The following is a 72,089-nucleotide window of genomic DNA, read 5'->3' as shown; positions in this document are numbered from 1 at the left end:
TTGACGAAAGCAACACTATCGACCGTGTCCGAAGGCAAATGTGTTTATAGCTGATCCAAACTGTGTGGAGGCAGTTTCCTGGCAAGACCTTGTTGCCAGGAAAACTTAAGTTGTGGTGCTTTCAGTTTGGCATACTCCCAAGACTCTTGTGGCCGTTAACTGTGTATGAGATCCCTATCACCAAGGTTGAAAAGTTGGAACGGTTGATAAGCACACAGCTGAAGCAGTGGCTTGGAGTTCCACGTTGTTTAAGCTCCGTCGGACTTTATGGACATGGCAAGTTGGAATTAACAATCACAGGGCTCGTGGAAGAGTTGAAATGCACCAAAGCAAGGCTCGTCATCACCCTAACTGAATCTGAGGCTGCAGTCATTCGTACAGCGGCCCCCCGGGTGGTAGCAGGAAGGAAGTGGACTCCATCAGAAGCTGTTCAGAGTGCAAAGTCTGCGCTTCACTTCAGAGATGTGATTGGACAAGTACAGCATGGGAGGGCAGGGTTCGGACTCATCCCAAAAACTTGTCTGTGCATCAGTGCAGAAGAGACAGCTAGTGGTAGAAGAAGTCAAGAGACAGGAGGAGGGAGAGCGACATGCCAAAGCCGTCTCAATGGCCAAGCAGGGGAGATGGACCAACTGGGAGGGCCTGGAGAAGAAAAAGCTCAGCTGGCGTGACATCTGGCAGATGGAGGGAGCGCGGCTGAGTTTTGTCATCAGAGCCACATACGACCTGCTACCCTCCCCCCAAAATCTGAAAGTGTGGTATGGCGAAGATCCCGCCTGCCCCCTGTGTCAAGTACCTGCATCCCTAAGGCACATTCTATCAGGGTGCACTACAAGTCTCACCCAAGGGCGCTATACTTGGCGGCATAACCAAGTACTCAGAGAGCTGGCATCAATATTGGAACAGAAGCGAACCACCACAAACAACCTCCCACAAACATCAGCAGGACAGGTCAACTTCACAAATTTCGTACCAGCTGGCCAACATCAAGAGCATCACACAACACCTAAGGATGCAAGCATCCTGCAGTCAGCGCGGGATTGGAAACTGGAAGTGGACCTTGATAAGAAGCTTGTGTTTCCCCCAGAAATAGTAGCTACAACACTCCAGCCAGATATGGTCCTGTGGTCTCCAACAAAGTCCAACAACAAAGCTGGCATATGTTGTGGAATTAACAGTACCATGGGAAGATGGGGTTGAAGAGGCTTATGAGAGGAAAAAGAACAAATACTCAGACCTGGCGGCTGAAGCATCCCAGGGCGGCTGGAAGACTAGCATCTTCCCAGTAGAGGTGGGATGCAGAGGATTTGTTGCCACATCTACCACCAGTTTGTTGAAAAAAATAGGGGTAAAGGGTCGTTCCCTCCAACAGGCCATCAAGTCCATGTCAAGTGCTGCCGAGAAAAGCAGTAACTGGCTCTGGATCAAGCGGAAGGACCCCAACTGGGCAGCAAGGTAGAGAGGTATGCGGTCAGGCTTAGGCCCGACTCAGGGAAAAGGACGCCCCTGCCATGCAGAGTCCATCAGGGATATGGAGGGTATGGCATGGAGGGGGGTGTACCTGGGACGCTACGGTACCTCACCCTCCTTTTCACCACTCCACACCGACTGCTACTGTCAAGAGTTTCCTACTAAAGGGATTGAAACATCTAGTTCTATTAGCTTTACAAAGCTGTTCAACCATCTAACTAGCACAATAACATGCTAATGCTAACAGGTGCCAAGGGTCCCTCCCACAGTCCCTCACTATAAGATGATTTGGTCATTAGTTATAGTAATATTCAATTCCATTCAATTTTATTTATAGTATATAATCATAACAAGAGTTATCTCGAGACACTTTACAGATAGAGTAGGTCTAGACCACACTCTATAATTTATAAAGTCCCAACAATTCTAGTAATTCCAGTAATTCCCGTATATTCTGTCATGTTTGAAGTGTTTGACATGTCTACAGGTCAGATTTTCCATGTGAGGATCAACAAAGTCATTAGTAATTATTTTCAGGGGACCATAAATATCTGCACTAAATTTCATGGTAATCCATCTGATAGTTACTATCCATAGAGACATTGCACCACTAGCTTGACAAAAAGTAACACATAGTGTAACAGCACTCCCACTCAGTCCTGGTCTGTCCCAGTGAATCTGTTTATTTGCATTCTAGCTCCAGACAACATGCTAAATGTAACACCTCACTTCCTGTTAGGGAGTGAGCATCTGCGTGTTTTGGCCAAGAGATGAAAGTTGGATCACTAGTGTTTCAGTTTTAGAGTCTCAAAATGGCCTTTTATTCATATAATTATGTCACAGACTCAGGGCTGCAACTAAAAAATATATTCATTTATACATTAACGTACCGATAACTTTGTCAATTAATCATTTGGTTGATAGAATGTCAGAAAATAGTCCAAGGTTTTCCAATGTCAGCCCAAAACCCAAAATTATTCAGTTAGCAATGATGCAAAACAGACAAAAGCAGAAAATTATTTGAGATTTTTTATTAAAAAAACAAATTAATTGATTATCAAAAAAGTTGATGATTATTCTTGTTAAAAACCAAATAAACATTCAAACACATATGGGTATATGCACACACACGCACACACACACACACACACACACACACACACACACACACACACACACACACACACACACACACACACACACACACAGAAACATACATGTCAGCTGTCTGGTCTGTTTGCCACACACACAAAGGAAGAAGAAGTGAGAGTCTCCTTCTGTTTCGGCTTCCTGTCTTTTCTCCCCTCCTCCCTCCATCCTCTGCAGCTGTACATCCAGCTCCATTAGCTGCCTGTATGCCTCCCTCTCAGCAGATAAATCATTCATCCCCGGGCTTGCACGTTGCCTGCTGCAGACTCCCCTGTTGGCGTGGGAACGCTGCGTTATGAGCTACGTCCACATGACCTTGTTTTGACACAGCGGTGAATGGCTGCTTGTTTGGACTCTGCGGCGAGCCTCATCACTCGGCCTTCCACTTTTTGCATGAATTGTTTTCCAGACAATGACCGCAGAGGCTCACGCACACGCCAGCAAACAGGATGCTTGGCTGCTGTGTCATCAATTAATGATTGCAGCACTCCTACCTGAGCGTATGGAGCGAGCTGTTGCAGGGACATTGTGTCGAGGAGGAGGGGCCGCAGGGCCAGAAAACAGGGCTTTTCAGGGCTCACGCAATACAAATTGTGTACGACACAACAGTGAAAGCGTCAGCTGTTTATGGGAGAGTGGAGGTGATCACTTATCCCTCCTGACAGCACGGTATCATGCCACAGAAATGTGGTGAAGTGGATGTTTAACCTTAATTTAGCCAGAGATGACGGTATGCCTGGCACGGTGATGGCAGGATGTGACTGTTGGGTTGCTAGTTCCAATCCCTAGACTTCTAGCAAAATCTTGCTGAGGGAGTTTAAAATGACAACCGGGACGTCCCGATAGCCTGACATCACTAGACCAAATCGCAAATGTGTCTGTTTGGTCTGGAACCTCTCAGTTCATTTTTCGATTTCCAACGGCCGTAGACCAAAACGCCTCTGGATTGGAACCAATCAGAGGACCGATATGTAACCTACGTAAAGTGGAAACAAAACGTCAACATGACCAGGCATCTGGAATAAGTTCAATCCTAATTATAATTTAGAATATCATGCTAATAACGTGTTAAAGTAACCATGCTAATCATTCTGTTACACCAACATGCCAAATGTTAGCATGATGTACAAACTATAACTAGGATATATTGAAAAAAACATTTTTTTTTTCTGTGAAACCACAGCTGGAATAACCAATAGATACTCCAAAATGTTTCCAATGCTGCTTCAGTATGAATTTAATAGTGCTTTTGTTTTCTGTCTGGGCTTGAATTACTTCTGACTGGAGGGAGAAGGTCTGATGAAACTCATATGACATATTAAATGATTTCTCCCTAAGAAATTCTGCTGCTGAAGATCCATGCTATTTTTTACCAGAAATTAAAATTCCTCCAGCACAGTAGTGGAGAGTCCAGATGCATCTGCATCTAAAACCTTAAAAAACAGCCTGAATTGATTGTTGGAGAGTTATTTTTTTCTTAAACAGCATGCACTATTCTTTTCCAAGTGTTCTCATCTAACTGGTCACTGTTGCACTAGTCTATATCCACGACGTTCCACTTCCAGGATTGCTCTACTGTCGTCGGAAATTTCGCCCGATTTCACTCTTTTCAGCCACAAGTCCATTACCTTCCGTTCTATTTGTGTTTGAATTCTAAACTCTGGTGGATCTGCTGTGTGGACCCTCCTCCGCAGCGCTGTAGAGGAAGGTCTGGCAATGGGAGACTACTGTTACACTTATTTAAAGTCAGTTGGGGGGAGGGGGTGCCTTTCACTTTCATTTTCCCTCCTGCAGTTGATGGTTAACAAGGGCTTACATTTTCAAATCTGTGCTAACAAGGGCAGTGCCATTCCAGTGGTTTTAGGATTTAGTTTTGGCCTGGAGGCAGAGAAGCGGACTAATAACCAAAAACACGGAGCTCACTACTCCTGCCAACACGCTTTTTAGCTTTATTTTATTTTTTCTCCTTTGCTGATCATTTGCTCAGGACAGGTAGAACTGAGCAGGTACATCTGTAGCTAAATCCATAAATATTAGCAATCCATATTCTCTCCCACTCTTGCAGCCTACTTAACATTCTGTCCTGTAAGTCTCAGCAGAATGTGTTTACATAAGCCTCCAAACATTTGTATTCTGTTTTCCTGCTTATTTTACATTCTATTTGTGTGCTGCTATTCTGGTTTCTTTTCCCCTGTTGAATCCTGTTATTCTGCTGCTGCTGCAACATCTCGTTTCTCCGCAGGGATCAGCAAAGTTTAATCTGTGATTTAATAACCCAAACGTTGCTGGCACCAAGAAGAGTATTAGCTGCGGAGTGGAGGGTAACTGGTGCTAAATCTGGAGCTAGATGTAAACCTTAAACTCACCCTGACCTTTGAGTCCCACTACAAGCTCCTGCAGAACTTTGCCTGGAAGCTTAAAGTGGTTATATGTAACTTTCAGTTTGTGTTGATTCTAGCGGCTGCTTTGGGCAAAAGTGGTAGAGTTTTTACCACACCTGCTGTCGTAAAGGTCTTTTCTTTACTGTGCTGTATTTCCCATTGTAGATTACTGAGTTAGCGTTACCGGGAAGTCATACAATTGCGATGAATGTTTTACTCAGAGAGAAAATCAGTCATTTACAATAAGTTACAGATGCATCGTTGCATTTCAAGTGTTGCATACGGTAACTTAGCCTTCTTGTGAGCTAAACCGGGTAACGTTATCGCTGTCACTGTGTCACGAGCCAAAGCATTAAGAGTTTGTTGTAGCAACCAACGATTAATATAGCGCATTTCTTAATGCCGCCCAAGACAATTGTGATTGGTTTAAAGAAATGAGAATAAACCAGAGACATTTGTGAGAGACTGTGTGGACTAGCCAGACCTTTCTCCGCAGCGCTGTGAAGGAAGGTCTGGCAAATGCGAGACTAATGATGACCATACTGTAGCATCAGCTTTGGAGCAGATGCTGTCAGACGTACTGTACACAACCTTCATTAGGTGCTGTGGCCCTCAGCTGTAACATGCTCCGGTTGATATCAAAATATTAATAAGTATTTCATTATACAATAAATTAGGATTTCACAGAAAAAATATTTAGCTAAGGTGGTAAGCTATTTCAATATTGCTGTTACAGTCAGAACTGGTGGACCCAAATTAAGTTGTTTAACAGTGGAAACAATTTTAAGAGAATAATTTAGTTCAGTTACTGTAATAGTACGGAAGAGTTTTAGGGTTACATGTGAAAAATTTATGAGTTCTGAGTTTAAAGTCAGAATTCTGACTTTAAACTCAGAACTCAAATAAAATGTTCACATGTGGCCCTAATCCTCTTCTGTAAAGCTTTTATTCTTTTATGTCAAACTTCTTCATTAAGCTGACGTAGAACTGTATGTATGTATGTATGTATCTTAATTACTCAAAATATAAGGGGACTAAAAATAGCAACCATATTTTAATTTTTTCGTCAACCAAAGCCTGATGCCTGGTTGCCAGCCAGGCAACCACTTTTAAAAGTTAATGTAGAGCTCTGTAAGTATATGAGAAACCGAATATGGATAGTGATATTTTGATATTAACAATGGTAATACACAGTGGTTTAGATATTATTTAATGTATTTAGATTTGATCACTTTCAAGCCAAGAATATTTGGAAAAAAACGTCTAAAAAATAGCATTTACACTATCAGGACACTGATGACTCAGGCGAAGTCCTCAAGCCAGAGTGACTTCATCTGGGTCATAACATAATAATGACTTGGTAAATGACATAATTAGACATATACATTAAAAAAGAGAAATGCATAATAAAGACAAAATCTCATTACAGGTTTAACAAACCACTTTTTATGTAGCTGTTGTCAGAGAACATAGTCCATCATTATCAGCATGGGGAGACTTGGCTGAAAACCGGTGTTTGATATATTAGCAAGCTAGTATTCTGGCCTGCCCCTATTTGTCATTGTTGAGTTGGTGGAGTGTGAAAAAGTCACTAAATCGTGAGGATAAGTTGGCAGCAGTGAAGGGGTCACCTAGGAGCGACGCAGCGAGAGCTATAGAGACATATTTCCAGCTGATGTGTGTGGTCAGTGAAATTATCTTTTTATAATTTCATAAAACAGGAGATCTCTGTTCTGTTTGTTTGTTTGGATTGATAGTGGACGTGCCTGAGCTGGCGATGACAGAGGGATGAGAAAAAGAAGGGAAGGAGGGAGGGGGAAATGAGGCCTCAGGGGGGAGGGCAGGCGATCAGACCAGCTTCCCACAGTTCTGCCGGATCGTGAGAAAGGCGGCGAGGATTGAGCCCTGCCGTCTGGAGTGTGGGCTAATTGATTTAAGCCGTTTCTACGGGGGGATTTACCTTGCCGGTAATTAGAGGTGATTTCTGACAGCATGGCGGCTCACCGGGCTGAGAGCCCCTGCAGACGGATTTACACTGCAGGATCCAATCCAAAAAATCTCACTTTTTGTGTTTTTGTAAGCCAGGGGGTCAAAATTGTGTACATCTTGTGATATATAGCCTTTGATTCCTATGAGAAGTTAAATAAAATCCCCAAACTCTGAAGCTGTCAATCTTTGCTTTCACTTGATTTGAAACCGATACAACAGTACATCATGCTCTTTAAACAAATAGGATCATTACAAACACAAGCACCAAAGGACAAATAACCAGATGGTTGATTTAGAGAAGGGTTAAGAGAAACTATTCACATTTGTATTTAACATATATTCACATACAATAGTATTTAGTTTTAATGCAAAAAAATTTATTAAATAAGTTTTCCAGAATAAATCATTATTTGTGCTGATAAGGTTTGCAGTTCTACCTTATCAGGCGGCAGCCATTAAAGTCTAACTTTAGTCCCGTCCCTGTCCTCTGGCACTGCTGTCTAAATATGGAAACCCACATGGAGTCAGATTTTTCCATTTGTTTGGACAACATTTCAAAGATCCAAACTATGTCACAGATGCAGAAGAGGCAGATTTGAGCAGTGTAAATTCTGCGTTTTGAAAGAGCGCCTCGCTCCCTGAAGCGTCACGGTGCCAAATTTGACTTTGCTCTATTTTAAGCCGCTCGTCTGAGATAACCTCCTGGGTGAGAGAGGAGTTAGGAAACCTGCTTTACTGTGACACAGAGTTTCCCCCCGAAAATGTTTTTCTCTAGTTAGAGGGGTTTGAATCATGTATCAAGACTTTATGATTGATACATGCTTGCTTTATGATTGCTCCAGTTGGAAATGGTGAAGACACAGATGCACACTAACATACTTTAAGAGGAGCAAAATAACCATTAGCAGAGTAGGCCAGGAAGTTAAACCAAAACTTTCAGCTCTCAAAGACGGTATACCACTGGCAGGTTGAGGGATTTCACACAAGTTAGGAAATGCAATTACAGACGCCCGGATAGCCCATATATAGATGTTTACTCCTCAACGCAGCGGGTTCGGGTTTGACTCCGACCTGCGGCCCTTTACTGCATGTCATTCCCCCTCTCTCTCCCCTTTCATGTCTTCAGCTGTCCTTTCTAAATAAAGGCTGAAAATGCCCCAAAAAATAAGGGACAGGTAATGCTATTACACTATTTGTCCAAAAGTATGTGGATACCATACACAATATAGGGACACTTAAAGATAACACCAATATATAATATAGTTGAAAATCCTTCCAAAGGAACAGGTATAATTCTATTCTGCTGCTATAACAGCTTCCACTCTTTCAACGCATTCTCATGAACGGGTTCGTATGACATCAAACGAAAAGTTATGCACACTAAAATGTATGATATCATACGAAAACTAGGAGACCGCCGACTGGTCACCTGACCTCGACTACAGAGCTCCGTGACGCTGAGCAGCAGTAGCTAGATATTTTAAGCCACTACAGAGATTCCTGCTGCCGGCTACAGACCTCCGTCACAGTTCGCTCGATCAGCGGCAGTTAGTAGATGTGTTTAGCCACTACAGAGCTCTGCAACACCGGCTACGGTGCTCCACATGGTGCTCCGTATGGTGCTCCGTCAGGTCAGCGGTAGTTGGTGGTTCAGTTACCAGAGAATAGGTGACTGTGCACTGGGTACTGAGCACCGCGAGCTGCTGAGATTACGGTTAAGTTTAGGCAAGAAAAAGTGAGCGTTATGTGGCGACAAAAGTTAAATTTAGGCACTGAAACGACAAGTTAAGTTTAGGAAAAAGATTGTGGTTTGGATTTCCTGGGTGAAAGTCTTTTGTTTTCTCCGGGAAGCGAACTCCGCTCCCTGGCAGGGTTAGAGTTAGTAGTCTCACTTTGCCAGACATTCCTCCACAGTGCCGCGGAGGAGGGTCTGGCTAGTCCACACAGCATTCCGTGCTCTGGTTCATTGGCATTTCTTTAAACCAATCACAATCGTCTTGGCTAAGCACCGAGCAGAGCCACAGTGCCTCTGCAAAATAGCCTCGGGAAGGAACTTGTTATGGTAGAACATGTGTACGTTCAAAAGTTGTTTTAGTCGTGCAACAGAAAACTCAGATTGGACAGATCTAGCTAGTCTAGCTAGCTGTCTGGATTTACCCTGCAGAGATCTGAGGAGCAGTTAACCATAGTTAAATTATCAACACAAAGCATAAGGTAACGGCATCCAGCGGAATTTCTGGCGACAACGGAGCAATCCCGGAAGTGGAACATCGTGAATATAGACTAGGGTTAGTCCCTACGCGGCCAGTGGCGTTCTTATACACTGGCAGTCAATATGGTGCATACAGCAAAAAAATGTGGAAATCATACGAATTACAGTGCTTAACTTTATGTTGCTTTTCAAACGTATGGTTCATGAGAACAGGCTGACTCTTTCCACCAGATGTTGGAACCTGCTGCCGGGATTTGCTCCCATTCAGACACAAGAGCAATAGTGAGGTTGATGATGTGTTGGACTGGTGTTGGCTGATAAGACCAAAAGTGTTGGATGGGGTTGAGGTCAGGGCTCTGTGCAGACCTGCCAAGTTCTTCAGCTTCTTCAGCTATAGAGCTGGCTTTGGTATGTTGAAACAGGAAAGGCCTGTTGGGAAGTTGAAAGCACTTTGTTGTCTAAAATATCATTGTATAATGCAGAATTAAGATTTCCCTTCACTGGAACTAAGAGGTCCATACAGCCTTAGACAAACGTATAAATTATTGTAGGCAGAGTGTCCACATACTTCTGGCCACATAGGTTAATTATTGACCTGGGAAATGGCAGTCTAACCAAAAGCTCTAACCATAAAGTCAACTAAGTTGATATTTTCAAAGCTTTCAGTCACATCTCACGGCCTGTTCAGTTGAAGCTCTGGATTTCTTCCACACAATGGGCTTTGGGCTAAGAAAAAGCAGTGGTCCCCAACCTTTAAGGCTTGCAATCACTTTAAATTATGCAATGAGGCACTTGTGACCCCTCATCTAGATTACAGCCTTAGTGTGGACATAAATTATGCATTCATTCATTCATTCAACCTTTATTTATACTCGAGAGATCTTTAAGGGGCAGCCCTCATTCACAATTACATGTTACAAAGACAAAGAAAACAACACAGAAAAAGAAAAGCAACACCATCATAAGAACATAGAATTCACCAAAACTTTCAGAAATAGAAAAACTATTTGATAAAGAAATTAGGATAATAAGCATGCAAAAGAAATACAACTATGTAAAGCAATTACAAGTAGAAGTCTGGAGGTCCAAAATCTGATTTCTGAAATGTCCAAAAGGAACAAGTGAGTTGATTTTAAGGAAGAAATTTTGTTTCACGAGTCAGGTGCACTAAATCTAAAAGCAGTTTTTCCAAGTTCAGACCAAGCGCATGGAACATGAAGTAAGAGCCAGTCAGCAGAGCGAGTCTGATAATGTCCCTCTAAAGGACAAGGTAGTTCTGTGAGGTAATTATACAGCAAGCAGGTCAACCAAAGAGAGAATTGTCCTTAACAAATTGTTACATTTGGAGGATTTTAAGAAGCCTTGGAGGAAAAAGCATTGAGTATTCCAAATGATGTCTGAAAAACAGAAATACATATATGTGTAGGTAACCTCCTGGGTTGGGACCACTACTTTAAAGGGAAAGGACTACAACCACCCATGCTGCAAAAATGTCTCATGCTAAACAGTCTATTATTCTAAAAACACTGAAATTATCACAACAAGAGATGAGACATGCTCGGGTTAGTTTCCCGTGTCATCTGACTTCTTAAATAATTTCTTTAAAATGAGTGAGTAACTTTAAATTAAGTAGTTTGTGTCACTTCTTTCACTTGAACTCAGAAACAAACAAGAAGCTTGAAATGTATTTATGCAAAGTGAGATCACTGTTAAGGTGGCTATTTTCCGTAGTGAAAGATGATTGTCCTGATGGCAGCTCAGAGATTGAATTGTTGCTCGGAAGCCAAATTACTGGTTACAACACGTAAATAAAACAGCGCTCGGTGCCAAGTGAGCACGCTGGCCTGCCTGGATGTGTGGGTGACTAATGGCTTGGAATTAGCCGTAGCATGTGGGCCGTCTGTCAGCGCTATCAGCTGGTAAATAGCGCTGGTCAAGCCTGCCTCCTCTGCACACAGCCACCCACCTGGTACTGTGGAATTATGGGAACTCTGGTTTGAGTGAGTGTCCGTGTGTTGGCTTCCTTTCAGTTCATTTTACAGGGAAATTTCTCTCACAGAAGAAGCGAGGAAGAAAAAGGTGTGAGACTCATCCGTCTGATGTAAGTTGCACACGAGACATCCTGTTTATTTAAACTAAATTAACCCACTAGATTGCCCACTAGAATCATTTCATCAGCTTAATAAGAAATTCAGTCCCAAACATCACCCTGGAAACCTATTTTGTTCTTATTAACATTTCAATCAGGAGAGACTTGTTTGCAGATATGCAAAGGTTTATTGTACATAAGCATAATAAAATGTACAGTCTTTGGAGCTTAGACTCCATCGTTATAAAATATTTTTTAAAGGGGTAAGGAAGCCAAGACAATCCCCCCGATGGAGTCTAGACACTGGAGGTGGCGGCGAAGGAGCCTGAAGACCAGACCGAAAGAGTTGACAGAGCGTCCAGCAGGAGGAAGACCCAGGGTGCCATTGGGTGACGATGACTGGAGGTGGAAGGGGAGGTGGAGGGTTGCACACTTTGCCTGAAATGACAGCTGACAGCAGCAGGGAGAGAAACAGATTTAAAGCAGGGTTGTGATGCTGTGATTGGCCCTTGGAATTCGTGGCCGATTCTGTTTAGTTTAACAGGAAGGTGAACGCCTCCAACAGCTGATTCCATGTAGAAAAGAGCAGTGATTAAGTGTTAGGTCTTCCTGAAAGAATTTACGCTGAGCTACATGAGAGAAAAACTCTGGGGGTGAGATGATTTCTCTTTTTCTCAACGCAGTTTCTCTTTTGTTATTTTCTATATTTAAATGCCAAAGTAAGACAAACTACTGCATCAGTTTTGAGAAAATTACACTTTTTTTTCTATCCATTAACTCAGGACACATGCCTGAAGACACAGAAACATCTGTGTTTTCTGATGCTGAGAGCCTTCCTTCTTCCTCTCCAGCGTGTTTTATATTCCAGTCTGCTGCAGTGGACACGACTCAGATCATAGCAGCAGCAGGGAGGACTCTGGCTCTGCTGTTACATTTCTCTCTCTCTCTCTCTCTCTCTCTCTCTCTCTCTCTCTCTCTCTCTCTCTCTCTCTCTCTCTCTCTCTCTCTCTCTCTCTCTCTCTCTTTTAAAAAAATCTAAAATGGGCGCCTGGATAGCTCACCTGGTAGAGCAGGCGCCCATATATAGAGGTTTACTCCAAGACGCAGCGGCCGCCGGTTCGACTCCGACCTGCGGCCCTTTGCTGCATGTCATTCCCCCTCTCTCTCCCCTTTCTCTGTCTTCAGCTGTCATACATAAAGGCTTAAAAATGCCACACAAAAAATCTAAAATAAAACTTTTCCTTACAGAAACTGACCTTTGGCTTGGTCCAGTAAAAAACGCCTCGTCGAGCTTTGAGTGTTCACAGCGTCCTCTGTCTTCGCTGGAGATGAAAGACTGCTCACATCCAAATGACCCTGGACCTCATCTTGCAACTTCAAATGATGATAACAACTGTATCTGCGACAGAACAGTCAGCTCTCTTTTTCTCCATGTATATCTGCAACAATGGAAAAAGCTGACAAGACACCTATTCTTCTCCTCCCTTCTGTTTCATGTCTCCCTTCAGTGTAATACTGGACAGAAACGACTGCCATGACCTTTGACCCCTCCCTACCTTTTTTCTAGCCGGCTGTGACGCTAAGTAGAGCATGACAGGCTGATGTGACAAGGAGGTGTCGGTGATGTGACAGCTCTATCAAGCTGAGCGACTTGTGTCCCGCAGCGGGAGGTGGTGCCGAGGTGTGGATGTGTCTAAGGCGATCACACAGGTAGAAGAAAAAGAAGAAGGGGGGGAGTTCATTTAGCCATTTGCTGCTACATAAAGCCCTGCCTGCCCTCCTGGTGAAACATGAAATATTCATCTCATGCATAATTTGGAGGGAAAGCTTTGAAAGGATCTGTTGTAGATCCTCCTTCATTACAGATGAAAAACAAAGCTCATTCGACCCCCTCCGGTCGCAGATAAACCCCAGACTTTATTCAGCATTTGTCTCCTGCTGGTTTTTAGCCAAACACGCTGTTATGAGTTCAGGTTGTCTCTCCCTCTCTTGTGTGTCGTCTCCATGAATACCTTGATGGAGTTGGGCTCTCCTCGCTGCCTTTCCTGCTACAGGTGACAAAATAGCAATCTTTTGGGATTTGTTTCCCATCTCAGCGTTGCTACAGTCAGCAGTCTTCAGCAGACAGCGTCTCCAGGGCAACGGCTCTGACATATGTATCTGTCACTCGGCCTGCTGGCTCACACACCTCACTCAGTCTGTCCTGTTAAATTAGTTAGTGTGTGTGTGTGTGTGTGTGTGTGCTTGTTTTACTATATTTGTGGGGTCCAAAAATCGGGGAATACAATATACTTGTGGGTCTGCACAGCCTTGTGGGGCCCAAAATGCTGGACCCCACAAGGTTAAAGGGCTGTTTGAGGGTTAAGACTTGGTTTTAGGATTCGGGTTAGAATTAGGTTATGGTTAGGGTGAGGGTAAGGGTTAAGGTTAGGCATTTAGTTGTGATGGTTAAGGTTAGGGTAAGGGGCTAGGGAATGCATTATGTCAATGACGGGTCCCCACAAAGATAGTGAAACAAACATAGGTGTGTGTGTGTGTGTGTGTGTGTGTGTGTGTGTGTGTGTGTGTGTGTGTGTGTGTGTGTGTGTGTGTCTGTGTGTCTTTAAACGCTAGATTCATAAAGCTTATTTCAGGGTATTTTTAGTCAAATTATTTTACTGCACTGGCAAATGAAGTTTGAGGGTTACTTTCAGAGAAATGTTTGTTTGCTGAAGTTGTTTATTTTTGTGGTGTTTTCTGATGTCTTTTTATTGCACTGATCAGGTGTAGCACTCCTAATCATATTCTGTAAAATGACAATAAAGCTTTCTATCTGTACTCTTTAGTCAGTTTCTTGTGCTGCTGTAACACTTCATTTGTCCCCTGGAATCAATAAAGTACTTTCTCCTCTTTTATCTTTTTCTTTTGTCATAAGGATTTTTGAGAGATTAAATTATGTAAGCTCTATCTGGAATAAAGTCTCCGTACTGTACCATAATGTTATTTTTTGCAGTTGTGTTGGCTCATGCGAGTGTGTCATGTGTCATGTGTGGCGAAGCCCTGGGGTGTTAGAAACGAGCCCAGTGAACGATTTCTCTGCTGCTGTCTGAACAACGACCCGTGAAGTTCACACACAGAAAATGTCAACAATTAGAAGAGGTGAAAAGTTCACTTCTTTTCTTCCTATTTTCTTCCCCTCATTTATTGTTCCCCTCTCTCTTCTACAGTCATGCTGACGGGAAGAAGCCAAGTGTTTCTCAAGACTTCCTGAGGAAGTCACGACTGCCACAAACATCAGCAGTCACCCTAAAAAAAAAACACACGTTGACCGGGTCTGATCCGAGAACTTCCTGAGGAGGGGAATGACTTCCTGTCAGCAGAGGAAGTGATGATTATCTGCACCCAGTCAGGGGCCACGTTCCCAACAAAACGTAGCAACATGTTTTTTTGAATTGTAAGACCACGAGTTTACAGACACGTCTCTGCTGATTGGGTATCACCTGTGACACAGCCAATAAACGAGAGACCCGCCCACCAAACAAGAGAAAACATATCTCAATGTTTCCGAGGAAACATATCATTGAACCAGGAAACAGTAGCAAAACGGTGCACACCGTTTTGAGATTGAACGTGCCCCAGCAGACACATTGACCGAATCTGATCTGAGGTCTTCCTGAGGACAGGAATGACTTCCTGTCATCAGAGGAAGCGATGATTATCTGCACCCTGTCAGGCTCTCGGAGCACCACACCAGGTAAAGCTGCTTCCCAAATCCCTGTCATTGTCTCGCAGAGTTCTAGGGGAGGGCAGGGATTAGAAGATGAAGTCCTGTCTGAGTCTGAGCTAATCTCTGGATGTTTTAACATCCTTATCCTCATCTAACATCCTTATCCTCACTCAGCTTCCCTTTTCTCCCGCTGTGATGCAGCAACAGAGCTGTTATTCTCCCTGACGATGACATGATGAGAAACATCAAATTCCTGCAGGTTTTCTTTCAGTGTTTGGACAATAACAACAAGATAAGATCTCTGTGAAGACAGATTTACCGTCACAATTGATAGACAAACAATCTTCCTTCAATGCTCTCTCAACAGAGAAAAGACTAAAATCCACATTGACTTTGTCATACTGCTCCTTTATCTTAACAGAATTGGATTCCTTCCTAGCTGCAGCGGATTTACACCTGATTATAGGTGACGTTCTATTTCTCCTTTTTATTGACTTTTTATTTACTATAACTCAGCATGCGGGAGGAATAAACTACACTTAACTGCACGGACACATTAACCATGCTGACTGTGAAAACCTTCCAGATTGTTCTGGCCAACTGTGATGCAAAGTAGATGGTGATAAAAGGTTTGACAGCAGCGACATGAGCTATAATCTCACAAATTAAACTTGAGCTCGACTGCATCCTGCAGGGAGTAAACTTTATACACAATTACTAGCGAAGTCAAGTTTTACCAAACAACAGATAACACTTTTTAAAACTGACATTTTTGCCTTTGTTTGAGACTTGACAGTGTAGAAAACATTTGGATAAAAAGAAGGGAAGGAAATATGACAAAGGTCCCCAGCTAAAATTATACCATATTACAGTTACAGTGTACTGTATGGTAGGCGCCGGAACCATTATGCCACCAGGACGCCCCATCTACAGAAGAGGATTAGGGCCAATGTAAAAAATATATTTGACTTCTGAGTATAAAGTCAGAAATGTGAGATTAAAGTCATAATTCTGAGAATAAAGTCAGAATTCTGACTTTTTTTCTCAGTATTCTGAACTCAAATACATTTTTTGCATGTGGCCCTTATCCTCTTCCATACTTATATAACTTTCCTTATTTCCAAGTTTTTCTTTTTATGATGCAGCTCAGTAGCAGAGCTTCACTTGTTGGTAGCTAAATCAAAGAAATTGATCTGACTGAAAAAATTAATGTTAGACACCTGTTTTGGGTTTTAGCCGCCACCCCATATCGATCAATAAACCAATCAGGGCTATATTTTCTTATACATGAAAGATGTATAAGAAACTACCACTACATTTCAAAGGTTAATATTTAACTTTTTACTCCGCCAGAATAATCTGACAGTTAGTTACTTTGCAGCAGTGGTGGACAGTAACTAAGTACATTTACTCAAGTAACATTACTGTACTTAAGTACAATTCGGAGGTACTTGTAGCATACTTTTACTTGAGTATTTAAATATTTTACTACGTTATACGTTTATTCCACTGCATGTATTTGACAGTTACTAGTTAGTATGCAATTTCCGATTAAAAATACAAAATATAATCAACAAATAAATAGTAATGTATTATTACAGATTATAAGACTTTATTGATGGGGGGGGGAGTATAAAAAGCAGTATACTGTATAAAGTAATTTCTATCAGCTGCACATTTACTTTTACACCTTACTTTAAGTAATATACACAATGTATCAAAAATTCTAATTCAATAATATAATATACATTATTCTGAAATGGGCCATTCTGCATGATGAGTACTTTTACGTTAAGTATATTTTGATGGTACTCTTGTACTTATAAGTATCATTCTGACTGCAGGACTTTTACTTGTAACAGAGTTACACTGGGGTAATGTTATTTTTACTTAAAGGGGCTATATGTAACTTTCAGTTTGTGTTGATTCTAGCGGACACTTGGACAAAAGTGGTAGAGTTTTTACCACACCTGCTGTTGTAAAGGTCTTTTCTTTACTGTGCTGTATTACCCTCTGTAGATTACTGAGTTAGCGTTACCGGGAGGTCATATAGTCGCGATGAATGTTTTGCTCGGACAGAAAATCATTCATTTACAATAAGAGAATTTGTTACAGATGCATAGTTGCATTTCAAGTGTTGCATACGCAGGGCTTAATTTGAGCTGGAACACGCTGGAACATGTTCGGCACCTCCGACGTTGGATCCGGAACCTTTTTTGTTGGATCTGGCACCTCCTGTGTCACTATGAAAAATGAATTGCCTAAATGAAAAAAATAAATTACTGTTTGTGTAGTGTTCAATGTTGTTATCTGTCTTGTTAATCTATTCCCCACAGTGCTTGAAGTGGGCCGGTACGCAGTACTTCTATTTTTTACTTTTAAGCGTACCTGCACTTTTTCTTGCGTACCGCTACTTCTCGCATGTAGCCGGTACTCGACCACTGACAGAGAAAGTGCCAGTGTCAGAGAGATTGACCCTAACGTTACATAAACTACACTACCCAGAGGGCACTACGTGACTTACCTCAGTTCGGAAAAGCTGTCTGATGCCTGCAGCCTGACTGTAACAGATTTTTCACTGCTGTAAACCTAGAAACTAAAAAGAAGTGTGTCGAGTTTGTAAGTCGTTATGTTAGCCTGGCTTCAGAAAGGTACTAAAAGAACGCGTGTGCCAGAGCCAGACACATCAACAGAGGTCCAAGTCCAAGAAACATCAGGTATGATTCATGAGCTTCAAACTAACGTTAATGTTGATGTGAGCGGAACAGCTAGCGTTAATGAGGAGTCTGCAGCTACCAACCTTAACGTTACCTTAGTCAATGACACAGACGTCAACAATAACATGAGTAACGAAACACATGGATGGCCTAACTGTTGGTCAAGGGACCACATTATGTATTTTTTTTTTATGTATTAGTTTTTAAAGATAACAAACTAGGCTGCAAAACATGTAGCAGCATCCCGTCACTTTCTGGCCAGACAGAGACACACACACACACACACACACACACACACACACACACACACACACACACACACACACACACTACTTGTTTAAATAAATACATACATTTATGTTGTTAATAAATAACAATACGTTGTTGTTGTACCAGCAATATCTCCAAGTTTAGTTTTTCACTGTAGAAATCTCAAATGTCATAATGATTTGCCAATGCAAGAGAGTACCGGCACCTTTTTTTCCCCCACTTCAAGCAGTGATTCCCCATTGAAGTTCCACAAAAATCTTGTGTTTGCATTTTCGATGCATTTTGAGGTGAATTTTCAGGTTAAGATGGAGAGGGGAGAGGGACGGAGGGAGGGGAGGCACTTCAACAGCACGGTGCTGCACTTCAAGTGACACAAGTGCTTGTGCAGGTTGAGATTGCTGATATAGCCTCATTTCACTCAGGGGAAAAATGTCAAAAAGACAACAAAGTTTTCTTAACTTTTTCAAATACGCTGGCCAGTCGGATCCCAAACAAGCAAAAACCGTTTCTGCCGATCAAGAATCTGGAGACTACGGTGATTTTTTTTTGGTTAATTTAATAGTCCGATGGATAATTGCTGCTTGTGAAAACGATTGTTGCAGTGTTTTTTTTTTTTTTTTTTTTAACATTTCGCACCGATGCAGTGCATGTTCTGAAATAAAAAGAAACATTGCCCTGATGTACACACAGCGTTGTTTAGTTTTTTTTTTTTGTCAGAGAAGCTACGTGGGCAGTGTCATTTTTTTTTTTTGTTCCGTTACCTCCAAACTAGGGATGGGCGTATCGATCCTGTGGTATCGATAGATCGATATACTCACGCTACTCATTTGGCATTGATTTCCTTAAAAAAATATCGATATAAACTAAAAAATAATAATTGGGGGTGTATGCATCACTTTCAGCTGTTTTAGATTACTTACTTAAATTATTATGTGCCGGGACACCCCTGTACCTGGCAGCGTATTGAGCTGGCCCATGTCATGTGACAGGAGACGAGCCAATGAGCGTCAACGTGCAACACAGCCGACAGCGACACAGCCAAGGGCCTGAAAATGTGTATGTTTTTGTTCATATTTAATTTATTTAATTAATATTTATGTTATTTATTTTAATTTTAATTTTATTATGTATTGACCATAATCCATTTTGTATAAATGGTCTGTATTTGTCTTGTGATTTGTAATAATATTTTTACTGACAAAAATTGCCAATAAGAAATTAACGGTATCGATATCGGTATCAATATCGATGAAAATGCAAGAAAAAGTATTGGTATCGTATCGAATCCTAAAAGTGTGGTATCGCCCATCCCTACTCCAAACCCTGTTTTGAGTCGCCGGATCCACCCCCCTCCCCCTCTGCATTTCGGGACCTCCCACTTTACAAATTAAGCACTACGGTAACTTATTCTACTTTGGATGTCTCATGAGCTAAACCAACAACATTATCACTGTCACTGTGTCACGAGCCAAAGCAATAAGAGTAAGTATAAGAGTATAATAATATGTAAGAGTAATAATAAGTAATAACTTAGATTAATATAGCGTATTTCATGAAACCCATTGACGCTTTACACAAGTACTGTTACAGGGGGACAAGGGAAAAGAAAATAGTAGCGCTATCGCCAGACGTCTTTGACTTTCCCTTTTAGCTTTTAGTTGTTCTTCGTTTAATTTCCTTCTTTCCTGTGATGGTCCTGCCCCAGTATCAGCCATAACTACAACAGATAACTTCTAAAATATCATTTAAATACAATAAGGCCTATATAAAGAAATCTCCTGCTACCTTTTACCTGGCTGGATCATAGACTGTATATATTAGTCTATTATAATATATACAGTCTATGGGCTGGATACACTAACACAGGCTTTTCTGGTGTTACAAAGAAATCTGTGACCCTGTAGCACCGTCTACCTGCTGCAAATCATTTTGTGACTTCACGGGAAAAATGCCTTACTAAAAACTATATCAACATAGTATTCTTTTCACTGTTAGTCTTGTTTGAAGTCACAGGTCATTTAAGACCATTGTATGAAAAATGACAGAGCTTCAGAAACATTAAAAAGTCACTTTAAGTAAAAGATCTGAGTAGTTCTTACATCAGTGCTTTGCACCTCTGCTTATAATGAAACTACCCAACAGTATGCTATGTAAGTAATAATAACAAAAAAGAATCCAATAGTTTAATTAATATATACAAAATAAAATAATACTGGGGTCATACTGTGTAATATATACTTTTCAAAATTTGAATGCTGAACCTTTACGTGTAATGGAGTAATTTTAAATTATGTTAGATATTGTTTGTTTTTTTTACTCAAGGAAAGGATCTGAATAGTCCTTCCACCGCTGACACAAAGTGTGGGATTTGCATTGCTGGCTTTTCATTTTTGACCGTTAAAACCAGTGACGTGCACCTTTTGTTCTGATGCTGGATCTGTGCTCACACTGTACCTCTTAAAAATTACACACAAGTGTGACACTTAAATAACTGATTGTTTGAACTGCTTTTGTTTTCCTCCTTAATGTTTGTGACCTGTTGGTTGATATTGAAAAAGGCATGAGAAGAGTGAAGAAAAGTTCTTGCAGTAGAAAAGAGCTATAAGCTATATCAGAAATATAAGGCACTCAGTTAGGGTTTACTGTCTCCAATTACCATCTTCACTTTGTATTTTGGCAGATGCTCTTGCAGCATTTTGGGGCCATGAACAACCAAACTTCCATAATAAAAGCTTCAACAACAGAGAGATTACCTGCCACAGTCACTGAGAGAATTTAACAGCATTTGGCATGTAGCTGGAAGTAATTTTTTTTCTCTTGGATTTCTATCAAGACTAAATCTATAGACGCATATTAGTCAGTGTGGCTATTCTAATGCCAGGAGTAAATCTGGCCATGCAGATGAAACAAACAAAAAAACATACTGGACCTGAGTCTGCCTCGGGGAGCCACACTCAGGCTTATGCTTCTCAGTGTAAATACAACATGTACACACACAGGAAGTATCCAGGAGGAAGTGTGGAAGAGCTGTGGTCTCGGCAGAGTTCAGTGGCACCTGGGAGGTGGCTACTGTGCGTGATTGATGTTTCCCTATTAACAGAAGCCATTTACAGGCCCGCGGCTGTCATCTCAACTCTTATCATGGAAATGTGCACTGAACCTGCTGAATCTCCCTCAGGGGAGCTGGTTGTGTGTGTGTGTGTGTGTGTGTGTGTGTGTGTGTGTGAGAGAGAGAGAGAGAGAGAGAGAGAGAGATGTGGGGTAAGAGCAGCGGGGGATTTTATTGAAGCTGCAGAGTAACATCTCCCTGCTGGCAAATAAGCAAAAACACTCACAACTGTTGTCTTTTTTTGTTCTTCTTACCTGCACTGAATGTTTCCACGCTCATTTATACACTGAGTATTTCACTGCTCCTGGGTACTTATAACCTGTTAAAACCCCACTGTCTAATTTTAATCATATGGGCTGTGATGATTATGTTTCTTTCTAAAAAATGAACTTCTCACTGAAAATGATGTTTTGTCTATAACAATATGCAAAAAAACAAGTCAGAGACACGTACAAATGCTGGATGTTCTTAGGGCTGACATATAAAAACACACAACCAGAGCCCAAGACTATTTTGGCTGCAGTTGGGGATCACAACAACAGTTGTGTAGAGTTGTGAGCAGGTTTGTGTGCCAGCGTTCAGTCTTTGTCAGCCTCTGCTCATCCCAGTTAGAGTCGTTACTGCTAAGTCAGTAAGCCTGCTGTCCTCCATCGGGGGCCCGAGCATCCTATAGAAAACATATTAGAAAAATCCACCACTACTTTTTTTTATGTCCCCTTGTCTTTGTCACTGTCATTTGCAACAGGGAGCAGGCTGTTGTGGATTTGACTTAGTGCCAACTGTTTCTTACTGCATGTGGTGTCATCAGTTTAACACTTTTGTTTTGTCAGCATATGGCTTTTGACATATGAGTTTTGCAGGTCCCATATGACCCAACTGTATCCTCCACAGATTTTTACAGGTTCAAAGCTGTATATCACCAACCGAGGAAAAAAAGGGACCCATAACTCACCCTCCATCAACCCTCAACCTGCACACTGGTCCATCACAGAACCGAGAAATAGATACACAGCTCAGATGGTGCTGTGGCATTGTTTTATCTTCATTATGTCTGTCTCTCTGTCTGTCTACAATTAAAAAGTACTAGGAACACATTTCACCTTTCATTTGAAAGTCTTTACCTGCCAACATTGGGCTGTGAAAAAGAGTGAGATTGGTTGGAATGGTTTGCTATAATTAGCATGTTTGCTAACATCATTTTTCCCACCGTGTTCTATGCTAAAGTCTGCCCGGCATATTTGGCAAAACGCAGTGTTTGCTGACGTGGCTAATGGCTAGAAATGGGAAGGTCTCGCACCAAGAGGACAGTAATTTGACGCATAATTCTTCTTTTTAGGAGCTGCTTTATTCATTTTCAGTTCAGTTGACTCTGACTTGAACCGGAGCTCGAATGTGACACATGGCCATGTGACCCATGGCAGGGGTGTTGTTTGGGTTGGGTTGGCAGTTAGTACCACGACACATTCTACAGTCTTATATGACTTTTGTTTTATCTCTTATACTCCTATTTTAATCTAGTACTTTAACTTAATATGGTTAACCTATGTGTCATATTCTTCTGTGTCAACTTGACCCTGGTCATAAAACTCTTATGTAACTTGTTTTTCTGCCTAAGAAGGGTTCTGAACAAAGAGAACTATATATGGAAGTCAATCCATCAACTTGTCATCTAATTGATTGGAAGAGCATGAGGCATTTGAGTGACCTTATATGGGGATGTTGGTTGCTGGCCAATAAGAAGAGTATGTCTGTTTTGTGGCTATGGTTAAAAGGACCAAATGCTGAAGGAAGGGTAGTCATTTTCTGCAGAAAATACTCAGGGTCTTTCAATTGAATAAAGATCTTATTATTGCACCATCCGGTCTCCCTGAAGATTCTTTGATTCGACAAATCTGCCTAAGAAAATCCACAACAGCCTGGACATAGATCAGAAACTATGAAAAACCACATATATCTGGAGTGTTGGCAGGTATGTTTTTGGGTGAACAGTGTAGTGTTTTTTTTTTTTTTATACACAGTATCTCCAAATAATTTTAGGGCAATGGAGCAGGTCAATGATCCTGATCATACAGAGAAGATGACCAAGGAGTTTGTATGGCCAAACAGGAATGCTCTTGACTGACATCAATCCGACTGATGATGTGTTTCACCAGACTGAAGACATAAAGCTTCCAAATCAGGCAAGAAGAGAATACTGCTGCAGTCCCTGCTGCAAAGAAGATGACATCACATATTAAATAAAGTAATGAGGAGCTTTACAGTTCATTCTTGAATTACACCCTAAAAACAGCTGGGTTATTTCATCTACCCAACCGCTGGGTTATGAAGTGTTTTACCCATTATGGGTTATTTATATGGAATTTGGGTTATTTTGTGCAACTCATGCGTTGAGTCAAAATCCATCAACCCAACATACATCGGTTGACCCAGCACGTGGGTTGTTTGTGCTTCGAACGTCATCACATCATCACCAGAGTCCACACACCGAGCGCTCGTCACAGCAGAGAAACTGACTGGTCATCCAGCGAGGCAAATAAATAATAAAAGGTTTGTGTACACTAGTTACATGTCTAATTCACATTGTCTGTGTTGCGTTACCTATTAAAGTAGTATCTTTATATTGTCGAGGCTAGTTGGTTGGTTTGGCTAACAACGTAGCTAACGTTAGCCATTTAGCTAGCCGTTATCATGGAAGCACGGATAGCCTACAGCTTATCCGTTTGATCTGAATTATATTAATGAATTAATGAAACAAGTTCATAATGCCTATGGGCATATGGTCATGTTTATTGAGTTCGCCAGGCTAATTTGCCAGCTAGTTTCAAGCTAGCCAGGTGATTCGCCAGTTAACTAGCTAGCTAGCTAGTTTACTAGCCAACAGGCTGTCAGTTAGTTGCTTTGCTAGCTATAATATTTTAACTGGCTATAAATGAACGCGCTTGTTTTTCCTAAAGCTTTTAATGTGAAATGTGAAGACATAACACAGTGTTTGACTGATTAAAGTATGTAAAAACAGTGAGATAACCTGATATGTCTGACTAAATGCATTTATGTGCATCATTTATTTAAGTAATGTGGTGACCCACAATAGATAAGAACAAATTCTTATTTAAAATGGTGGCCTGGCAAACGACAAGGGCCACTTGAGTGAAGGGTTAAGAAATATATAATAAAAAGTTTGGGAACCACTGCTGTAGACTGTTATACTGACAGTCGTGCCCTGAAGGCTGCTGTGAGCAGCCACAAATATTCTTGTGAAGTAAAAACATAAACAATTTACATGTATGTAATTTGTCATATGAATTGTATAGGGAGAGAGGGAGGATTGTTTTCTTTATATTTTGTGATGCTAAATAAAATGCCTGTTATCTTCACATTGGATTACATTCTGCTGCTAGTCTGCATTGCTTTTGCATGGTGACATCTGAATAGTCTGAATTGTTAATACAATACACAGCAATTGTATTTTTGCTTAAGCTCTTTTTGTGTTTGTTTCAGATCAATGGACAGCTTTGTCATTAACACTTTGACAGAGTGGCAGCTGACAGACCTTGTCGAAAGATTTAAAGGTAAGAAATATTTGTTTTCCCATCCACAGCATAGCTAAGCTAGTGACTCTACTATGAGGCTGCGGGGCGTGTGTGTGTGTGTGTGTGTGTGTGTGTGTGTGTGTGTGCGCGTGCGTGTGTGTGTGTGTGTGTGTGTGTGTGTGTGTGCGCGCGCGCGCAGCTCTGCTGTTGTCATGTTAACATTGTCAGCCTTGAATATCTTGTACAACTCTGAATATAGCACGGTTAGTTAAGAGTGTGTGTGACATGTTTACTGCCACAGAAACGCAGTGACTGTACTCCGGTACTCTTTTAAATACTTAGATCTCTGCCGCCTTCCGGCCCAATAATAGGAGGATTAACTAAACTACAAACTAATCAGCTGCAGGGCGGGAATTAACTGCACCTAACAGTTAGCATGGGTTTTATTTTAGTTGGATATTGAATGACAAAATCACAGGTATGCCATTCCACATCTTATTGACACCTATGTCTTCCTACAGATGGCGTTGGGGAACTCGCCCTGAGGCAGCTGCCAGGCTTGCTTCCACCTACAACTTACAAAGTTGGCCGCGGTGCGAAAGTGGTTCGCCACACCATTCCTGCCTGTAAGTCCTCAAGCACATCTAAAGGGGAAACTTTATTCATTTTATCAACATATCTGAGCTCAAGAATGTGTGCACGCGCACATGCATATCAAATATAGCCTGACAGTATTCGGAAAATAGCCGTTCTACAAGCTTACAACGCGTTGGTCACTATCAAAGCATCCTGGGCTTCTAGAACACCTCAGCAGTGCCACAGGCTGATTACCTGTGTACCACACCACACTGATGCAGTAATTTGTTCTAAAACAGGCACCAACAAAGTATTGAGTGCAGAAATTAACATATTTGCCAGAAGGTTGACACTTTTGTATTTTAACCCATTAAATCTACAAAGCATTTGCAGCCCACCTATCGGACCATCTAACCTGGCTGCCTATCAGCCAGATAGCATAGTCAGATAGGTGGGCCGCACACATTTTCTGAGCATGTTTATTGTAATGATAGATCATCAATCGATGTATGGCTTTTTAGGTCAATTGAGGTCTGAATCCTTTTTTAAAATTGTTTTCTGTAATGTGAACTATATGCCATAACCATCAAGACTTAATTAAAAAAGGTTTGGAATATTTCGTTATGTGCAATGAAATGTAGACTATTACTGTTTTTGAATTAGAGATGCACTGAATCTTTTCCAAATTGTAAAGCTAACTAGACTTTATCATAAAACAATCATTTCTCTAGTGAGGACCAGGAAAATGGTCTTCACAATGTCTATATTTTAATTCTACTGTAGTAGTCGGTAGACATTTGGTCCTTACTCACTCGCACTCTCTCACTTGCTCTCTTGTATTCTTTATTTTTTAGCCTGGAATAAACATGGTGGAGTAGCTCCATGAGGCCAAGGCATGAAAACCATACCCCTACATCCTGACGCTGGGAAATGATCAGAGTGCATTTCAGGCCTTCGTCATAATAGCTGGACAGGCCCTGGAACAAGAAGCACTGCTTCAGGCCATTGATGTCTGCTTCAAGGCATTCTTTGTCTTTAACATTAAATACCCAAAGCAGTGTGAACATGTGTGGGAATTCATACAGACTGTAATATATGAAATGCCAGGAGGGCAAGCTTAATAACAGCTTTTTAATAGGAATTTGAATTTCTTGAATTTGTTAACTATAGACCTGTTGACTGTTGGCCTATTGAATGTTCAGCCAGTTCATTCGTAATTGTTGTTTTGCTCTGAATGTTTTCCTACCTGAGTGATATGAACTGCACCAGTTCCACTATATTGTTGATATTAATTAATGTAATATAATACATTTTTTTCAAAGATTCCATCATGTTTTGTTTTTGTATTGTTGTATTGTCTTGTACAGCATTTGGGTAGAATATTTTAACTCATCTGTTGGGTTAAAAATGACCAACCCATCTTGCTGGGTGAAATTAACTACTGTTTGTCCGGTGCAATAGTGATCCAGCGGTTGGGTTATAAAACAACCCAAGTTGGATTATTTTTAACCCATCATTTTTCTGTGTGTAGGAAAGCGCAGATGTGAAAACAATCCTTCTGTCCTTCTCATCATCTCTTTCTCCTGTCACATGCAGGATCGTGTTTTATCTGAGCACCGAGCACCAAGTCCTCATCTGCTGAACCCTGCAGGGTGGCAGTATAATAAACCCTCATTCCTGCACACAGAGCAAACTGCACAAACACAATAACACCCAACATGCTTGTAAGCTCCATGAATCAGTTCACACTGAGGGAAGGGAAAAATGATTTTGAAGGTGGGGGGTAAGATGAGGAAGGTTTGAAATAGTGCCTGAGGGAAACATGGTACTCCTTACAGTGAGGCCTGCTGAGTACCTGCAGGGGGGAGGGGGGTAATGTTATTTTGGTTACAAGAACATTTGTTGTTTTCATATCAGTGGTCTTTGTTTTATTGTTTACGGTCAAATCAGTCTTTTATATTGTTTACCTCCAGCTTTCCAATTATGGGCATTTTGATGCTACAGAAATTATGCTTTGTCTTTTCATACTTTTTGAAATTATTGCATAATGGGGGAGAAAAAAAAAATGCAGAATCCCATTCACATAGCATCCTTATCATTCATTGGGACCACCTGATGAATTGTCACATATTCTCTCTTTTTTTTAGCTGTTTCTGGCAGTGCCTGAATTATATTTTTGTCTTTAAGGGGGTCTCTCTGTCTCATAAAAAAAGTTGGCACACCCTGCACATAGCCTAACAAGGCTATACAATTAAATAGTATAGGCACGAGTGGCGCTTTTGCGCAGTATATGCGCACGGTAGGCCTAGGCTATTATCTTGACACACGCACACAACAGACAGAGATTTTTTTTTTTTTTACAGAAATGGATTCCTTTTAATTAATTTCAACATATTATTGATTGTAATAGTCCATATTTCATTTCAATTTCGCAATACAAAGAAATAGACTAAACGATTTAGTCTGAGTGTCATTCTCAATTTCACAATGAAATAAAACGTAACTCATTTGAACCAGACCACCGTCTCAGATATCCTCAGTGTCATAATGCATGTAGTCTTTAACTTATACACAGGGAAAATGCACTAACTGGCGGAAATGAATAAAGCCATTGCACAGCCAAACTATGTTCTAGTCTTATAATGTACACGTAGTGATAACAACACCTGGGTGTTCAGTCGTCTGGTGTGTTGAACCGTGGAAATAAATAGACAAACAATTTTGGAATTTGCACTGAGATGTTGTCGGGTAGCCTATTCACTGAATATTGCGCCATCAGAGATTGCATTGTATTGCTGACAGGTGTTTCAAAATATCTGGGAACTTTTCCACATTTAGCCCAGGACTGACCATTCAACCCCTCTCTTTAAAAAGCTTCTAAAAGCTTAAAAAAGATTAAGATAAGATAAAGTGTTTTTCAAAATGTTGCACCAGCCAGCGTCCCTTGCATTGTGTAGTATTTTTTTAGTCTAATGCTGAGGTAGAAGTTTATAATACAAGACATGCCAAATATCAACATACTGTATTCTCACGCCTATCTCATAAAATACGGACGCTTGGTCAGGTGCCTTTGTCATTGTTATTGACGGTAAAAGTCTCCTTTAGTGTCATATAACGCGCTTTATCTAAACGCCCTTGGTCAGGACTATTGGCGTCCCTTTTGTTAAGTTATGTTAAGGAAAAAGTTGTGGGTAGGCTTATGTTTCCCAGACGCGGGAAGAATGGGATGGTTGGGTTTAGGAAAAGGTCGTAGGTGGGCTTATGTTTCCGTTACACGCGGGAATAACGGGACGGTTGGGTTTAGGAAAAGGTCGTGGGTGGGCTTACGTTTCCGTGACACGCGGTAATAACGGGACAGTTGGTATTAGGAAAACCAACGTCCTTACGTGGAATTTCCAAGGGGGTAAGCTTCTCCTCGGACCGCGTAGCTCCTATGGCACCATTTTGATGCTACCAAGCCATCACCTCCAGTTAGCATTCCATTGACTGCCATTCATTTTGGCGCCACTTTGACAGCGAATAACTTTACATCTGAAGCGTTTAAAGACTCTATTTGTCCATTGTTTATTTCTAAAGAAACACGACAATGTATAGAAGGCTCCATTACCTTGTATCTTACGTTATGGCTCCGTAGTAGACGTTTTTGTAAAAATAGGCTAACGATTGTGTCATAACCACGCGACTTTCTGTCTCATAGTAGAGGAATTACCGTACATACAGGAAAAGCTCGCAGGCAGTTTCGACTCACATTAGTTGTTTAAGTGTAATTACTAATGTTAACTAGCATTTTAGTTAGCAATAATTAGCCTGTGTCCATGTTAAAAGCCTTACATATACCTATGCTCTCCGTCTCTGCAAGAATCGGAATGATTGAGATTTCTCTTGGCACAGCTACCAGAAGACTTCCAACTTTCAGACAGGTTGCTCACGCCACATTTACGTCATCTCTCTCAGTTGGAGGCTGCGCAGTAACGCTCAGCCATCACCGGAAAAGTGCTTCTAATATCCTTCACTGGTCTCTGGCCAGAGCAACGGGATCTGTTGGTCCATTCTTATATACTGTCTATGGCTGAAGGGCGCTTTTTTTCATCGCTTCATACACTGACAGCCACTGTCCAAACGTTTACGAGTTCGGAGTGAGAACGGGTTGCAAATAAATTGTATATACATCTTCCAATGTTCTGTACAAGGCACTGCCAATTCTCTATTAGATACAGGGGAGCACAGCTTTAAAACGGTTATATCAACACTGCATTTCAGTCAACTAATGTCAAAAATTATAAAAAAGAGTCTTAGGACCTGTCTGAATAACCAAACTTAACTGTCTGTATTGATCTGAGCTATTCATATCTGATTTTTTTGTCCTTCCTGTCTCTCATAACTACTCACACACACATAAGTCCACATATCCTCATTTTATATATATTCTTGTATTTTATTTTATGCCTTTCTTGTATATGTAGCCAACCTTATGCTTTTTTTTTTTAATTCAGTGCTTACTTGTGTTCAAGTTGTAGATTTTAGGACTCTTGTAATTGTAATTGCTCATATATATATATATATTCTTTTTCTTCTCTTCCGTAGGTGAGATTCCTTCTAGCCCCTATGGGTTTTCTTAATCTCACCTGCACAATCTTTTTTTTTTATATATTATTTTATTCTCTTGTCTTGATTTTATTGTGCAAAAATAGTTCAACAGCTCTCCAACTGTCTGTCTACTCTTTGCTGCTGAGCAGGTAGAGTATATTATTTTGGTCATTGATTCAAGCAAAAACACCAAACATTCTCTGGCTCCAGCCTCTGTAATGTGTGGATTTGCTGGGTATATCTGTTGTATTGTGAATATTTTTGGGTTTTGGACTGTTAAACAAAACATTTGAAGACATCATGATGGGATGTAGTGAATTGTGAATATAGACAAAACAAGTGAAGGATCCATTTGGAAAAGAATTGTCAAATAGATAATCAAAATAATTGTCGGTCCAGCCCTGGATGAAAAACTGAAACATAAAATAAATGTGCCAGAAAACCAAAGCCAGGCGCTGAGAGAGGATAAAAAGCTGTGTAGAGCTGCATCTGATTTTCCCACAGTAAGTAATCATTTGCATTACGCTATGACATATGATTTAATGCAAATAAAAAAAAAAAAATTGATTAATGCATGTTTAAAGTGACATGACGAACATTAACCATCACCATTGGTTCAGCTTAAGTGGAAGCTGAACCATCTGCAGTGGCAGTATAATACAGTCATTCAGCTCCACTAATGGGCCAGTCAGTAGTGCCAGCAGACAGGACCCGGCCCTCAGGCCTTATCGCTCCCACATGTCGGGTGTCATCTCTACCTCTGAGCTCCACGGCGGATCTCACACAGGCTGACAGGATCAACAGGATCCAGCAGCTGGGGATGAGAAGCCTGGCTTCAATGCCTGAATGTTTCAGTGCTGAGCGAGGATCCCGATTTTATCCCAGGCACGTATGAATAGTCAACAATAATGATTTCTAGTTAAGAGTAAATGTGAGGGACTAGGGCCCTTCTATTGTAATGTATGTACTGCTACTATTCACACTACTCTATTATTTTTCTATCATAGAGACATACTGGTGCATAATCATACTGTAATTTTAGCTTATTAACTTTATAGTTTTAGTCAGGGCCTTGAACATTTAAATCAAGTATCTGGCGAGAATAACGTGCCAAAGTAAGAAGGCTACATGTTACTTTAATGTGTCAGATAGATATTTAATGAAAGTTTAAGTAAATATAAGTATGGATCAGCAGATACGTCTGGTCCCCCTTCCATTTGGCATAAGCATAACCCTAGCTTAGTAAAGAGGAGCACTGTTAGAGCCTTTTTGAAAACAACTGCAGCTGATGTGGAACTTTCTGTAGTACTATTTTCAAATTCTGATGGCAAAAATGGCAACACTGGTTCACAGACATATTGATGCTACACCATCACAGCTCATCTCTGCATGCTGTAGCCGTTTAGTCGCTCAGCGCTGTATTGGAGCCTTGTTAGGATTAGTTCAGTTGTCTCAAAGTAGTTTTGTGTTGCCTTTTTAACATCTGGCAAGCAATAGGCTAATTCTGGCTCGCACTGTCCATGAAAAATCTACAGATTAAATAAAATAAACTAATCTGCAAGTATCCCAACATGTTAATGTTTGGCATTTTAGCATGATAACATCTATCTTTTTTTTAAGATAATTTTTAGGCCTTTATTTTATGCCAGCTGAAGACATGAAAGGGGAGAGAGAGGGGGATTGACATGCAGCAAAGGCCTGCAGGTCGGAGTCGAACCTGTGGCCGCTGCGTCGAGGAGTAAACCTCTATATATGGGTGCCTGCTCTACCGGGTGAGCTACCCAGGCACCCAACATCTATCTTTTTAACAGTTAATCTCAAACTAGCTGCGGAGTTTGTTTAGTTTTAGAGGTAGTCAGTAATCAATAAGTGTGTCAGAGGTGTTGGAAGTGGACATTTTGACCTAGGCGGCACTAGATGAAAAGTCGAGTGATCAACATTCTGGCTCGTTCTCCAAGAAACAGGATTATCTGTGCCATGACAATGCATCTGATAGTTGTTGAAAATTGTACTGTATTTAGCATTACAGGCATCAGGAATGCACAAACCGTTACAGCCTTACTGAGAGGTGTACCTAATATTTACGCTCATTGATATAAATGTGGTGGACAAAATATTAGAGTGCGTAAAGACTGTGAAAAAAGCAGGGGGGGGGGGGGGGGGGTGTTTTTTGATCATGCAAAACAAAACATGTAAGAATTAAATCCCCTTTCAATACCATGGATAGTGCCCCTCAGCCAGCCATGCCAAAACACTTATTTATGAACTTCAATATCTAATGGAAAATAATCTCAAAATGAAATAGCACGTGTTGTCAACATAAAACATAACGTTTTCAAGCCTGACGACGGAATTTACTTTGCGGCGAAAACAAAATACTTTTACCCAGGAAAAGCTTGTTCATTCCTCGGGAATGTTTTAATCCAAAGCACAATCTTTTTCCTAAACTTAAGTAGTCATTTTGGTGCCTAAACTTAACCGTCATCGCCGCATGAAGCTCACTTTTTCTGGCTAAACTCCACTACCACGGCCCCTGAAAGGACCGTAATCTGGCGGTGGCCTGTAGCCGGCTTACAACGTTGACACCTATTGGTGGCTAAACAACTGCCACTGGTAGCCAGCGTACCAGAGCTCTGTAGCGGCTAAATACAACCAGCAACTGCTGCTCAGATTTTATCGTCCCTCGCACTATAGACTCAGTGTTTCCCCTAGGATTTTTTCCAGAGGGGTGGTGAGGATTGTGTGAGTCACAGGCGAGACGGAGAGCTTTTGCTTTGGGATTGTTGTTGTTTCTTCAGTTTTTTGGAGCTGGAAAAGCTCTGTGGAAGCACTGTGAAAACGTAAATTTACTGTCAGCTGTTATCAGAGGACGCAGGTGAAGAAAACAAGAAATAAAAACAGAAACTCTCAAAATGGCACTGCCAATACATTTATTCACAGTCATTAAAGTTCACATATTATGAAAAAATCACTTTTTCTGGGATTTGGGGTGTTATTTTGTGTCTCTGGTGCTTCCACACACATACAAACTTTGAAAAAAATCCATCCATGCTGTTTAGAGTGAGATACGGTTTCTGAATGTGTCCTGCCTTCAGTCTCTGGGTGAGCTGTTCAAAATCGGCACGGCTTGTGACGTCACAAGCCGAAACGAGCAGGCTAGCCGCAACCATTAGCTCGTAGCGTTAGCATGCTAACACTAGCATCCTACCTCGTTCTCAATAGCAAAGCACTGCTAACACACACAAGTTCACCATAATCTACAAAAGAACTACTTACATGTGCGCCCTCATTTAGAAGTCTCCCAGCTAATCCTGCCTTGTAACTGACCGAAGTTGTAGAAACAGCCTTTCTTTTACTGTCTATGGAGCTAGCTAGCTGACATGATCTACAGCTGAGCTACTACGCATGTGCAATAAAAAAGATAGTACAGAAGAAGAAGAAGAAAAGAGGTCTCACTCTGTAGCTAAAACAGAGACCAGCTGAAAAGAGGATCTGCAGCAGTGAGAGAGAGCGGTGCAGTACAACAAAAATATTGTGTTTTTTGAAAATTAAACCATGTAAACCTATTCTGGTACAACCTTAAAATACAATTATGAACCTGAAAATGAGCATAATATGGGTGCTTTAAGTCATTCCCGTCCTGTATATCGGTAGTTTAATTTAAAAGAAATAATGACACTTTATGATCCATTTCTGTGTAAACACCTTGCGTCAAAAATATAAATAGAAGACTGTTCTATTTTTACGCTTGTAGAGCGGATCTCCGCGGAGCATATGCACCACTACGTGCTGCTCTCATATCCAGTGTAGCCAGTTTCATTGATTTATAGTGAAAGCGTAGTGTTGGAACGTCCGCCCTACATACATTACGTGTGCAATGTAGCCAGCCCATAAGTTAAAATGAATTGAATTTTTAAGGCGAGGAATGAGAAGCAGATTTCCTGTATGTGTGAAAACAGCTTTATCTCGCGCATCTGTTTTTTAATTTTCTTAAAAAAAAAAAGTTCTTTTATATATAGCATAATTATATAATTTTGTCATTCTTTCAGGGGGCGGTGGGGGATCGGCCAAAACAATGGTAGGGGAAACACTGACGTTACAGCACTTTAGCCTGGGTAGGAACACATGAGCACCAGGCATCAGTTATCTGAGCATGAAGTTCCCACTATCTAAACAACAAAAAAACAAAACATTGTTGGGCTTGGTAAGTTGCTCCTTCCAGGCATGGCTACCTGTGTTGTCTCTGTGTGAACTCTCCTGTACTGGAGCTGCTGGTTCAAACACAAGACACACTTGGCACAGAAGATGTTTACAGACATCCTGGCTGGAAGCTAATTTTCACCCTTTGTTAAAAATAAAAAGCAGACATGTTTTTGCTGTTCCTATATTTTACTAGACCTCTTGCCAGTGTGTATTTTCAAGCCCCGGGGGCAGAAACACTAAAGCTTCCCCTTCCTACAGACAGACAGACAGCGTGGGAGGGGAGCGAGGGGAGCAGGGAGATGTGGGCGTTGGGCTTACCAGTCTGGGGGTCCCGTCTGCGGGGAGATAAATTGTTAGCAATCTACCCATCGAAGCCCCTGGCATGTTCTATCTATGGCAACACAATAGACACTTCAGAAATCCAGGTTGCTCCTCTCTTCCGGCCTCAGAAGGCTATTGGTGTGGGAGGAAGCTCCATAAATATCAACTAGAAAATCCCTTTACGTTGACAATCTTTTGCTTTTTTTTTTGACGGACCCTGCAGCCTCCATTCCTCATGTTGAGTCTATTTTAAGGGAGTTTGGCTCTTTCTCAGGCTCTAAGCTGAATTTTCAAAAGAGTGAGTGTTTCCTGGTTAACAGCCCAGCCTTGCAAATTAAACAGCCTTCAATTCCCTTTCGTTTAGCACAATCTGGTTTTAAAAATCTAGGCATAAAGATCACCCATACTTTGACTTCTCTTTTTGAAGCTAATAGAGTGAGCTCTCAGTCTCTCTGCTCCCCATCTTCCCTCCGCCCTGTCCAGCCTCAGCAGCTGTGCACACAGAGAATAACATTCAGCCGGCCAAATCCATTCTGCTCTAATTAATAAGAGTACCTGAGTGTGTGCAGGGATGACCTGAAACAGCTGCCACTTCCCCACAGCTCAATTATAGTAGTAGTAATAATAATGATCATATCGATTTTCAATTTTTTTTTACTAGAGCTTTTTGTAGAGTATTGACTCCCCCCACCCTCTTTTTCTCTCAGGCTCTAGTGAGATGTTGATTTGGTTTCTCTGACTTCTACTGCATTGGATTACAAGTCTGAACTCCGAACTTTCAATGAGTAAAAATAAATAAAACCAAACAGTATTTTATGTATGAGTTCTTTGTCATTTAAAAAAAAGTACATATTTCTCAAACCCCAAGTCATGGAGTGTTGTTAGTTCAGGCAGAGCGCTGAATGTTGTACTTGCATCAGGTTATCAGCATCAGCTGTTTCATTCATGCATCCCGACTGGGGCTGTCAGGGTATCGGTATTCAATACCTTGACGGAATCGACCGAAATAATCCAGTACCAAGTAATATATAGATACTTCTCCAGTAAAACAATACGTGCTTTCGATTCTTTTTGTTTCCAGATCTAGAAATAATTATTAGTATTGGTAATCGTCATTTTTAATACGGTACCACAACCAATGGCTCGTACATCAGCTGATCAACTCCAGCTGACCAGTAAAATCCAATCATATTCAGAACATGCCAGTTCTGCTAATAGGACTTAAACTTTGCTATGATCCAGTGAGGGCTGTAACAACTATCACAATATATTGATAATCAGTTATTTTATTGATTGATTGCAAATGTTTGGCATTTTGTTGGAACTTTGTTGCATATCATACTCCTCTCTCTCCCCGTTTACAGGCTGCTTCATCTCTAGCAACTATTTAATAATCCCCGTTCTGATTTTGGTTAGCAGCTAAACAAACTGCAGTGGGTCATATCACCTTTAACGCAGGATTTCTTTCTTTTCATCACAGCTTGAATGTCAGAGATTTCCCATCAGTGAACATATCTGAGTACCGAAGCTAATAATTGTGTTGTAGTTATTTTAAAAACATCATAATCTTTCCTAACACAGATCTCACTGATGATAGCCAATACCACATTTCATAATATCCAGATCATCCATAAGTATACAGAACAGGAACTAGCTGGTATAGCTCTAATCCCCCCTTATGCTCCTTGGCAATTCACAAATATAACTGATTGCTGTTTTCCAGACGGTTAACATTGAAGACAACTAATTATGTCAAAGTCAACATGGCCTGGATCATGGCGGGCTGACAAAACTAGAAGGCAGATGTTTAGATTTGATCCAGTGATGATATAAAAAGCACAGTTTTAGATGGAAAGCTCTGGATGGGTGTGCTCCCTATCAACATGTGTTCATATGCTCCCCTTTGTTCTGTGTATCTTAGGGCTTGATAAACAGAAAGACGGTAGAGACAGACAGACAGATAACACCAGTCATAAAGACAAGCAGATGGACTCAGATGTAAACACACACTGCAGCTCTCATGCTCTGATTTGGGCAGATTGCCTTTGTTCTAATTCAGAATTTTTCACTCCTGATTCCCCTTTGCTGCTTTCCTTCTTTCTCTTTCTATCTCTTGTCTTATGAACTATGTTGGTCTGTAATTAGTCTCACATTGCCAGCTCGCTGCGCTGTGGAGTAAGTCTGGCTACACCACAGATGATCTCAGGAAGTAACTTGGTGGAACATTTGCACCTCGCTATAGAAAACACCACATACAATATTAACTGAAGTTAACTGTTGACACAAAACAGTAACGTGAGCTATTTAAATTAGCTGGATACATGGTAAAACATCTTTTGCTCTTACCACTCGCCGTGTGTACTTCGTCCACAGCAATCCCACCAATCCCACCAATCAGTCCCAAAATGTCCCAGTTAGAGAGGAAATGACCTAAACATATTCTTTGTAAATCTTTACAGTAATTCCCCGAAAGAACCAAGCAGGCCTCCTTGTTGCACCATCCAAATTTTCTTCAAAACTTGCCATTTTCAGCGTGTTGTTGTGTTCCGGAGCAAAGGGATTTTGAAAACTGCAACACACAGAGAGCAGAAGGTGAAGGACACATCCTGACATGATGTCAGGCTTTGTCCTGGAAATGTACTTTCGTTGATCCAGACTAGTCTGGTATTGAAATCCAGGTTAAGGAGGAGTATTCATGATTTTTAGAACGCTGTGAAGATGTGATTATCTTTTGCCCAATTCAAGAAAATCATCTATTTCATTGTTTTTTCTGTCCCCAAAAATGTTCCTGTTTTGTCAAGCAAGACATAGTTGTGAAAGCAAGAAACCTCGCTACTGTGTCAGTTATTTCCTACTGAGTTAGCCTGATAATTGAACCAGATTTCTGTACACCTCATTATTCATGTGTATTGTAGCGGTTTTCTTTTTTGGGATAGGTTGTTATGCTCTAACTCAGGGATCTTCAACCCTAGGGGGGTCCTCAGAGTCACTGCAGGGGGGCCTCCAAATTATTGTTAACTTTTGAAAGTTTTTTCAAAAGTTAAAAAGTCTTAACATTAATCCAACATATTATTAGCAAATATAAATCCCCACTGCTTACTGGCCTATAGGTAAGGTAGTCACTAAGGCCATCCCCAGATACACTGTGCCACATGGATGCTTAACATTAAAACATGATTTATAAAATCATGCCAACAATTTGTAGGCTATTTTAATAGCTTAGTATTCTATGCAAAATATGAATGTATAAAGGCTTTAGGCTGCCCTACATGTTAATGTAGGCCCAGTTTATTATGCAATTTTAATTTAATTAATGTTATACAATATATGTAGTATGCTCCATCTCTCTTTTAGTTAAGGGGTCCTTGGCTTAAAACACATTTAAGACCTCTGCTCTAACCAGTTAGTAGTGGAATAGCCCATCCATCTGACATTGTTTTCAGTCAACACACAAGCGGCAGTAGCCAGCCAGCCAACATTTGCCATGTCGCAGGTGTTTAAGAACATGCACACATTTTAATGTCTAGTGGGAATCAGTGCTAACGTCAGAAAGCTAGACCAACTAGATCCCACTTTGAGTGGTAAACAAACCAACGACACAAATGACACAGAGCTTAAGTTGATAGTTGATAAGTAATGACGTTTATATTGTAGAAAAAAAGAAATTCCTTGTATCAACGTCTGTGTAATGTGCACAATATATGGTTCCCCAGTCACTAGTCGGCTAGCGGCCAGCAGAAGTCTAGCTCTCGGTTGGACTTATCTTTATATTTTTTATTTTTTTTATTTATGACCTCTCTTTTTTATCTTAATTTGTATATATTTCTTATCTTTTATAATATACTTGTTGTACTTGTCCTTATTGCACCGTGGGTCAACATATTTGGGACTCTCAACCTTGCAAATACATTTCTCTTAATTAGTTCTAGAGTCATGGTCATTGATGAACATCCCTATAATGCAGACAAATAGTTTTCTCATTTGGTTTTATTAGGCAATAAAAACCTTTTTTATGTTTTGTTTATCTGTTGTGCACACTTCTTTCCGCAGTAATTTGGTTGTTGGAGGTGGTTTAGGTTTGCCATAAGTCAGGGTTGGCACTATATTGTTTGATTGTTGCGGGACATTTTGCAAAGAAACAACAACATTTGACATTCACAGAAATCCCTGTTCTCCCTCCACTCTTTTCTCCCTGTCTCTAGTTTCCTTTTATCACATTTCCTCTGCTTTCTTCCCTCCTCTCTGTCTCTTCCAGCCAAGTCTGCCAACTCTCACGCAGATCTGAGCTTGGACAGATGGTAGCGAGCTAAAAGTGTTTACTTGCACACGGCTCCTAACAAAATGAGCAGATGCCTGCAGAGCTGCCGCTCCCCTCCAATCACCATGATACCCAAACATGCCCGACAGGAGGAGGAGACTTAGACAGAGGAAGGGAGTTTTAGCTTTTCCCCTCAAAAATACACACACTTCATTACACACTCACAGTCAGTAGCAAACTTGACTTCATTTGGTTTCTGCTGCCTTGTCACCTGAGTCTGTTCGTCATCTTGATTTTCTATTCTCTCTGTCTTTTCCGGTTTTTGGAGTGAGATGTTTTTATGCCTCTGGGGGTGAACTGGGTCTGACAGGCACAATAGTTTGTCTTTCCTTTTCTGTCTGTTTTGTTTTGTTTTGTTTAGTCTTTATTATTTGCATGTGGAGATATACGAAACCTAAATCCAGAATTTATTTTTTGAGTGAAATAAAATGAGTTTTTTTTTTTGTAGATAATTTATATTTCAATTTTCAATTTATTGCTCAATTCAAAGCTCCACAAACAAACATAAATTCAATGTGAGACACCCAGGCATTCAAGCGGGCCTCCCAGGAGACACTGATTTGTCGGTAGTTTAAAAGATTTGGTGTAAATAAAATGATTACAACAGCAAATCAAGCCTAGTTCTAATAACTCAAGTGCATGGGTATAGTATAAACTGAGTAACATAAACACCCTTATTAATTCCAGCAGTAGTGCATTTAATGCTATGGACCTTTTTCAAAGCAGACATTTTCACTTGTCATAGTAGGAAAAGCACAGCTATAATTGATAACCTTAACGATGGCTCAATTCCATCAAGTGTCCCAGTAAGCTATTTCAGTGAGTCAGCATGAACAATACCAGGACCTCTCCTAAGAGGAATGCAGCCATTATTAATGGTTTTGAATACACCTGTGCTTTTCCTACTATGACATGTCAACATGTCTGCTGTGAAAAATATCTATAGTGTGCGACTATTCTATATTAATGAACGTCCGTTACATTCAAGCCATTGCCAAATGAGTTGATACAAAGCTAATTAAGATTATCAGCTCCACAAAACCCTCTCTGTATTTCTCAGTATGACTATGTTTACTAAATGGTGTAGTCCGGCAACTTTCGCACGCAGAAGCTCCAGTGATGCGTTTTACGTCAAAGCTGAGAAAAGAAAACAGCAACGTTCAGCTTTGGAGACAATGAAGCAGCCAACTAGTATTCAGTTTATAACAACGTTCTAAACATACTATTTTTCATTTTTGCTGCATAAAAATTAAAAGATAATTACTTCAGTCAGTGCATTTAGTCTGTTGGTGTCGCTGGAGGTGGGGGCATTCCCCCATTATACTAAGCCTCGACCCACTTCTGAGGCAAATATTTTCATACATTTTTAACCCCACCTTTATCCCCATAGAGGGCATATTATTCATGTGCAGTGATAGATGAAAAGTAGGTTAACACTGAATGAGTATTCTTGTGTTTATTGTTATATGTGTATCGTTAGTCTTTTGTAGAACCAAACCTATGAAGGGATGGTGGAAAGCTTGTGCTTAAAATATTTAGTACCACTAAAATCGCATGTGTCCCCATTCTGTCCCCTCCATTTGAAATGGTCTAGAAGCGCCACTGTGGCAGTGGCTGACAGCGATGATGACAGTGTGTTTTCGCTCTGCGCTGGAGCTTTCAGGTTTCTTTGCTGGCTTTTGCAAATTAAACAGCGGTTGGTTTACAGATTAGTGACATACCTTATCAAACTAGCATGATACGTTTGAATCTCAGATTTAAGTGAAGTGCACGGACATCTCCCCCTTCAGGAGAGAAGTTTGAAAACACCTCTCTAGTGACAAACTTTGCACATACATAATGTAGTATGGTCAAGTTCAGACATTTTAAGGGACATAAACATTAGAAAAACACATTTTTGAGTGGAGGGGGACTTTAAGCAATTGTTACCCAATACCCACCTGTCTCTCTGTCCCTATTTATCTTCCTTTATCCCTCGCTCCTTTTTTTACACATGCACACACACCCTAACACACAATCATGTGCCCAGCTTCCAGCATCCTTTGCTGCGGTGATCCTAACCAGTTCCTCTGTAATCATGTTGATTGGCACCCACGGCAGTGCCTTTTGATTAACGCTACACATCCTCATTAGTAATGCTGGAGTTGCATGTTCAAAATGCAAGCATTCAATTTCAATGGTGAGTGGAACATGCCCCCCGCCCCCCCCACACACACACACACACACACACACACACACACACACACACACATATACCTCCCCTAACTCCAATCGGAATGTTGGTGCGGTGCTCAACATCGAAGTGGCTTTAATGAACCGCTAAAAATAGATTTCATTTTTTGCTTTTTTGTGTGCTTTTGGCGTGAAGGGATTCATTTGCTCCTGAGAGCAGTGAGAAAGGAGCCCAGAACAGACTGTCCTTGAGAAAACGTCCACATCCACAAGTTTATGAAAATGCTTGCAGGGCGAATCAAACTGCTTATAGATTATTGTGTCTGCTCTTTGCTCTGCTATTGATACTTTACTAAGAAGCTTTATCACCAACATGAGATCAGTTTGGCTCACATGGATGGAGGGATTCCGACCACGTTTTGAAAGCATCCGCCAGATATTTTATTTGATTTTGATTTGATATTTCTATTTATCTCGAACAAACAGTAAGTTGTAAAAGAGAAAACCAAAACAAAACAAAAAGACAAAGATAAAATCACAAACATAGACAAATCAGCTTTTACCAAAGATTAAAAAAAGGATAAGTTTGAGAAAGAGCAAGTGTAAGCATAATGCTTATATAGACCTGCCCCTACTTCACAATATCATATTATTACAGAAAAAAAAAATAGATATGCATATACAGCATACAAAAATTGTAGGTCATAAAACATTTACACACAACAATATTACACAACTATACACGTACATTAAATTTACATTTCTATATTTAGTTCTCCTTTTTTCTGTATTGGTAAAGTATTGTTTTCTTGAATCTATTTTTGAACTGTATCATACTATGGCTCGGTTTGATTTCATCGTTCAGTCCATTCCACAAGGTCACCCCACAATCTGAAACACTCATGATTTTTAGAGTAGTTCATACAAGAGGTTGTTTAAACATAAATGTACCTCTTAAATAATATCCCCCTTCTCTATCCTTAAACATTGTTTGTATGTTATATGGTAAAACATATGTTAAATTTGACAATGTCCCACAATTTCAAGGATTGCGAAATCTAAAAAAGATTATTGGTGTGCTCATGATATATTATAGTGCAATGATCCAATTTCTCTCTGCAGCACATTCCTTTATATACATATTATCTGTGACTGTAGGCATGTAAACTATAGTAATAACAATCTTTCAGAAGCAGGGTTGGTGGATTTTTCTCTCTGTTGTTGCCTTGAGAAAAGCACCTAGTGGCTATCCAATTCCCCCCGCTCACCTAATTTGCGAAGCAGACTTTGTGCAGAATATTCATTAGCAGCCATAAATATCTTCTTCCTGAATATTCATGGCTGCAGGGAAAACATGAAGAAATAAAAAGACAAGACATAACATGGCGGACCAAGGTAATTGTCTAAGTGTATTTTTCTCTGGAACAAGAGAGCCTCCCCTGCATGATTTACCCTGCTGCATGATTACTGACTTGAGGATGCGTTAAAACCTATTTACTTAAAGTAGAATAACTTTCAATAAACAGTGGTGGCAATATTTTTGGACACCTCAGACAATCCAGGCAAAGGGCATTACCTCTCACTGATTGTAGAAGTAGGTAGTAGTACAGAAAAATACTTCACACATCTACAACTTGAGACAGGTTTGTCGGAGGGGGACAAGCAGGTCAAAAGTTGAAAAAAGAAACTCAAACTAACTTGCAAAAAATACAAAGTTTCATTCACATATCCATTACATATGTGAATGAATTTGAAGAAAGAGACAAAGGCAATGTGGATTATGCATAGGAGGATAGAAGTCTCATATTTAGTACATCCAGTGTCATTTTAGTGTCTGTTTCTGCTACTCTCTATACAGAAGCATTTTCCCTTCTTTTAAATGTAGTTTAATGGAGAGATTTGTAGCTAATCTGAATAAACTACATCTGGTATCCCATAACTAGGGCTACAGCTAACAATTATTCACATTACCTGATGATTATATGCTTGATTAATCCATTTGTTGTTTTATCTGGAAAACGTCAGAAAAGAATGAAACTTTTTAAGTGTAATTTTACCAGGGCCAAAAGATGAAGCATTGAAATGGCTTTTTTGTGGTCAAATCAACAGTCCAACATTATTTTTGCCCCCTAAAAAATAAAAGATGAATCAATTATCAAAACTGTTGCTCAATAACTTTGTTAATCGAAAAATTGACGAATCATAAGACACCTTGCATTTTGCTAGAAGAAGAAATTCCTTGACTTGGTTGTTTTAAAATTTGTTATATAAAGCAATTTAACAGTCGAATTGGCTGACATTAAGAGCAGCGCCAGTGACTTCCATTCCCTCCATTCTCCACCTTCATTTAGCACTGTGTTAGCTTACCCTTTTTTTTTAAACATCTCTGATTTATCATTATAGGAAAAGGGAAGATTGTTTGTTTATAGATCCTGCTACAATAGATTCAGATACAATAGACTTGCAAAAAAAATCAAGTGTTGATACTGAGAATAGAGCCACCAATCACTCACAGAACCACAGCATGGCTATATATATATATATATATATATATATATATATATATATATATATATATATATATATATATATATATATATATATATATATATATAACAAGTTGATGGTGTTTCTGCTCATTGATTTCAGATTGTTCTCGTGCTGAATTAATTTAAACTGACTGCACTTTAACATTTACTGATCAAGCAGAGGCGTAATGTGTAAATGTACAGTAAGCAGCAGGGTTATTTGTTAACAGGCTGAGCATGTCTCAGTATCATTTTTCTGCAAGCTGCCGTTGTCAGTTAAGCGAGCGGAAAGTGCTGAGCGAGGTCTGGAGCCGGGAGATATCAAAACAACAGGCTGTAATGAGAACCCTCTCCACGGGACCGCCGGCCAATCACAGAGCTCCCCAGGTAGATGTCAAAATGATGTCAACCATGCAGGCCTCGTCTCCACCGAGGGGCTGAGTCACAGCCTAATCATTTTCCCTGTTTCCCATGATGAAACAGGTCCAGTTCTCTGCATCAGGACAGTCAGAGTTCCATCACCCACAACCTTCAGTCTGGGGAGATTTGTGTCCATAAGGGACCGTTCGGTATTTATGGAATGGACCACCGGAGGAAAATAGGGGAGGGTCATGTCTTTTTATTCTTTGTTGAGGGGAGGGTCATCCAATTTGTTTTAGTCTAGGGGGGAAGGTCACCCAACTTTTGTATTTCGTGAGAACAGCAACATTTCAAAGTGGCTTGTTTGGTGCATATTTATCCATGTAGCTCCATGTAGCGCTCTCAGTCTTGGCCCCTAGCACTAGCAGATGGTCCCTCCCTATTTAGTCAGCCAGACAATTTGAGCTGTAGCTTAAGAGACCGTGGGATTTCCCAAACTGAATAAATCCCACTCGCACATATAAACACAAAACTGCTTTGCTAGTTCCATCGTGTTGTAACTAAGACATCTGATGAAAAAATAATTGTATTCATTAGCATGATTGCCGTACTGTTTAGTTCAAAAACATCCAAACATCGTACAAAAACATATCAGACGCAAGCTTTTATTTTGAAAAGTCAAAGCTTGCGGACTGCACCAAGCCGGGAGGGCATGAGACGGGAGGTCTCCAGGCTGCAGCCATACCCGACTCAAATATCCTTTCGGTCCCGTATAAACGACAGCCTTTTCAAGGCATTTGAGAAGGAAGGAGTGGTAGCATGCAAGCTCCCAAATTGACGCTCGTCTGAGAAATGGAGTTTTGGATAATGTTCAGCTTTGGCAGCTTTACCTATATGCTAAAATATACAATGACTGAGGAAGCCTAGTGACGAGTCCATAGCAACCAGTGTGCTTTGCTGAATGGTCTCAATGTTTTATTGTTTTATTTCATGTGAATACTAGTTTACTAGATGAGAAACTTAGTATTTGAAGTAATGCAGTAATGCAGGAAGTGTGCATTTAGTTTCCATGCTTATTGTGTTTCCACAACAATGTCAGTGAGTAAATCTACTGAAATGGCCACCATAACAGAGGAGTGGGATGCGTAAGATGAGAATGCAGAGGTTTAGTCACATATATCATGGCTCTAAAAAAAAAAATATCCATCTGTATGTCTTTGCCAAGCTCAAACCAGTACAGAGGGCATCAATAAATTGTTGGGAGGATCATCTCTTTTTTCCATATCATTTTGGAGGGTCATCCAAAATTTATTGCTGGTGAAGGGAGGGTCACGTCTATTTTGACTGAAGGTCCCAAAACTCCTCCAGTGGCCCCTGAAATAAATAACAAACAGTCCCTAACTTACATCAGCTGGTAGGGAGCGCAGAACCAGTGCAAGACAGACTAATGATGCACAATAGCGACAGAGCGCATCGCGTCATACTCTGAAAGCCACGCCCAACAGGTGGGGGTTGGGGAGAGAACAACACTCCGGTCTCCTTGTATTGTGTGACGGAGCCTCCTCATCAATTTTGTGTGGTAGCAAACCACAGAAAAATGCCTAAAAGCTGCTGTGTTGTAATATTCACTACCAACAATGTAAAGAACCCATGACTTAAATTTTTATAAGCTGCTGACCCGAAAACCGAGCTTTTACGGAAACAAAAGTGGATGCAAATGTGAGGAATCAGCAGGAAGAATGGGGAGACTGTGGTATCCTGACACTAAGCTAACGTTATGTCCGACGTTACATTTGCAGCAAGCATTTAGTTACCAAGTCAAATATCCAAATGTCACTTTTAGGCTAACTACATGTCTGTAAATTAAGCTAACACACGTAACATTGGACATAACGTTAGCTTAGTGTTAGGATTCTTTTGAAAATTTACAACATGTATTTCAGACAAAAAAAAACAAATCACAAAACTAAGTAAAGGTAATATGCAAAAAGTCACCTCCATCAGAGATGGATGGGACACCTTTGCAGCCTCTTTTTTATTTTAGACGGATGATATTAATGCATGAGTCCATCAAAATCTCACCTAGTTCAGCTCAGCAAGGATAAACCAAAACCAATTGTCCTTTCTATTCTCAGCTCTATTTTCTTTGACCTTCAGTCTTTGAACTCCACTACACGCTGGATAGCAAGACTTTTTTATCACATCAGCTGTAAGTTGCTGACTAAAATGTAAACTCTGGTTACTGTGTGTCATTGAATGAGACATAAATAATATAGTTAAAAATATAGTTTTCAGGCATCCTGTGTGTGCGTTTGTGTGTGTGTGTGTGTGTGTGTGTGTGTGTGTGTGTGTGTGTGTGTGTGTGTGTACTTGCTGTAAGTAAGGAGTGAGTTGCTCTATCACTTTTTACAATCACTTTGCGCTCAAAGCGTGTGCTTCATGGCTAATTGCTCAGTAAATAATGTGAACCCAAACAGAGGCAGCTGGGAGTCTAGTGCGCTCATTAGAATGAGTGGCTTCGCTGAACGAGGCGAACAAACGCAACCTGTGATTACTCAAATCAAGATGCCACTGCTCCAATCAGAACAAAACCAGACCTCATTTACATTTTGACGTTTTTAAAACTTCAGTGCACACCCTTATCCAGTCATTTCAACTTTTCATCTAAGGCCACCATCAGTTAATATTTGAATTTGTCCAATTCTTTGGTTTATAACCAAATACCTGCAAAACTAATGACATTCCCATCCGTGTTTAGTGCTAATTAGCAAATGTTAGCATGCTAACAAACTAAACAAAGCATTTAGCGTCTGATTACAGCCTCACAGAGCTGCTAGTGTGGCTGTGGACTCTGTCGTCTCGTTTCTGTGGCAATATTAGATGGTGGAAGAAACAACAGTCTAAAAAAAGGATTTTGTGGATGTTGTAACGACGCTGGAAGCAACACGGATTGCAAAATGGCTAGTCTCACATTGCCAGACCTTCCTCCACAGCGCTGCGGAGGAAAGTTTGGCTAGTCCACACAGCATTCCGGGATGGAAGAAAAACGTGCTCTGCTTTATTGGCATTTCTTTAAACCAATCACAATCGTCTTGGGCGGTGCTAAGCCCCGGGCACAATGACGGTGCCTCTGCAAATCAGCCTCGGAAAGGAACTTGTTTTGGCAGAACATGCTAGGGCTGCACTATATGACCTAAAATCAAAATCACAATTAATTGCACATTTTACCTTGATAACGAAAAATGAACGATAATTTAATTTTTTTAATTAATTTAATTTTGTGATTCATTTTTTGTCCTCATAGTTCATTGGCAAGGTTTATACTGTAAATAGGCTCAAATATTTATATTTCTAATTCAAAGCAAAGCAAAAATAACTTAATAAAAGAGGATAAACACCTCTTAAACTACTTAAACAAATCAGATTATTGGCACTATTAGAGCATTTTTATATTTCTACTCTAATGATGACTCAATGTAGTGTTTCCCAATTAGATTATTGAATATTTTAGCATTGTGTCGTTTAAGCTGATGTGCACTTACCGATTGCAAGGTGCAGCCTGTGTCCAAAACACTACTGCCGAGTTCATCCATTGAGCTGTGCAGCTTTGACAACATTAGCGCCGTTGTCTGTCGTAACGGCCACGAGGTTTTCTTCCGTGAGTTCCCACATAGAAAGCATATCTCTCAGGCTCTGTGCATTCCTCTCTGACGTGTGATCGACTGGAAAATATGCCGTCTCAAGGCATTTGTTGTGCAGCTACCATTCATCGTCAAAGTACAAAGTACAGCAAAATAAGGCTCAAGTATGGGTCCATTGTCCTACTTGACCAGAGGTCTGATGTGGCTGCAAAGTACTGAACAAACTTCAGTTCCGCAGCTACCTTGTTGCATCCATTGTAGCTATTGGAGCCATATCCTTCGCGATATGTTAAAAAATTGCGTCTGTTATTTCTTTCCATCTTTTTGAGTCCTTTCCATATTAAGTAGCATTGGTAATAAGGCATGGATACCCGACTCGAGCCCGACGGGCCCGACAGTACCCGACGGGCCGGGCCGGGTTCGGACAGATATTTAGAAATGATGGTCGGGTTCGGGCCGGGCTCAGTCACATCAGCGTGATAAGGCATTTGTTGTAAAATGGTGCTGCGGCTCCTTTAAGAGAGCTCAGTGTGTGTGTAAAGTGGGCAGAAGAGAGATAGAGAAAAGAGGAAGCAGACGTGTAGATGCAACCGGAGCAGAGTTGGTGGAATAAGTTTAAGTTTTGTACACAGTGTGTGCGGTGTCCGAGATAAACCCCAGACTGAAAACCAAGTTCATTCATCTGCTCACCAGAAACGGGATTTTAACTCCGACGTTATATAACGTTGGCCCTGGAGGTAACGAGTCTCCCCTGGTTTTCTGATCACGGTCGGAATCGAAGCGATCAGGAAAGGTTAACACATTGAACATTTTAAATTAAACAACTTATTAACGTGCGCTTGTTCCCCCGTGTGCGCTGATGCGCTCATCTGTTGACATTTCCGAATGCCTTCCAGTTGCTTAATAAAAGCGGGCTTTCCACACAAACAAACGTACATGTGTCATTAGTATGAGAAAAAAAACAACGAGATTTTAACTGTGTCGGGCTCGGACATAAATATCATAATGCCTGACGGGCTCGGGCTGGGTTCGGTCACGGCTCTGTCGGGCTCGGGCCGGGTTCGGACGGAAAAATTCGGCCCGATCCAGGCTCTAATTGGTAAAGGCTTGAGTTATGGACACCTCTCTCTTTGAGCCATGCACTGTTCATATTCTGTTAAGTGATTGTGCTGTAAGTGGTGAAACAGATTGTTTACCTGTGGTCACTGACACGGTTTTTCCACAGTGTTTACACTGGACTTCAAACATCTTTTCTGAAACCAAAATGTTTCCAGACAACAGACCCTGCGTTTTTTTGGACACAATTTGCTCAGTTGACTTGGACTCGGTGTTTGAGTTATCCTCCATTATGCTTTCCATGCAGCTGACTGGTCAGGGCAAAGTCACGTGACTACACACACGGTAGAATGTTTTTAAGGAGAAAGTAGGCCTATCAACAGGAATAAATTACTGAAATTATCGTCATGGGAAAAATACGTTGATAACAGCTTCAGAATTTCGATCGTCCAACCCTAATGTGTTCGTAAAACAAAATTTGTTTTAGTCGTTCAACAGAAAACGCAGATTGGACAGATAGTCTAGCTAGCTGTCTGGATTTACCCTGCAGAGATCTGAGGAGCAGGTAACCCAGTGGCGGTTCTACATTGAATTACACCCTGGGCGAGACCCCCTTCGGGCCCCCCCACATATGCCTGTAATGAACGTGTGGAGCTAATTCTCTGCTTTGGTAGGACAGGCGCTCACACTGACACACACACACACACACACACACACACACACACACACACACACACACACACACACACACACACAAGCACACACACATTTTGTATGAAATGAGCAGATTGGGGAGAGAATGCCAATCTTTTGAAATTATCTTGTTTGTTTATGCTCTCTATTTATTTCTCTTTTCTCTCTCTCTCTCTCTCTCTCTCTCTCTCTCTCTCTCTCTCTCTTTCTCTCTCTCTCTCTCTCTCTCTGTCTCAATTCATTTTGCTTTATTGGCATGAACAAAGAAAACGTGTTGCCTAAACAGTTTACAGAAAATTCATAATGTCACGCATTGAATACATAGGTGTCATATAGATTCTATACTGTACTGATCGCTATACTACACACTAACTCTCTCTCTCTCTCTCTCTCTCTCTCTCTCTCTCTCTCTCTCTCTTTCTCTCTCTCTCTCTCTCTCTCTCTCTCTGGGCCAGATGTACTAACACTTTTGCGCCCACTTCAGGCGTATTTGTTTCGCAACGTGCACGTAAAAGCATGGCGAGGTATGTACAAACAGGGCGCACTGAGGTAAAAGCGCAGACTGCCTGTCGTGGGAACTAAAAATGGCAAATTGCGCTTTTCCGTGTCATGCATATACATTCATGGGAGGGTGAAGGGGAAAGTGGGCATTTCCCATAAAGAGATGGGAGGGGAAGTGTAAAGTGCGCCTAATTATGTATTCCATGGTATGTACAAAAACCTCCCGTGACAGCGCGCCTCTATTTTGCAGTGAAAATGATCCGCTTCTTAAAAGCAGGTTTAAACCCGCTGCAAGCGGGTTTCCTCGCATGTGCCTCCTGGTGAAATGGCAGCAGTAATCCGAGCAAGATGAAGACATAGGCCAAGGAGACGAGCTGAAAGGATTTTTGCCACAAGGATCACACTTTTTCAGTTGAGTGAACACAAAATCATTAAGCGTTACAGATTAAGCAGCCATGCAATATTACAGTTACTGGAAGAAATCAAAGATGACATTGAATCTCCAACTCAGAGTTCACATTCCATTCCAGCAGTTGTTAAACTCCTTGCTACTTTACAAATATTGGCATCAGGATCATTTCAAACAGTCATAGCATCAGCAGTGGGAATATCGCAGTCTGCACTCAGCCGTAGGCTATCATAGCACAAGTCTTAACGCTTTGCTACAGCGCAATTTACGGTATAGTGGGCGGAGAAAGGCGCTGATTACCCGATGAACTGCAGGTTTGGTAAATACGACGTAAGCTGAAGTATTACAGCGTGCGCTTTCTGCGGGTTGGCCATGGTGCTGATAACGCTACATTCGCAAATGTACGTACATCTGGCCCTCTGTCTTTTTAATTCAAGCGCACACAAAATCACCTGATTTGTGCTATTCTTTCTACAGTCACATGCACTGTGAGGCTGAAACTGACTCCCAATCAGTGTTCCATTTAACACTAACAACATTTCAATACCAAAACATGAGCCATTTGTTTTCTGCAGTGCGTGGGTTTTATCCACCTGTCCCCCTGCCTGCCTGCGCGCGCATTCCGTACATGTGCCCGCGGCTGCACGCGTTGCTCCTCCTTGTGAATCCTAAATAGCGCGCCGAGCTGCAGAGCTGGATGGCATCGCAGGGTGTCCGGTGCCAGACTGGAGCAAAGACCACTATAGGAGCCGTCAGCGCGGATACAACTGCTCACCGGCCTGGGAGTGCACCATCCCTTTATCACTATTAAATCACTGTTCTTTATTATCAACGTTTCATTCCTTTAAAGACATTTCGCAGAGCAGCATTGTCTTTTTTTTTACCAAGTTGGATTGCTTTCGTGAACTTCTACTATCTAGCCTACTTTTAGTTCTCAACACAGTCTGTTTCAGCCCCCCCTCCCCTTTCCCCTTCTCACACAGCTTCAGGCACCCCTGCAGGGGGCGGCAATTTGCCAATTCCCCACATAGTGAAATGAAATGAAAACCGCTTCGCTGCGCAGTTTTTTTTTTTATTTTTTTTTTTTAAGTGCTCGTGCCGCCCCCTGTGTCACGAAAAAATGCCGGCCCCGGCCGGCTGCCCGCTTCGCCCATGGCAAAAAACGCTACTAGTTGACCATAGTCTGTATAAATAAACTGCAGTTTAGAATTACAACACAAAGAATAAGGAAGGTAACGAATATCCGGCAGAAATGAGGGACATCCGGTGGATTTTCCGGCGACACCGGAGCAATCCAGAAAGTGAAAGTGAAAAAAACAGTGTCAAACTAAAATTGTAATTTCTTAAAAAATATATCCCGTTATTCTCACTGTTTTATTACTGGCTTCTAACATGCTTACAAATTAAATGGTCCGAGAAGAGAAAAACAATGTTTTATTGAATTCTGACAGCTCATACATATTAGAACTTATGAGACATACTCTCATACAAATATGGGACATACAACTCAATTTTACTAACATTGTAAAAACCCCACAGTACATGTAGCACCTTCAGTGTCCCTCAGTAGTGCCTTATTTAAAGGTTGAGCTTAAAAGTTTAATCTTGACCCTGAGAACAGCAGTTAACCCAGAGATAACCACACACAACCTGCTGTAATCAGCTGCTGGTTTAAGGTAGAATTCTAAACGGAAAAAGGATTGAAGGGAAAAAACTGACTAAAATCACATTAACATTAGCATCTGATAGGAGCTTCACAGCACATTTCTTTGTACAAAGATGAAGCTCAAATGTTCACTGATTGCAGTAAAGTGTTTTAAGGGCAACGAAGAAATTCACTTTTATAAAACGGTAAGTTTTAATGCCAGCAAATATTTTCCGAGTGTAGGCGTGAGTGTGGAGCGAGACTTCTGCCTCCTCCAAAATATAACTGCTCAGCAGAGAGCTGCTGAGCTTCAGTGCCAGAAAACACAACAAGAGTCATCAAATAATTTGAAAATGGGTGAAAATCTCAGTTTGGATTTAAACTCATTTTCTCTTTCAACACTGCTCAATTTTTTGGAGGAGCATTGAAATGCTAAATTCCTATTCAATTTATGCAAATCCCCCCACAATGGCTACTGTTACAAAGTGTTGCATACTGTAAGCCAGCTAAAGCGGCGTGCTGGAGCCCAAAGCAGCGCTCCCTTCAGGTTTCACAGCGCTGTAGCTGTACGGGTAGCTTGACACCAGGGAGACAGAATGAATTATAGATGTCTGTTACTTCACCCAAATGGATGAATAATTCAGAAAGGGGCAAGAGGGTGTGGAGAGAACAGAGACGCACAGAGATGACCGAGCGCAGCGTGCCGCTGCACACCGGCTGGGTTTAATCTATAAATACAGACTCATGTACTCTAAGAATGCATCAGGCCATGTCCACAAAACAATGCTCGCTGTAGGGAGACAATGTACACGCATCCAAAGACATGCAGATACACTCAACTACCTACGCATTCTGTATGTAGCCAGTAATATGATGCACAGGCACTCCCTAGTGAGGCCTGGATTAACCACAAATTGAACAGGAAGCTGGAAGGAAGGCAGAAGACAGTGCAGTGTAGGAGTGTTTCTGCATGGAGACTCCAAATGATACTGTGCATCTAATCCGCTGACCAAACCACTCAGAGAGTGCATGCCTAGGCCACAGAGGTTTTAAGCGGTTTTAGAGTTTGGCACTGTGAAAGCTTGCTCCTGCATTGCAGTAATCCCACTCCATTTAAACAGACACGTGAGAGGAAATGTCCCTTCTTCCTTTCATTGCACTCACTGTATTCAGTGATACTTCTTATAGTCATGCACAGCAGCTAAGCAAAGTAAGCCGAATTAAAGAAAGTCTATTGACTGTAACACTATCTACTGTCCAGCTGTACAATCAACAACAATTACTTTAAATACTACCATGGCCATTAATACTTAAATCCCCCAAACCCTTCATTTAAAACGTAAGAGCAAAAGGTGGTTTTGAATGGATGACTAGTGCATGAGTCATCTTATCTGATGCATGTATTCATGCATAATAGATTGTGAACTTAGTATATTAAATAATGTATAACATCAAGTAACTGTTCTTAAGCTGATCATTGAGTGTTCCCATGAACAATTAGTGCCATGATAATGTCTCCCCATTCAAACTCATGATACATTACTCTAAGCATTAGGCCATGATAAGTGAGACATTAGTAATGGGTTGGTTGTGTAACATGTAATATGAAGACTTCTACTGCTATGGGCTTCCAGCACAGCATAGCTGTAGTGATGCAAATGCAGGTCTCTGTGTTGGCCAGAGTCTTTCACAGTTTTCACTGGTCCTCAGTGAAAGCTATACAAAATCGTTTAGGCTAAAGGCAGAGTCAAACCAGGCAACGGGTCAAAAACTCATTAGAAAACACAAGATGAATGCTGGAACATTAACACTAGGGTTCAAGACGATCTGGCAACTAACACTGAAAACACACCGCACGCTGAAGTGCCAAAGACAAAGACCAGAAGTGAAGTGACCTGGAATGAGAGACAGAGTGAATTTCAAAATTAAACAGGAAGAGACAAATATAATACAGAAAATATAAACATGACCTAGACATGGGTGAAAGATGTGACAAGGGTCCTATAATAATTACTATGAGTCGTATTTCTGTATCTCTCTCTCTCTCTTTCTCTCTCTCTCTCTCTCTCTCTCTCTCTCTCGCTCTCTCTCTCTCTCGCTCTCTCTCTCTCTCTCTCTCTCTCAATTTTCAATTTAAAAAAACTTTATTGGCATGACAAGACATTGCTTATATTGCCAAAGCAGATAACATAAACAAAACGAAATTAACAATAACTGGCACAACATAAACTATAACATGAACACCAACTTAAACATAAATTGATAAAGGCACTTCTGGTGTGTTCATGGTTGTGCTAGTGTTGCTGTAGACTTTTGTTAGTATTGTTACCAATAATACCTAAATATATTACATTGTATTAAGGATTTAAAGTGCTTATCCCAGGATACTTAAAGATGCCTAAGGCCTCCTGCACACTGCCTGCGTGGAGTGAGCGTGTCAGCTGCGTGGCGTGTCTGTTTTTATTTCGGCTCCCATGTTAACAGGTTAGAGCTTGCACACTGCCTGCGTGACACGCACGTCTCAGGCGCGGCACGAGCCGCACCGAAAACGTGTGCATGCTAGAAATAGGACCGACGCCTATTATTCACGCGACACGCAAGCGTGTTGGAAGCGTTTCCAGGCAAAATAGAATACGTACAGATGTTTATAAGTCATTTTGACACAAATACATTTAATAAATGACATTTTGATGTTTGAAAGTCTCTAGGTTTTGACATAAATGCAGATGTGTTTTTAAATGTAATTTAAAAAAAAAAATAATAAATAATTATCGATTTTCAAATATATATATATATATATATATATATATATAATGTTATATATATTTAACATTTCATTTTATCAATGGGAAACATATGTGTACAGACAAGGCTAGCAGCAGCAGCGCCGCGTCAGACACGTTTCTGGTGTGCAAAGACATAGAACACGCCACGCAGCCGCCACGCAACTGACACACAACAGAAAGGCCACCCCGGAGGAGTGTGCAGGAGGCCTAATATTAAGAAACAAGTGCCAAATAACAGAATTATTTTACTAATTAACACAAAAACAAAAAAAACAATATCTAACCTCAACACTTACGGGGAGTATTTAAAGCCCCGTGACTGACTCCTTCCCTCTGACAGTTTGAACTCATATTTTGATGATATTAGGTTAGATGAATGCCAGCGCAGAGCTGTTAACCTTGGGTGTGTTGTGATGGTGGTGTTGTTGGGATTCGCTCCACTGGCTGTCTCTGCACTTGTTGTTGTTGTGAGTCATCTGTCTCCTGTCAGCAGTGACGGGGAGAGAAATTTCATCTCCGTAAGAAAAACCCATCCTTCAAACCTGTCGGCAGAAACACTCATCAGCACATCCTCGTCTTACCTTCCCCTGTCCTTTCCCTTTTCCTCTTTCCTGTTCTTTTCCTTACCTTGCTTTTGTCTTTCCTTTCCTTTCCTTTCCTATATCTCCTTTACTCTTATTTCCTTTCCTTTGTTTTTCTTTCCTACTTTATGATTTCGTTTTCTGTTATCTTTCCTTTGCTTGTATCATTTCATTCCTTTTCCATTTCCTCTCCTGTCCTTTTCGTTTCCTTGCTGTCATTCCCCTTTTCCTATTTCCTGTCCTTTTTCTTTTCTTTCCTTCCCTTTGCTTTTGTCTTGTCTTTTATTTCCTTTTTATTCCTTTCCCATATCTCCTGCCTTTTCCTTTATATTTCCTTTCCTCTTTGGTTCTGTTATTTTTACTTTCCTCTCTTATTTTTTCATTGCTTGTATCTTTTCATTCATTTTTATTTCCTTTACCTTATAATTTCTTTCCTTTCCATTTCCTTTTTCATTTCAAGTCTTTCTTTGGAAACTACAGGCACTAATTATAGTGTTTTACTCAATTAATTATTGTCAAATCAATATTTCATGGTGTTGTTAATGGTTTTAAAATTAAGGATTGTTCTTTTTGTTTCCAGTTGCAAAGAGGACTTTTCCTACAAAGTTTTTCTAAGAAGCACAAATACCGGAAGCAATCGTTCCATCTTCTCTACTGTTGCCAACAGACTTTGTTAGAGTACAACAATACAAGCAGTGTGAGGTTTCAAGCACATTTAACCTTAATAATGTCTTCTCTTTAACAGTAATATTAGCGTGACATTCTTCTTCTTTCTGGCGGTGGAAAGGTGACATTTGATTGATTGAGGTTGACATTTAGGAGAGGTTTGAACTGATGTTATCATGTTATGCACCTTAGCCCGAGTGCCTCCGAAAGTCAAACTGAGTCCTCCTGGTCTCTGACTGACCTCTGAAGGTCAGCGGAAGATTAATGAGCTGATCGCTGACAGAGGAAATGTGTCTGACACTTCCTGCCTCCCCGCTCCTGTAATGATCATAATTTTCTCTTATCTACGCTGCCGCCAACTCTCTCACAGCAGGTCATTCTGAATCAGTCCAGAGGACATACCTGCCTTCCAACCCCCTCCGTTTCTCTCTCTGCCCCGCTGCCTCTCATTATTCCAAATGTGGGTACCACAGGGTATTTGGGGGATACAACACAGCCTGCAGAGAGCTTAGGAAATGTGGGCTCCATTGTGTCCATGCAAAGTTTCCATCTTTGCATGTTTCCATTGAAAAATAGTACAATTTTGAAAAGGAGCCAATTAGAGCAGGGCGATATAGAAAAAAATCTAATATCACAATATTTTTTACCAAATACATGGACGTGGATATTGCGGTGATATTGCAGGGTTGACTACTGGTGCTTTCACAAAATACTAACACAATGAGAGTTTTGATAAATGATCACCAATAATGTGGATACAATGACTATTGTGTGATTTATGCTTCTGCGTTAAATCTACGCCATGGCTACGTACGTAGGTACGTGGAGATACCAACCCTACTACATTGTAGCCTGAAGTGCACCTCTCGAAAAATGTAACTACACGTCGTGGCGACGCACATTGCCCGGCCGTGGCTTGGTAGCGTTGCAGTTCCCCTGACTCATATCCTGGTTCTCCTTCTCCATAAACAACATGAAATCAAGGAAAGGGTTAACTTCTCCTGCTAAAAATTTCCCACCATGGTCAGAAAGCAAAGGAGAGACACTTTGTTTCTCCCACTATGCAGACTGATCTCATGAAGTGGCGTATGTATGACATGCCAATTCATATGCCATTTTGGCGTGTTATCAAGAAGCATACTCGCTTTTTAGTGCGTTTATCTACCGACCTACCTAACTAAAATACTGGAATAAGCATCAAACATTAATGCACGGTGCTCTTTGTGGTAAAGATGCAAAAACATTATCTATCAGATAGTATCTGGAACTACAAATCATTTTAAGTAGGGTTTGCTATAGGCTACTATTATTAATATAGAAAGCCTTAGAATCGGAAACAATTTCATCATAGTTTGACAGACATGTATTGTTTTGTTTGTTGGACTAGGTTATTACAATACAAAGTTTTTCTTGTGCTAGTCTGTTTATCACTTGTTTTGGATAATTGTAAACCTATTTTAATATGTCATTGTTGAACAATTAGTATATATATATATATATACATAGTAATGTATAATATTAACCTACAACATTATGTAGTCTGTTCGTTATATCACCCGTGTGATCTCTCTAATTATAACTGAACCTGATGATGCACACAGGAAACTGTTTACTCTTCCAAGTGAAATCAAACTCATTTTGTTAAGATTCTTTGATTCGCAGCGAGACTTTTTTATGTGGATACTTACACATTCCCTGCGTTTGATTGCTGACAACTGAATGACACTTCTGTACAGAGTAATTCCTACTTGTATCATGATTTAAAGACTATTTTGGCATCTTTCATTGACTGAGCGACGGAAAACTAAAATTGATTTACTCATGTACATTTACTTTGTCTGAAATGAATAAAGAAATGACATTTAGTGACATGTTTATTTGCCTATCACAGTGTTGTTCATGTCATTTAACAAATTATACATCATACAAACAAAAATAACACATTAAAAGCTCCTCTTCCTGACAAGCTGACTGCTGGATGTGGCTCTCATCCTCTTTCTCCTCTTTTTCCTTCCAGTTTTCTCTCTTTGCCTCAGGTTTCTCCTCACTGGCTTGTTAATTAGCCGCTCATCTCCTTTGAATTACACTCGAAAAAAGAGTCAGTGCTGTGGGTCCGGTTCAGGGCTTCTCAGAGCTAAATACCACTTAGCTCCAAGTGCCACTCTGTCTTGTGTTTGGCCGGATTTGTGTGTGTGTGTGTGTGTGTGTGTGTGTGTGTGTGTGTGTGTGCGTGCGTGCGTGCGTGTGTACAGGCTCTCTTAAGAGTCCATTTCTTTTTTTTGTTTCATGTGTGTTTTCTTTTCTTTGTTCTTCAAAAGTGTCTTTCACAAAGGCTCATGATCCCACTTACAAACACACATGACTTATCATTGGGCAGATGGAGGAAAGGCTGTGTGCGCGTGTGCGCATGCACGTTTGTGTGTTAGGGTTGGGAATAGATGAATATATTGCCGATTGGCTGAGAACGTAGATTTTTGGGGCGATTTTGGGACGAAGAGACGCAAAACAACTACAAAGCAATACAAAATGTCCACAAAGAGATGCAAAATGACCAACATGACAAACATGCTAAATGACCACAAAGACCCAAAACAACTACAAAGATAAAGACAATGAAGAGACACAAAAAGACCACAAAGAGACACAAAATGACCCCTTAAAAGAAAACATAGAACACATGGATGCTATTGACAAAAAAACACACATAAAAGATACAAAACAACTACAAAGAGACCACAAAGAAACCTAAAAACAGCTACAAACAACGCGGTGTGCTGCTTTTAGTCTGGGGGTCCCACTCATTTGTGCTCAGTTGTCTCTCAGTCCGTGTTGTCTGCGTGTGAGACAAGAGTGTGTGTTTGTGTTGGTGTAAAGTTGGAGTGTCGGCTCACTGTGCAAGTTTCCTTTGAGGGGTTTTCTTTCTTCCGTTCTCCAGATGTCACACTTGACTGCAGTGGCAAGTGATGCAAGCACACACACACACTTGCATACTGTAAGAACACACACACACACACACACACACACACACACACACACACACACACACACACACACAGTCAGTCACACTGTCTTTACAGTAAGTCATTAGTGAGTTTGCATCACACACAGTTATCATGCGAGAATCCTCCCATCTGCTCACACTCCTGCCCAGCCTCATTACTAGAGGCTCATGTTGACAACACACTCCTGCTTTTTTTCTTTTTTTTTTTTTTTTAAAGACTCCATAAATTATTCAGTAATTAAGAGGTTTGTGCTGTTGGGTTTATTCTGGAAATCTGCCCGGCTACCACCTCCTCCTCCTTCTCCTCCTCCTGTCCAGACTTGTGACATCCCCGCAGGAGGAGACATGACAAACGTAGCAGGGAAACTCCTCGTAGAGCATCGGTGAACTTCTCTTCTTTTCCCTCTTGATCTCAGGGATTGTAATGAGCACGGAGTTATTGATCTTTTTCATTTGCAGAATTGTGTTTACTTACAGCTGGGAAATATATTGACACCAGATTAATATTGTGATCTGAAAACAGATATTGCCTGGGATTTTTGTCCATGGAATATTATTACTTCTGCCAAGAAAGTTGGGCTTTCAACCCTGTTTATTACTCAGCAGAATATCTCAAAAACTTTTCAACAGATTCAAATGAAATTTGGGAGAAACTTTGGGCCATGAGCCAAAGACTAAGTGTTTAATTTTCATAGAGGATCTTGATCCTGATGCAGATTATAAATCCAATAGAGTTTCTATGATTTAATCTAATTTGGAGGATTATGCAGCCTTATTGATTTATGCACTCTCCTAATTTGCTCACTAGGTAGCTATCTTGACAGATAGAGATGGATAAATAGATCAGCCCAGTATCACTACGAAATGGGTCCATGAATGAATGAATGGTTTATTTTCGTGTCTGGCCGCTTACACGGCCTATCCATTATAGGATTATTCAGACACATTTTAAATAAACACTTTCTTAGTGCTGACACAAAACAAAATAAGTACATAAAGGGTAAAAATACAAAGTTTACAATTCAACACAAGAAACCTGATAAATACAAGGAGGGTACAAGTGTAAAGGTAACATTTCAACATAAAACCCTTTTAGACCAGAATAAATTATGGTACAAATAGAAAATGAACAGATTAGGCAAATACTGTAGGTATTCGAAATAAGTACTAAGGGCGGAAAAACTGGAGGATCCATATTGGTTGATTGTATAGGACACCAATTCAGTGTCAAAGCAGGATGTGGTGTGCTGTACATGTAGCAAGACTGACAGGGAGGGAGTGGAGCTTGGGGCCGTACAGGAATATGTAGCGAGTCAGACTTTCATGCAGTATTTTCTAGGGCTGCCCTCTCTTAGTCCATCAGTCGACTAATCAGTCGTTTTGATCTTCATCAACTAAGATTTCTTTAGTGGATTAGTCATGTTCTATACTTTTTGTTAATGCTGAATCACATTAAAAAAGGTTATGAGCACATCTCTAATAAACATAAGGCGGTGCTTTTGCATGATTCCTTGTGGAGAAACTCAGTTTTACAGATCTGTTGATTAAATCAACAAAATCGTGTTCCACTCAGAATTTCTTTAATCGAAGACAGCCATAGATTTTCTCCCATCCCGGAATACTGTGTGGACTAGCCAGACCCTCCTCCGCAGCACTGTGGAGGAAGGTCTGGCCTTAACCCCAACCTTACAGTAGCTTAATCATCATTTATTTGCCATAACCACAATCTTTCCCTAATCTTGACCATATCATAGTTACCATGCAGAGAAAGCGATAATTTTTTTAAAATGTTGTCATTGCACGTAAAAGATTGAATGTAATCCATTGTTTTGTCCAATATTGATGTTCTTGTCTGGCAACAGGGTTTAATAGTTCTTTCTCTTACCCTCTTATGCTAGTCTTAAAAAAACAACACACCTTTACAATTCACTATTCTCTTTCACTCTCCCTTTCTTAGTGCCCACTTACATGGTGAAATCCATTCACACACACTTACAGAAATAGGTGTTGCTGAAAGACTGGTGACTACATCTAAGTTGTGTGACACGTGATAACTTTGTCCATTTAGTACTGTCAAGATGGTCTGCAACAGGTCAACGGTGCAAATCTGTGTGCCAAAATTCAGCTAAGGTAAAAAACGTTAAATCTCTGCATGGTTTTACTTCACCTCTGCATGTAAATTCACTGATCGCTTCCCCACCCCCCCCTCCTCTCTGCAGCTGATGATGAGTGTTGACAGTGATGCGCGTGTGTGTGTGTGTGTGTGTGTGTTCAGAGTTTAACCCCCGGCGATGGTGGCTGCTGTGGACTTAGGTCAGTGCAGGTCAGAACGGGGCCGACTGCTACCTCAGCTTCCTTTCCACCTCCATCTCTTCATCTGTTTACAATTTACCTGTATTTCAATATTTCTCCTTCCTAAGTCTCTTTCTCTCTCTCTCTCCCTCTCTCTCTGTTTAATCCCCATCCTTCCCCTTTTCTCACCTTTCTCACTTTTTTTTTATCTTACCATACTCTGTTTACTGTTTATTACTTTATCTCTTTCTTGATCTCCATCCCTTATTTCTCCCTTCCTTGTTTTTTCCATGTCATTCCCTCACTTTCCTTCCATTCTTTCTTTCAGTACCCTTCTTTCCATCTTCTTCTATCCTTTTCTTAACCTCATAATTCTGTTTTTTTCCCTCTTTTATCCAACTTCCTTTCCACATGCCTTTCTTTTCCCCCTCACTCTTTTTATTCTCTTTTGCACACAATCTCCTTTTGTCCTTCTTTTTCTGTTATTCCTCTTCAGCACCATTCTCTACATCCTCCTTCCTTCTTAATCTCTCTTTCTTTTTCTGCTGTCTCTATCCTCCTGTGTGTCTAATGTTAATTTTTCTCCCTTCCCTTCTTCCTGTCCTTTCCTCCCATTTCCTCCCTCTCCACCTCTTTCTCTTTCTATCTCCCTCTATCTGCATCCCTTTTTCTTCGACTTACTTCCGCTTTATTGCTTCTTCCTTCCAGTCCTCTCTCCATTCCTTAATTAAAATCTCCTATTTCACTAGGTACATCTCACTTCCCTTGAATTGCATCCCTGGCTCCTCCACTTGCTTCCCTTCCTCGCGTCTTAGTCCCTCCCACCATGGGAGCATGGGAGAGATGCGAGGAAATCATGTGAGGAGAGAGGAAACATGTTTTTAGAGGGATGGGACGTCCTTTCCTCTGAAGCGTCGTGAATTCATCAGCTGTATGGGCGGAGTTAGCAACAGCTTTCAGCTGCACGGCTTCCGGGAAGGGTGCTCTCGCGAATCCTCGCTCATAGCTCCTCAGAGATCCATCCTCCATCCTCGCTCCTCAGGGCAGGAATAAGAGCTTTGAGATGGCCTTCACAAAGGAGGGCCAGAACAACTACCGGTTCAGGTGAGGAACGAGGAGCTATCAAATAGGGGAAGTGAGATGCACCTACTGTCTCTCCTCTCCTCTCCTCTCCTCTCCTCTCCTCTCCTCTCCTCTCCTCTCCTCTCCCTGGTCTGGGTCATGGAGGCAGAGCTCCCCAGGGTGTTGGTTATGTAAGAGCTTAGCGTGCTGATGTGATGCGAGGGGAAGTGTTTAGGCAGCTGAGCTGCTCAGACAGACAGACAGACACACACACACACACACACACACACACACACACACACACACACACACCTACAAGCAAGAGCTACATGCAAGCTGGCATTTTAGCATGAGTTATACTTCTGCTCAGACTTTCTATCTGTGTGATGTGGAAGCAGAAACACTGACTGCAGCTTCAACTCTCACACATAATCGATATTAAACGATTATAATATAATTCATGATGTTGCTCTAATATCTTGTGCCATCATGATGTTTAATTGTAATCAACATATGTATCTATACAAGTAATATTTTGTCAACTATGTCTCTGTACAGCACCATATCTTATCCATTACAACCTCATATCCCTGAATATGTACAACGTACTTACACTAGTTACACTAGTATGTACATTTAAAGAGACAGGCGCTAAAACGGAGCGTTTCAAACTGAGGGGGAACACAGGTATATTCAGACAGACAGTATGAAAAAAAGAATGTGTTTTTGAACATTAAAGTATGTAAACATGTTCTAGTAGAAACCATAATTACATGTATGAACCTTAAAATGAGCATAATATGGGACTTTTAAGTACTAGAAATGTAAAGACTGTTATACTATTTCCTGGTGTAAAACTGTCTTTGCACTGGGGTTATATTTCTCTCATCAACTCACAAAAAACACATGACTTTTTAAATCTTTACAACTCCATTAATTCACCCATTCTTTGGGTCAATGGGTCCACTGCACCAATCAAACCTTGAAACTTGGCACTGCTGGTGTTCCGTGCTCCCTACTGAGCCACGCATTCCCTGTAAATCACACAAATGAGACACGCTGAGTGGAGGGGAGGAAGCAAATACTGGAAACCACGACTGAGGCTGCCTGGTTACCATACGGCCTCCATCCCACTCTAATAGACCAATTAGTCACAGAAACAGACTGAAAGTGATTATGAGCAATCAGGCTGTACAGAGAAGGACCACTAAGGGGAATGGGGGAGCGAGGGGAGGGTGAAAAGTGAGAATGGAAGGTGAAGAAAAAAACAGGAGATGGAGACAGAGGGAATAGTAAAAGAGAGAAATAAGATAGCAGAGGGCAGGAAATGGAAAGAAATATGGAAGATGAAAGGAGGAAGAGCAGAGGGTCCCCGAGCTGCTATTATCACTGTGCACAAAAAGGTTAATAATTAAGTCATTCAAGGAGGTAAAAAAAAATTAAACATTGACCAGGCTGGACGTACTTCAGCCTCCCACCATACATCAGACAAATCAAATGAAAAGCGGCTGGACGCTCGTATATAAAGGACAAAGCTAAAAGGGCGCAAAGCTAAAGACGCTCATTTGTCAACATCAGGATAGCAGGGCAATATAGATCCATCTTTGGTGTGTGTGTGTCTCTGTGTGTGTGTGTGTGTGTGTGTGTGTGTGTGTTAAATCCACTAAATGTAATATGTTGCTGTTGTCGCCATGGCTACGGCGAACGCAGCTCTGGGGTTCGTTCTCATTAAGGAGTTAATTACCTGCTGTGGAAATATTTTTCACCTTTGGTTGACGAGGTCGTCATCAGGAGACAGCTGAGGGGCAGAGCTGCTGTTTTCACTGTCAGACTGCGACACAATATTTAACATTTATCGGAATAAAGTGAAAACCTTGAGCCTCACCACATTTAAAAAGGAAAGAAGACTGAGACAGAGACTGAAGGCAGGACACATTCAGAAACCCGTATCTCACTCAAAACAGCATGGATGTTTTTTTTTTCAAAGTTTGTATGCGTGTGGAAGCACCAGAGACACAAAATAACACCCCAAATCCCAGAATAGGTGATTTTTTCATTATATGGGCACTTTAAAAATACAAACCTCCGTTGCTTCTCTCCTACGCTGTAAACATTGCCTTACATATTAATCTCGTACAATATACAGAATAACGCACTGATACTTTACTAACCAGGGACGTCACTAGGATTGAAAGACAGGGGGGGCTTAGCCCCGAGGCTATGCAAAGCTTTCCCTTGCAAAATCTTACTACAAACTCTAAAGTTAGCTTTTAGATACATCAAAGCTGCATGGGGGGATTTACTTAGGCCAGACTGTGCTCCTGCTGAGATCTTCTTTAGGCTAAGACTTAACCGCTATCTATCTGCCCGTGTAAATGTGTGGTAAAGTAATACCATACCTAATCCCTCTTTTTATTAGATAAGTTGCAGGTCAAAATAAGACTATTTAATTACTAGGGGTGTAACGATACACGTATTCGTACTGAACCTTTCAGTATGTGGCTTTCGGTTTCGGCTTTTGCGCATTACAAACCGAACGATTCGTTGGACTAATCCTATTTCTTAACCCTAGTTCTTATTCTTTATGAGGATAGTCTGATAGTTGCTTTTTTCCCTCTCCTCTCCTTCATGTCATGCTGTATCTGTCCCTGCAAGAGTTAAGAGAGAGTTTTAAGTGCGCTTGCGCGAAAGCTGCATGCTGCCTGTTCCTGCTCTAGCTGTTGTATATGTTGTTGTATACCTGAGTGGTAACAAAAAATAATTTCCCCCTGGGATTATTAAAGTATTTCTGATTCTGATTTCATTTTTAAAAAAAGAGCTTAAATTGTGTGAAATATAATGTTCTCAGTGCCGCTGCACTCAACAAGGCAGCCCAAATGACGAAACAGGCAACATTCCCAATATGCCCTTCCCACTCCTAAAGAAAAACACACTACTCCAGTCAGGCATGATACGCTGAACTAGCTTGTTGCAATATGGTTGACAAGGATTTAAAGTATGTCTGAATTTAATAACCTGATGTCGAGATGAATAAAAGTTCTAGTATGTATGTATGTATGTATGTATGTATGCTCATATATAGCCTAGTCTACATTTAGGCAACATCTACATACTTGTTTAATTTATTACAGCAAAGGAATGCAGAAAGTTAAGTTGGTCAGAATTAAGCATATATAATAAATATCATGAAATAATTTAGTTTAGGCTATGCCTTGGTGCCTCTCTCTCTCTCTCTCTCCTAAAATATCTTCCAGTATCCATTTGCTAAATAAATTTAAGGATATACTGGTACAATAGCATTAACAGTGACACTATGATATTTAGGGACTGATATTGTTTTTAATACTATAGAGAAAGCAGGCTATATTAATGGTAAAGAATAGAGAGCTTCGGCTACCTTACTAGGCGAGCTATTTCTTGTATTTCACTCGTTTACATTAGCTAGACTATTGTTTTCTATAGCCAACTAACATATTCCTTTATCTTTACCTCAAGTAAATGTAGCTGAAGTGAAGCAAGTAAAAGTCATTAACAACAACTTACAATTTCACTCTGTATCACTCAATGTGTGTGCAGTAGCAAGTCCAGACCAAAGATTTGCGACAAGATAAATCCTGCAGCTACTTGCAACATTCTGAAAGCTGCCAGTTTAAACCAATGAGAAGAGGCAAGACGGTGTATCATCTTCATAGCCATTGACTCTTTGTACTTCTGTCTAACTTTCGACTTTCTGGCTTTTTTGTAGCTGGATATATTATTTGTTGTTTCTAATTATGAATTTGGATAACGTTAATGATAGTGAGATACTTGCTACAGTTGCATTTCGAGTGATAAATCGGCGAAAACAACATTTTATTTCTCTGATTTACTGCTTTGTTTTAATGCTGCCTGGCACTCTCTCTCTTCAGTAACTCACTAGCTAAGTTTCCATTCACTTGTCAATTGAATTATCTGAAGTTCGGTAAAAAAACTCATGCGAATAAAGCTGGTGAAAGTGTGTTTCCATCCAACGGCTGTGAAGTGAATAAAAACCTGTGCGTAATGATGTCACATGCTGTTTTGCGGTGAAATTGGTACATCGAATTGATTTGAGACATTTTAAGGTGTTTCCATTCATTTTCGCACTGAATCGCACAACGTTCAAGCAAACATTTGCGAACAAAGTTTTGCTAGACAAAATGGATTGCGCCATCTACCAACAAATGATCAATATTGCACAAGTTGTAATAGTGCTTTTGTGCCAGCTGATAGCGACATATCAAGCTAGAATAAGAAAACAACGACACTATCAACACATTGCTATGATGATGCAGATGCAGATGCACGTAAATGCCCGACGACAACGGAGGCGGCCTGTGGTGTGGGAATGACAGCATTATATTTTGCTCGCAAATTAAATTCAAAAAGTCTCTCGTCTCCTCGTTCGTCCACTTACATCTGTCTTTGTTGACACCCGCCATGTGTGCAAACAGAGCGGAAATACTGGAGAAATTAAATGAGTAAACTTAGGTCTGGAACCAGGGCCTACATGAAATGGGCGATTGCTGTTGAGCTTTATATAAGATAACAGCTGACTCCGTCCCCCAACAAAAAGCTTTTAAAACCCCATCTCTTTAGACTGGCATGAACAAATTACTCCAATGGCTTTATGTTCTTTTCATTATGTTCTCTTGTTGACCGTCCCCTGCAATTCTTATTAGTATTTCATAGTACTGTATTTTATGTGCACCTATGAAGCACCTTGTAACTCTGGCTTTTAAAGGCGCTATATAAAATAAAGTTTACTTACCTACATTTATTTAACATGCTGCCCCACTGAGGTCAGAATGTGTTCATCTAATTATCCTGTTCAGAGAACAGCATCATGTCTGTTACAGACAAACAAGCTAGTACACAACAACAATCAAATTCACCTTTAGCCCGATTAAAGTGAAACGTTAATTCTCTCTCTTTGTCCTTTAACGTTCTCCATCCTTCCTCTTGCTAACAGAGGTGTTCAGTGTGATGCGTCCTGTATGAGAACACTAGACATCCCGTTTCAGATCTTCTCAATATATCTCTAACTGTTTTAATATAAACTAAATTAACAGCAACCCCCCTCCCTTGTCCCCCAAACAGTTTTGCTGTATCACGGTGTGGCAGTAAATAGGCAGCGAATAATCGCTGTAAACATGATCACAATAATAATGATGGTAATTGCCTCCGCTAACGCTGCCAGCAGCTCTCTAAAGCCCTGTTTGTTTTTTGATCCCTCTTCACAGGAGTCATTTTGGTCTAATGGTCCGTTTAATCTCCGTTTTCTCTTTCTCGCCCCTCCCTCTCTCTCTCTCCATCTCTATTCCCTCCATCTCTTTGTCTGAAATGGAGTGTGCAACACACTAAATGGAGATAATAGAGGCTCCATATTGCCGCTAAGAGGGTAATTTGCTAACTCTTTGGAAACATAATTCTCATAACAGCAAAACAGAGGCGATTGTTCCTTTGTTACTCTATTTGTCGCAAGTCTAATTCAATCTGCCTTTGCTGTTATTTGAACTTTTTTTTAAGGGCTGTTTTGCAGTTTAAAAAGTTCCTTAATGTAATTTCAACAGTCACATTAACAGGGATTGAGGCTGAAATATCAAGAAGTTTGAGGAAACCTGCAACAACCGGATCTGATCTGAATATAATGTGCTTCAACTTGTAATCCTGCTGTGTATGAAGAAACAGATGTGTGGAAGCCCAGGTGAAAGCTTTTGTTAAATCCACCTCCCTAATGGACATCAGGTGACGTGGTAAAAGATGTTAAAGCCCTGATGATGTTTGTGAAGTAAGCCTCGCATTAGACAGAGCAAAACATTTAATTTTCCGTGCAGCTGCATTAACACTCCAGCTAGTGTCGGATTAGATCATTGTTTATTTATCATTTACAGCAGAGGTTTGATTGACATGTAATTAGAAGTCATGGCTGGAATTAATCAACCAATTAAATAAGCAGGCTCAATATATATCATCCTCAGGTTGTTTTGAGTGGATAAACAAACTGTTGAAAAATACTCAAATACCATTAATTTATATTATTATTATTATTATATAAATTTAAAGAGAATTTCAGCACAACTTCATGAGCGTGTTGAACGGTGTTGTAACCTTATAACGTTCCCCACCAAGCATTGTCAACGTAGCACATAACGTTAAGCTGGATCAATATATTATTATATTGAAATGTATCAATAAATAAGATCTCTGCTGTATTACTGTGTTGTAAGTGGCATGTAATCGATGACAAAATGATGCTGTGTGGCAAGATGCAAGATGTATTACGGTTACTGAGTATTATTCTTTCTGTGACATTGTATGATTTACAATTACTCTTGAACGTATTATCTGGGTTCCCGTGTTTTGATGGAAGTTAGAGGAACCAGAGGGGTCAAAGGTTTTTTATGACGCCACTGACAGGCAACTAAATGAAACGTCCCGTGTCATTAAAATAAAATAACCGATTTTTCTGGGTTTGAACATTCTTAGAAACATTTGGGATAGTGGAAAATATTTAACATAGGTATAGTCTATATTTGTGTGGGGTCATGTTGCATAATGCCTGTACTAAGAGACAGAAAGTCGGAGGGAGGCAGGGAGAGGGAAATAAATAAATGTCTACTTTTGGGGATCTACTTTTGAGCTAACTAAATAAGCTACATATGTGGTTTTACCTGAGTTTACGTTTCAAGAATCTCTACAATGGAGGTGGTGAGTGCAAAGTTAGCATGAGCCACAGTTAGTGACAATGAACACAACTATAAGAATAGAATAAGACCCAATTTCTTTTTTCTAGAAAACAAAACAAAACAAAGGTATGTCTTAAGAATGGTGCCATGTTGTTATTGAAACCAAATAGGTTTATCTTGTGTATACAGTGTGGTGGCCATTTTTAGGGAAACTCAGCATGTCAGTCTAAACTCTACATTGTCAGAATTAGCTCAACGTCCATCATCATTCTGAGCTGGACTGTGTGAGCTTAAGGCCAACATGGAACATATGTTAATAAGCATTATGCTCTAAGTGCATGTTAGCATGTAAACAAACAAATCCTATTGTTTGCATGTTAACATGCAAATGCTGCAATCTGCTAGCAAGTCGAAAAATGCACCCCATGCTATTATAATGTTTGGTGTAAAATATTCACCATGTGAGACTTCATTGAAGCCCAGTGTAGAGATTTTGCATGATTTATATTTTCTTGGTGGGTTAGAAGCTTTAAAAAGGCGGGGAGACTGAGACCACGGTGTAATTAAGCATTTAAAATTAATTACAGAAAACACAAGTGAAGAGCTGAATAAATGAAAACCACCAATATGCAAGATTATTTGGTTATTAAATGTCTTTGAGTCATTGACATCCATCACACTGACACCGAATGGCCCAATTTTCAGGCAACCAATGTACTGGTCTGACGTCTACTTAATGAAACTTGAGACATGAGCTGAAGTTGAAGCCCAGTTTTCGAGAAAGGACTTTCTAATATTCTCCAGACACACGGCATCATTTCAGAGGCGTTGGAGCAGAGCTGCAGGGCGACTGACAGACTGGCAGGCTGCTTTCTGTTTTTTTCCCCCAGGAGGAAACATGTCCCTAAGTCAAATTAGATCCGCTGACATCCCCTCCGCTCTCCCCTTTTTTTCTCTTGCTGTATGCGAGCTGAGCCTGCAGTACATCTGAGGCCTCAGAAGACGAGTCGCAGGAACGGCAGAGCCGAGGAAAACGTGGCGTGCTCCGTCACAGATGGCACCGCCGAATGCATCTGAGAACATCATGCTCTGCTGAGGAAGCGTCAAATTGAATTTGTCGGAGGAAAACAGTTGTGCTGAGTTAGGTGCTGTCGTTTTAATGTAGCTCTCTGTCTCGCCCGCGCGCACACACACACACACACACACACACACACACACACACACACACACACACACACACACACAAGCACATGCACATACAATGCAGTTAACTAAAATTTAATATTTCATGGAAGTATCAGTAAATAACACCTGGCATCAATTTATTGAACCTAACGTATCCTTGTTGTTTACCACCAACACTTAAAACCCCAACTGTATTTCCACTTGTTCCACTATTTTTTATGTTCTGCCGGAAATTCCGCCGGATGTCCGTTTTCGGATGTCCGTTACCTTCAGCTTTCTTTGTGTTGTAATTTAAAACTCTGGTGGATTTGTGAGGACTATGGTTAACTGCTCCTCAGATCTCTGCAGGGTAAATCCAGACAGCTAGCTAGACTATCTGTCCAATCTGAGTTTTCTGTTGCACGACTAAAACAACTTTTGAAACAAACATGTTCCACCAAAACAAGTTCCTTCCCGAGGCTATTTTGCAGAGGCACCGTTTCTCCGCTTGGCACTTAGCACAGCCCAAGACGATTGTTTGTTGAAAAGACTTCCTTTTCTTCTGGAAGGAGACGAAAAGGAAACATGTTGTCAGTCCTTCTCAGTTGGACAACTTTCGATGTGAACCTGTCACTCATGTTGACGAGCTGTCATGTAGCACAGAGCTGAGGTAATCAGTGTGAAGCTGCAACAAACACTGAAGTAACAGATGGTGATGAAAAGAAATGCTTTCATTTCCCACTACTTAAAACTATTGTAGTTATGACCAACCTTAGTATGCAACAAACAGGATAACAGACACACATATTTATATTCATTGTTTATCTATTTTTTTTTTTAAATAATATGCATATATTTAGTCAAAATGTTTAATCTAATATACAGTCGCATTGTCAGCTCTATCTCCACAGCACTGTGGAGTACTGTCTGGCTACACCACAGATGCATTCTGGGGGAAAAAACTCTGAAAAGAAAAAGAAAAAAGAAAACGCTCTGGGTTGTTTGCATTTCTTTAAACCAATCACAATCGTCTTGGGTGGCGCTTAGCTACCAGACGCAGCAACGGTAGCTCTGCAAAATAGTTTCAGGAAGGAACTTGGTGGAATATTTTGGAAAACGCCACATACAATATTAACTGAAGTTAACTGTTGACACTAAACAGTAACGTGAGCTATTTAAATTAGCTGGATACACGGTTAAACCTCATTTGCTCTTTCCACTCTATCGCTATGGGTACTTCGTCCACACCAATTGGTCCCAAAACGTCCCAGTTAGAGAGGAAATGCCGTAAACATATTCTTTGTAAATCTTTACAATCATGTCCCGAAAGAACCAAGCAGGCCTGCCTTGTTGCACGATCCAAATTGATAGCTAGCTCAAAGTTTGTTTCCCTTAGCGAAGGGATTTTGAGAACGGCAACACACAGAGAGCGGAGGCGGAGGGACAAAGCCTGACATTCGTCACGTGAGCCACATGCCGGATGTCATCATCCTTCATCCTGGAAATGTACTTCCATTGTGTAGATGTGCGCGAATTAACTCAACAGACAACAGGCAAGGTTGAAATCAAGAAGCCATTCTTTACTTCCACGTGTTAACTGTACAGCCTGCTGGTACACACTTCAGGTCTGCTATTTCCACACCCATCACCAGGAACGCCCACAAACCCGTTGCTACGCAACCATGACAACACACTCTACATCCCCCTTCTTAGGCTCGTCTTAGAGTCTTCTGCGGGTGAGAAAGAAGAACGTGGTAGGCATACTGAACTAAAAAACTTCCCTTCAAATATATTGCCTACTTAACAGTACTAATACATTGTGAGAGCCTGAGTAACATACACATAACATGTAACAGGGGAGTGAACCTTTTTTCAAAGTATTTAGAATTGGGCTTTGATACACGTCCGCATCGGGTGGTGCTCAACCCCAGCTGTGCTGCTCCCATCTTCACCACAGAGCTGCAGAGAGTCTGTGATGTTACAGGTGTGGCAGTTTGGCAGGTGACCGGCTGAGGTAGTACTGTATCCTGTTGCACCACCAAGTGTCCTCCATCGGGGTGGCGAGAATGCTGGGGTCCCATTTGATGGTCACTGATGGTCTCTGGAGTACTCAGGAGATGACGGCGGTTTCGCACATATGTTGTCTCCCCAGCTTTGACGCAATAGCTGTTGGGCTGTGGGGCTCTTTTTATCACTGT

General features: G+C 40.8%; 2 long non-coding RNA genes across 2 annotated transcripts in view; both read left to right on the top strand.

Annotated features, from left to right (window-relative positions):
* LOC118493772 overlaps positions 1–12,853 on the top strand; it is a 24,004-nt gene extending 11,151 nt beyond the window's left edge. The window contains exon 3 of the long non-coding RNA XR_004895785.1: positions 12,799–12,853. This is a non-coding gene — a long non-coding RNA (uncharacterized LOC118493772). The remainder of the gene's footprint in view (positions 1–12,798) is intronic.
* A 27,130-nt stretch (positions 12,854–39,983) lies between these two features.
* On the top strand, positions 39,984–47,939 carry LOC116036770. The gene is made up of 3 exons (XR_004101711.1): positions 39,984–40,113; positions 41,286–41,291; positions 47,928–47,939. It is a non-coding gene; the product is annotated as an uncharacterized LOC116036770 (long non-coding RNA).
* The last annotated feature ends 24,150 nt before the right edge of the window (positions 47,940–72,089 follow it).

The sequence above is a fragment of the Sander lucioperca genome, chromosome 18, assembly GCF_008315115.2.
Source record: "Sander lucioperca isolate FBNREF2018 chromosome 18, SLUC_FBN_1.2, whole genome shotgun sequence".
Classification (NCBI taxonomy): Eukaryota; Metazoa; Chordata; class Actinopteri; order Perciformes; family Percidae; genus Sander; species Sander lucioperca.
The sequence above is the reverse complement of the archived record's forward strand: the minus strand, read 5'-3'. Positions and strand labels throughout refer to the sequence as shown.